Genomic DNA, 72,089 nt, shown 5'->3' with positions numbered 1-72,089 from the left:
CACCAGCATGCAAAAAAGTATAAATCAAACCTCCTCCAATCCTAACCCCAACCTGAACCCATTCCTAACCGTAAAGCCTGACTGCCGCTTTAAACCATAAAATAAACATTTGTCCTCGCAACGTCAATTACTTGAATTCTATCACACTTGACCTCGCAAGTATGGTAATACAAGTGCACGCACGCACGCACGCACACACACACACGGTGTCTCCATTATGACTAGCTCTCCTGCGATCCCACAGTGGTGGACAGACACTGTGGTCAAACATCACTCATCTACAAGTGAAAGTTGCTCTGTCAAATTTGGAAAGCTGAAGTACTGGAGTCTGCATTTAAAAATACATGCGTCTTCAAAAGCACAAATTACAAACTACATTTGCTATTTATTATCAATGCTATTAAAACTGTTGACATTTCCCCCCCAAAAAAGACTCAATGATGTTCGAGGAATAAATACAAATAAAAAACTATAAATTATAGTGAAGATACTCATTGGCATAACTCCTAGTGCACACCAAAAATAGCCAATCGACAAGCGGCTAAATTAATTCATAATGGTCTTTTTCCCTTTCTTAGAAATGTAGTGGAGTGCAAAGAGCAATATTTGTAGTGGAATGTGAAAGTAGAGTGGAAAGTGAGTATCAAAACATATAAAAAGTACAGATACTAATAAGTACATGTAGTTGGACAGTGCTGGTGCCCAGCTGTGGTTGTGATGTGGGATTAGTGGATAGAGTATTACGTACCATAGTGGGAGAAATATGTGAAAAAAAGATTTTCACTTCCGGCAGAAAGCGTGAAAATTTGCACCTGGATGTATTTTTGGGCGCTGAATTCAAAAACTGCCAGATCCAAGCACTTTTCCCATGGGATCTGGTCGTGAAATGAGAATTAAAGATGTCTCTAATTCACTTACTATACAGGGAAAAAGGACACCCCATGTGAGGGGTCTATCTAGGGTTTTTTCGCGATTTTGAATCCATTGCAAGCATTGTTTTGCACGAAAAACATTCCTTGGGCTAAAAATGGACCCCATAAAACTATGGTTTAGTATTGTTTAGTGATGAGTCATCACTTTTCACAGTTTTGTAGGGTCCATTTTTAGCCCAGTGAATGTTTTTCATTGCAAAACAAAACAAATGCTTGCAATGGATTCAGAATCATGAAAAACCCCTAGATAGACCCCTCACATGCTACTTAAAGAAGATTTTTTTGGACTGGTCTTTTTTCCCTGTATAGTAAGTGAATTAGAGACATCTTTAATTCTCATTTTACGGCCAGATCCCATGGGAAAAGTGATTGGATCCGGCAATTTTTTTATTCAGCGCACAAAAATACCCCTGGGTGGAAATGTTCACGCTTTCTGCCGGAATGTGAACATCTTAGCCTATTTGTGTTGCATATTTCTCCCACTACCATATGAATCTTACAAATCTGACATAGAAAGCTACACTCAAGTACAGTACTTGAGTACATTTCAGCAGTGGTGTTCCTTGTGCAGGGGCGTCACAAGGGGTAGGAAAGTGGGACTGAGTTACTGGGGCCCAAGGTGGAGGGGTCCTAGTAACTTTTTATCTATTGAAAAATAGCAGATATACAAGCTCACAGCGCGGCACCGAGTGCCGCGCTGTGAGCTTGTAGATCTGCTATTTTTGAAAAGTTGTGAAAATGTGTGAAAATCTTTGAATATATGTGTTTTTTATGCGAACATTTCTAACTCAAATTTTGCTTCTGGGGGGGTCCCTGGAACTAAATATTTTGAGATCGGGGTCCGTGGCCAAATACATATCATCTTGGGGGTCACATTTTCACGATTTTTCAAAAAATAGCAGATATGCAAGCTCGCAGCGTGGCACTCGGTGCCGCGCTGTGAGCTTGTATATCTGCTATTTTTCAATAGCTAAAGTTACTAGGGCCCCTCCACCTTGGGCCCCGGTAACTCAGTCCCACTTTCCTACCCCTTGTGACGCCCCTGTGTGTGTGTGTGTGTGTGTGTGTGTGTGTGTGTGTGTGTGTGTGTGTGTGTGTGTGTGTGTGTGTGTGTGTGTGTGTGTGTGTGTGTGTGTGTGTGTGTGGAGGGAGAAAAGGCTCCGCCCTTCTGGAACTCTTTGCTCTTCCCTCTGAACAGGAAGTTGATAATCAGTGAGAACAGGAAGCGCAGGGAAGGACTTCCTGAAGGCCAGCAAAATAATACATTCTATTGTATCAAAAAGGCAACAATGTTTCCCCCTCCACACCACAACACAGCCTACTGTACTTACCAAAAGAATACATTCTATTGAAACAAAAAGGCAACAATGTTTCCCCCTCCGCACCACAACACAACACAGCCTACTGTACTTACCAAAAGAATACATTCTATTGTATCAAAAAGGCAACAATGTTTCCCCCTCCGCACCACAACACAACACAGCCTACTGTACTTACCAAAAGAATACATTCTATTGAAACAAAAAGGCAACAATGTTTCCCCCTCCGCACCACACCACAACACAGCCTACTGTACTTACCAAAAGAATACATTCTATTGTATCAAAAAGGCAACAATGTTTCCCCCTCCACACCACAACACAGCCTACTGTACTTACCAAAAGAATACATTCTATTGAAACAAAAAGGCAACAATGTTTCCCCCTCCGCACCACAACACCACAACACAGCCTACTGTACTTACCATTTTGAGGTACTTTACTTTTCAATTCTTACAGTCTACTACATCTCTGAGGCAAATAGTGTGCTTTTTACTACACTAAAATCATTAATTAGGCCTAGATTTAGATTATTATTGCAAAACATACACCATCCACAGCCCTGCTTCATACTGCGGCTATTCCAACATGGCTGATCTACAAGCGTTGTGAGTTTGTAGGTCAGACGGTCGGCTATTTTTTTTAAACGTTGGACAAAAGGTTTTGAAAAAAAGATTGAAAAAAAAGAAAGAAAAAGAAAACAGCAAGCACTTTTACTTTGGTTCTGCATAAATGTTCTGATGCCAATACAATACGTGTATGTTTTACTACAGGACTTTTACATATTTATTTATACATATAATGCTACTTTCACTCAAGTCAACATAATAGGAGTATTTCTTCCACCACAGACTCCCGACTACCACAACAAAGACCTTCATTTCCCTACAGAGGGTCTAGTAGGTCTAGTAGGTCTACTGCTTCCCCTACAGAGGGTCTAGTAGGTCTACTGCTTCCCCTACAGAGGGTCTAGTAGGTCTAGTAGGTCTACTGCTTCCCCTACAGAGGGTCTAGTAGGTCTAGTAGGTCTAGTACGGGGATCAGCAACCCGCGGCTCTAGAGCCGCATGCAGCTCTTTAGCACCACCCCAGTGGCTCCCTGGAGCTTTTTCAAAAATGTATTAAGGGAAAAAGATAGGGGGAAAAATATATATTTTTTTGTTTTAATATGGTTAGGTGGACAAACATGACACAAACATTCTTAACGCTTTCCAATGCTGTCAAAATGTGTAGTAAATACATATTAAATGTAATGCTCATTATGCATTTGTAGCCTACTTAGTCATTTTGATAATAGGCTAATATAGCTAATATAGACGTTTAATATATTGTTACTGTCGGGCAGAAACCTTGTATCTCCAAGTTTCAAATTTGTATGTTTTTTTCCCCCGCAAAGTAAAGCCCTGCTTCATCATACAACACTGACGCACAAAAGTAGTGAAAACAGCAGATCTACAAGCACACTGTGTGCTTGTAGATCGGCTGTTTTCACTAGTTTAGTTCATTTTGTAAATGATAAATACAAGGTTTCCACCCGACAACGACGATAAGGCTTTTATAGTTTTTTTGCGGCTCCAGACAGATTTGTTTTTAGTTTCTTTGGTCCAATATGGCTCTTTCAACATTTTGGGTTGCCGACCCCTGGTCTAGTAGGTCTACCACTTCCCCTTTCCACGGTTAGGGATATTTTATCCACACTGAGTGAATGAGTGAACAGCAGGTACAGTAAGGTTAAAGGATGTGAATGAGTGAACAGCAGACCAGTAAGGTTAAAGCAATAACAGTAAACCACCAGACACAGAGAGTATGGTGCCACAGTGCCATCTACTGGCACAAACAGCTCAATGACAAATCTTATTCAAACTAAGCTTGCCCATAATAAGTAATGCAGCCAAGAAAGCCAGAGATGGATGTAAGTACATTTACTACATAATGAAGATGAATAGTAAGTACATTTACTACATAATGTAATAATAATAATAATGTAGATGGATAGTAAGTACATTTACTACATAATGTAATAATAATAATAATGTAGATGGATAGTAAGTACATTTACTACATAATGTAAGATGGATAGTAAGTACATTTACTACATAATGTAAGTATTAACTACAATTTTGAGGTAGTTTTATTTCACTTATTCGTATAAGTGAAATCGTATTGCTTTTTCTCAACACCCAATAATAATCGCGACCGCAGGTCACAGATTAATATGTTAACGGTCACAGCTTGTCCGTATGTGTGGGTTTGCCGCTCTGACATCATGCTCTGACGTCACTGTGATGTCACACTAACAGATTCCCTTTTATGCCCATATATGGAGTTTAATGATGTCATCAATATTAAGCCCATATCTATCAGGACTTCATATGGGAATGCCCATATATGGAGGACACATCGGCCACATACCACACTAACGGCTGGTTCTACAGACAGGGATCTCCATGTATGGGCATAAAAGGGTACGATGTCATATGTCAGACATCATAGGACTTTCACATAACGAATAACTGAGTAAGCATGTTTGGGCTCTCACAGTATCTCTCCCTATACAGTACATGGATCTCCATATATGGTACCAGGGTCTCCATATATGGGTAACTGGTCCGATATACATCACTGGCCAGACGGCCAAGAATCGTCTTACTAGTATTAGCCTACCTGGGGGTCCAGGTATGTAGGGCAGGGGTTCCCAAACCTTTTTGTCTCAGGGCACCCCATAAATATTATGTTTTAATCCGAGGCACCCCTACATTATAATTTTCACTCCCAGCACATTATATTTATAGCATATCATCGTTGTCGGGTGGAAACCTTGTATGTCCAAAACAGTTCGTTTTGTATTTATCATCTATAAAATATACTAGTGAAAACAGCAGCTCTACAAGCACACAACGCCTCGTGTGTGCTTGTAGATCGGCTGTTTTCACTAGTTTTGTGCGACAGTCTTGTATGATGAAGCAGGGCTTTGCTTTACCAAAAGACGTACACATTTGAAACTTGGAGATACATGGTTTCTGCCCGACCGTGACGATATTTTAGTGATTATGTTGCGAGGAAACCATTTTTGTTAGAACCGACTGAAAATAAATGTACTTCAAGTCTAAAATGATACTAAATATTGTGTCCAAATAAATTCCAAATATTATCAAATGATCTCGTGGCACCCCTGGACTGCTGTCACGGCACCCCAGGGTGCCCTGTCACCCACTTTGAAAACCCCTGGTGTAAGGTGCAGCCTACCTGGGTCCAGTAAGGTAGATAGATAGATAGATACCTTTATTATCCCAAGGGGGAAATTCAGTTGTCCAGTTGTAGCACAGCAGTAATACAGTATTTACAAAGTTACAGAGAAGTAGGAAAAGATAGATAAGAGTAAAAGAAAAAAAAAGAGCAGTACAGTACCAATAAAGAAAAGGTGCATCAATAGAGGGGGCGAATAATATATAAGTATATATACATAAAGTGACTTACAAAAAGAGACCGTAACAGTCAATGCTAGTTAGTGCAACAAGTATCTCACTGTCATTGTTAAACAAAACAGAATACTCAGAAACTACCAACACAACCTAATAGTGCAAAGTCAAAAATCTGTGCGAAAAAACTAACAAAAAAAGCAGCTCAGAGAAGAAGAAAAACTAGGGAGCGTGTCACCGCAAGACGCACATGAGCACTCTCCCTGGAAGGTCCTTAGGGGTCAAAGTCAATACAGCAATAGTTCCGTCAGTCTACCAGGGCCTACCTGGGTCCAGGTGAGTGAAGGTTCCCAGCAGCCTACCAGCAGCCTACCTGGGTCCAGGTGAGTGAAGGTTCCCAGTACAAAGTCCAGTGTGGACACGGCCAGCAGCGCCAGCAGCAGGAGCTGTAGGCGGACGATCCAGCGCACGCCGGCCAGGTTGATGGCCAGCAGGGCCAGCAGCACGGTGGCAGACATGCCACGCACCGCCCACTCGCTCCGCATGCCCACAACCTCTGCCACCGACTCACTGAAACCTGTGATGTACATGGCCCCGGCCACGCACTGGGAGAGGAAAACAAAGACATTATATATACATAGAGCTGTCACGATATGACATTTTACATGACCATTAATTGTCACTCAAATAATTGGCGATTAACGATTTAATTGTGTTTTTGTCGTTGATAATTACATTTCTGTTTGGCTTTTAGGCTTTGAAGTTGTACATGGTAGATATGACACATAACCTAAATATACAAAGAAATGACTGACATATTTGACAACTTACTACTTAAAAAATAACTTTGATAGTGGAAATAGCCGATCTACAAGCTCACAACGCGTGCTATTTCCAAAATTTGTGACCTTTTTTTTAAAATATGAACATTTTTCAACATGGAAACGATTATGACGATTATGAAAAATAATCGTCACTTTCGGGCAGAAACCTTGTATCTCCAAGTTTCAAATTTGAAAGTTTTTTCGTTAAGCAAAGCCCTGCTTCATCACACAAGACTGTCGCACAGGACTAGTGAAAACAGCAGATCTACAAGCACACAACGCCTCACGGTGCGAGGCGTTGTGTGCTTGTAGATCGGCTGTTTTCACTTGTTTCAATCAATTTTAAAATGATAAATGCAAAACGAACGGTTTTGGACATACAGGGTTTTCACCCGACAACGACCATATGCTACATTTAATAAATACCTTTTGTTTAGCGATTATTTTATTTTTTTACCAGGATCCTGGATGGCTTGATTCCAGGCTTAAAATACTTCATGGGAGCGTATGGGGAACATTTATGGCAGATTTATTTTGTGACATCAGTAAATAGAACAGTGGTTTCCAACCTTTTTCATACCAAGGTCCATTATTTATTCAGCATTTGAGCCACGGACGACCATTTGATGAGATTTAGCCTCTCAAAACGTAGAATATGTTGTTGTGGTTCCGTGCTGTATTGATGTTGGTAGTACCATAGCAGAGATGAGATGACAGGCAAACATTGACACAACTTCTTCTACATCGTATTGTGTAGACTTCTTGTAAGTAATGCAGATGTTTAACAACAATTTAACTCTTGACATGTAACATGAAGCCATCAGGTCCATTTGGTTTCATTTTACACTCTCAAGAGTTCAAGTCCATTTGGTTACCAACCCTCCATCATTTAGCTGGGGACCACCTGGAACCCCCTCAAGGACCACTGGTGGTCCCCGGATAACTGGTTGAAAACCACTGATACGGGGCAATGGTTCTTCTCAAACTTTTTTTCCATTTCAAGCCAAGGCTAAAACGTATGGAATGGTGGTCAAACGCAGAATAAATAATCTACCTTGATATGAGAAGGATTGAACGATCACTATCGTTTTAACCATAAATGATCTCTTTGAATGTTACGACATGCAGAACAGCTTCCGTATTGGACAGTACATTCATTCACCATTAGTCGAGGTGAATCCGATACTTCCTTGACCGCGAGAGCAAAGGTCCGTTTCTCAGTGGTTTTGTCAACTATGAAGGTTAAATAACAAATTGAGCTCTCATGTCCCTCGCAAAAATACAGGCAAACTGTTTGACAGCTAGGGTAATTTTCAGTCTCATTCACTTACATTATACTATAAAGGAAAAAATTACTCCCAAAAAATCTGCTTTAAAGGACAACTTTAGTTTTTTACAACAAGGGTTCATATTTTAGATTGTAATTAACACTAATAGTGCCCCCTTAATCTGAAGGTTGCTTGGTGCCTCGGTGCCACGCAGTTTCCTCCATAGGCCGCCGCTATTATTTTGAAGGGCTGGAAGGGGGTTGTTTTTGTTTTTTTGGATTATCACTTGACGGCAACGATTACGTCATCTAGTCACATGACAGTGTGGGACAAGAAGAGGAAGATGGCTGCGCCCTGCCTTGTGCCTTGTTTACATTTAGATCTGCTGCAAAATGTCTCAAAATGGCTATTTTGTTTAAATGAAGTTTCTTTATGGGCCTCTCCATTGACTTAACATTGAGGAGCTTCACTTCGCGTGCACGCCCAACGTGCGTTGTAAACAAATCGCCGACATTACCGATGCGGGCGGGACCGGAGCGACATTAAGTAAGTAATAATATCTTTACTGTATATACAGTAAGATTCACAGTCCTCACCGTCAACGGCGCCATGGTATTAACCCTTTCAATGACGGTGAGCGCCGTCTACAGCAGCAGAACAGTTAAAGAACATAAAAGATGAGTGTTAAAATGATTTCATTTACTTCTTTCTATTGTTTTAGAGATTCTTATTTCAGTGGTTGGGGGCATGCGTACAAGTGGCTAAATTTGTAATTTTACACAGAATAAGCCCATTCCCAAGATACAACGCAACCTTTCATGGTTGGATGTGACTTATGGGGGCTAGAAGTGTTACTGTAAATAGGAATAAAGAAACTGCTGGCTTATTGTGTCAAAAAATACATATTTATGCCCCCATGCGTACGCATGCCCCACATTTTTGCACGGTAAACGTGATAAAACAATAGAACGAAGCAAATGAAAACATTTGAACCCTCACTTTTTCTTTTCTCTAATTACAATCTAAAATATGAACCCTTGTTGTAAAAAAACAAAGTTGTCCTTTAAGTGGGATGTGAGGGGTCCAACTAGGGGGTTTTAATTATTCTGAATCCATTGCAAGCATTTGTTTTGCACTAGAAATATTCCTTGGGCTAAAAACGGCCAACAAAACTATAATAATTAAAAACCCCTAGTTTGACTCACTTAAAGCAGATTTTTTGGGAGTCATTTTTTCCTTTATAGTATAGTGTATAGTAAGTGAATGAGACTGAAAATTACCCTCGCTGTCAAACATTTTGCCCACATTTTAGCGAGGGCCATGGGAGCTCAGTTTGTTATTTAACCTTCATAGTTGACAAAACCACTGAGAAACGGACCTTTGCTCTCGCGGGTCACGGAGGTCTCGGATTGGCCCCAACTACATGTCCCCTGTAACCTCTGACCTGTCCAAAGACGTAGAGGAGGCCCACGGTGCCCCCCACGCGGCCCCCCAGGGCTGTGGAGATCATGGAGTAGACCCCTGCCCCGCGGGCCGTGCCACAGCGCTCACACAGCCCGATGCCCGACGACACCGTCACCAGGGCCACCAGCACCACCGCAGACACCAGCAGCATGCCCAGCACAACGCCCGTGTTACCCTGGGACCAGAACATTCACTTCAGTACAGACATCAGCAGCATGCCCAGCACAACGCCTGTGTTACCCTGCACCAGAACATTCACTTCAGTACTGTATTTAAAGGTGATACACCATGAAATTTCACTTTTACTATTTTAAAACCTTTTTTGGGGTCCCACTAGCACCTTCTATCCTCACAAAGTCCCATTTCTGACCGTTGTGTTTTGGGAAGGTGGAGGTTAAAAGCATCCCACGGGTTCTCAAAACAGGCTGTCCAGATTTGCTGCCGTCGATGACGTCATCGACGGACGTTTTTGAAGATTTTTTTTATTTTATTTTTCAAAAAAAAAAAAAAAAAAATCTTCTTTTCAAAAATTGTTTTTTTTTTTTTTTCAAAAAGATTTTTTTTTTGGGGGGGGGGGGGGGGGGGGCTGAAAATGCTCAGAGCCATTCAAAAATGAGAGGCTCTCTATTCTATTTAGCCTCAAACCTTTTGAAAAACGTTTTTGGGACATAAACAATATGACATAAATACTTTTTAAATGCATGGTGTATCACCTTTAAGTAAAACATTTTGTTATTTGTACTTTACTGGAGAAAAATTCCAATTTCCAATACATTTCAAATATTGTACTTTTACTCCACTACATGTATTTGAAAACTTTAGTTGCTGACGTCAGTTTAGAAGGGGAAACTATAACAGAAATTGCTGGACTTAAAGCCAACAAATCATTATTTCGAACGGTAAAGTAAATTATAATACTTTGTGCCTTTTACCATCATGTGTTCTTGATCATGCTAGCCGTATTTTATACTTTACTATTCGGAAATTGCATTAAATTAGCGATTTCTGTGTTAACTCTATGAAAACGTGAATTCAGCACCAGGTGGATGCTGAGTGGGTGGGCCGTGAATAGGGCTAATTACAAAACATACATTAACAACTTCAGCCCTAAATACATTTTGGCCATTTGGAAATTGTGAGCTTATAAATCTGGCATTTTCTAAATATTTGTATTCATTTGAAAACTTGAAATGGGACATTCTACATAATGAGTACTTTCTACTTGTGGTACTTTAAGTACATTTTGATACCAATACTTTTGTACTTTAGTAAATTTAGAATTTAGAATTTAGAATTCCAGACTCTTACTTACACTGCAGTATTGATACCTTTACTGAAGTAACACATGTGAGTACGTTGTCCCCCACTGGAGTTGTGTATAATGATATAGTGGCCCGTTAGGTCAGTGGTTCTCAACCTGTGGGTCGGGACCCCCAGGGGGGACCCCAAAATATTTTGGGGGTCCCCAGATGATTAACTTAATGTCCAACATTCTTTTCCTCACTCAACGGTAAACAAACCAACATAAAGTTTAAGTGTATCTGCACATTTCTGAAGTGACAATTTAAGGACTTTTTAATACCTCTAAAAATTACAAATTAAACATTGGCCAAATTGTCAAATATTAGAGGCAAAAATTTTGAAAATAGCAGATCTACATGCTCTGTAGAACCGTGTTATACAGAGTGTAATGCCTCAACTCTTAGTGCTCGTAGAGAGAGAGTGTGTGTGTGTGTGTGTGTGTGTGTGTGTGTGTGTGTGTGTGTGTGTGGGGGGGGGGGGGTCCCCAGTTAAAATATGCTTATTTTGGGGGTCGCAGCCTGCAGAGGTTGAGAAGCAGTGTGTGAGGTGAGAGTATGTCCGGTCACCATACCTGGGATACCTGGGAATCGATACGATACCCTTTTCGATACCCTTTTCGATACTTTTTATTTAACTGCTCTACCGCAGAGGTGATGATGATGATCACACAGTGTGGCGGAGCGGAGAGTATAGACGTTGGATAATCATCATAATAATAAACATTATAGGCTATGGTCGGCTATTTTCCACAGTAACGAGTGTAGCCTACTAAAGCAGTCATTAAACTCTCAGTAGCCCAACTGCTACAGATGCGACCGGCCAGGGGTGCGTTCCAGAGTATCGAAACGAGGTATTGTTCGTTTTTACCTGAACCGATACCCAATAGTATTCTCGTCATGCAATCGATACCATTAAAAGTATGGCAGACGATACCCATCCCTACTCACCACCAAGAAGCCGGTGCGGAGGAAGAGGACCACGCCAAAGATGTTGATCATGCAGGTGGTGAACACTCCGTCCCAGGTGCCAAAGAGGACGGGCTCCCACACGAACAGCTGCACCCTCCACCAGGGCCGGCTGGGCCGCTCAGAGCCCTGAACACCACAATGTACAAGTTAGCTGCACCCTCCACCAGGGCCGGTTGGGCCGCTCAGAGCCCTGAACACCACAATGTACACGTTAGGCATTTAGCAGACGCTCTTAATCCAGAGCAAGGTACGTACATCAGACAGAAACAGAAATAGGAAATCTAAGAAGCATTTAGGGAAAAAACCAAGCACCTATTCAGTGAAAACTTTCTAAAATTAAAAACATAAAAAATGCTATCCAAACACTAAGTTACATGTATGGTCTGTGATGCCCCACATACTAGAGATGGTATAGTCTGGGTGGTTAGGGAGGTGCCACCTAACTCTCTCCCTGCAGGTGAGCAGGGTGGGGCCTCATTGGTTGATTGCCTGATGGCCTATGGAGTGCACCTGGGCCCGGTGCCTCCAGTAGGCTATAAAAGGCCTCCCCTCTCCATTCTGCATGTGAGGTCCAGAGGAAGCAGACGTGTTCCCTCCAGCTCCTGTGTGCTCTCCACCATGCCCGCTTATGTTATCCTTAGTTCTGTTTGACCTTACTTTCCATGCAACACCTCGCACTACACCATGTCTCACACATCCACACCTACACTACTGATCACTGACTCCACACTCCATTGGATCCTTACTGTTAAGTTTGCTGACATGCTCTTTAGTTCCTGTTCTAGGCCTTTACTTTAATAAATATACTATTGTTATACCTTTGACAACGTCTCCTCTCCCCTTCGTTTGTTACTGCTTGAGCCAGCTGTGACAAATGGGGGCTCGTTCAAACGTGAGTATTGTTTAAACTTTAAAGTTTTGTTAAAGTTAAACATCTTGTTGTGCGCGCACCTACAGAGGTGTTTTTGATAGCCGGTCTGTAACTAGAAGTAATTGGGGTTTCCCTGTGACATAGGGTAAACTGTTACCAATCAGATACGGTTTTGGGAGTCTGGCTCTTGATTCCCTTTTGTCTATTTTGACACGGTTATCAGATTATTTTTCGGTGCGTACAGTGTTTTGTTCAGTTACCGTTAAATTGGGTTTTTGATTTTTCCGTGTTTTTTTCGTTGGGCATTGGAGTTATTTGAATGTTGGGCTGAGTTTTGTGACACACTTATACTGCATATTTTGAGTAGACATTTGTACGGAGCTTCTGCTGTTGTCCCATGTAAGGCAAAGCCACGCTGTGTTTCTTTAAACCTTCGTGGGGTTTGTTATTTTTCTGGTAGTGTTGGGGTCACCTACGCGCCTTCCGGGGGCACAGTACTTGGTGTGGCAGCGCGGCTATCAACCGGTTGCGTTGTCCCCAGGTATAGCAAGTGCGTAAATACCCACGCAGACCTCATGAAGAGCTAGGGGTGAGTTAGATAAGCTTTGGCTAGGCAGTTAGGGGACGCTCCTGTGTGCTCAAAATTGTATTGGTGTCTCACTTAATTTTGTCTCTAACATTCAAACGTAACTATGGCTCAAATTGATAAGTTTGTGGCGTCACCGTCCGATGAATTTTTGGATGGTTGTAGTAAGGAGCAGCTTTTGGAAATTGCTGATCATTATAAGGTTGACGTTGGGGACAGGAGACGCAAAACCCAAACCATTAAATTGGTGTTAATGGCCAATTTAGGAGAGATTGGCATCTTGCCAGAGTCAGAAATTGAAACAGAGGGAAGCAAAAGCACTGTGTTGCCAGTACCAGGTCAAGTTCATTTTTCATTTGAACAACAAAAAGAACTGTTGCTTATTCAGCTCGAGATGGAGCGAACTAAACAACAGGGTGTCATTGAAAAAGAAAGGGTTGAAATGGAGAAACTCAGGATTAATTTGCAGAGGGAAAAAGTAGAATTGGTAAAAGAAGGCAAAATGGATCAGAAGCTGTTAGATCCTGGTGGAGGCCCAGCTTTAGAAAAGCGGCCTTTTGATCTTGTGAACAATTTGAGGTTAATTCCTAAATTCAACGAGAAGGAGCCTGAAACCTTTTTTTCGTTATTTGAAAGGCTAGCAGACTCCCGAGGTTGGCCTGATGCGGATAGGACTGTGATGCTGCAATGTGTTTTTACTGGGAAGGCACAGGAAGCTTATTCTGCGTTGTCAGTCACAGATTGTGTAAGCTATGCCACGGTTAAATCTGCTGTTCTGAAGGTGTACGAAATGGTGCCTGAAAGCTATCGCCAACGCTTCAGAAATAGCCGAAAAGATGAAAAACAGTCATACTTGGAGTTTTCACGTGAATTAGTGAATAACTTTAATCGTTGGCGTATGGCTGCAGGTGGGGACACCTGTGAGAGCTTGTGCAATTTGGTATTGTTGGAACAGTTCAAAAATGCAATTCCAAACCGTATAGCAACATATATCACTGAACAGCAGGTTAAGACTGTGGGGGATGCTGCCGCTTTGGCTGACCAGTATGTTCTGACACACCGTGAGTGGGTCCCACGGAACACCCAATTTGTGCATCGGGAGAGCACCGCTCCCAGCCATGGTTCTGTTGCGCCTAGCCATAGTTACTCACCGGTCACCAGAGTTGTTCGATCGGAGGATGGGAAAAGTAGGGCTGCCCCTGACGGTGAAAGAACATGCAATTTTTGTGGCAAGAAAGGTCACATAAAAGCAGACTGCTATGCACTCAAGAGAAGGGACAGAGCTCATGTGAAGTCGGCAGCGTTTGTGGCGCCTGTGTCAAGTGTGAGGTCGGTAGGTCTGCCACACGAGAGCGAGAGGAGTCTCGACGGTGTGGACGAGGCTTATCGGCCGTTTGTTGAGAAAGGATATGTCTCTCTGGTTGGTTCCAGTGAAAAAGTGCCCGTGACAATCCTACGAGACACAGCGGCGCTGGGCACATATATTCGTGAGTCTGTTCTACCCTTCTCCTCAGAGTCTGCAACTGGCGATAGCATGTTGAGCCGTGGTATGGGTATGTCCATCATCTCTTCTCCTACACATAGAATTGAACTTAACTGTGGCCTTGTCCAAGGTGAGGTGGAGGTGGCGTTGTGTGCGGCGTTTCCGATGGCTGGGGTCGATGTCCTCCTGGGGAATATGCATGCGGGTGGCCGTGTGTGGGCTCAAGTACCACCGTCACCACTGGTGAGTTCAGTTCCGATTGTGGGCAGTGAGCCAGACGAGAGCGAGCGGGATTTTCCGCAGGTTTTTGCAGCAGCGGCCGTGACACGGGCCAGGGCTCGTGAAATTGAGAGTGATAATGTGGAAAGTTCTGAAGCATTCTTTTCTTTGTCTGATGTGCCTATTTCTGTTTCCCAGACAGAGCTTGTAGCAGAGCAGCAGTCCGATCCGTCCATCAGAGGCCTGTTTGAGGGAGTTCTGACAGGGAGTGAGGTGAAGGATAGCGCATATGGGTATTTCTTGGATAATGGGTTGCTAGTGAGGAAGTGGATGCCTTGTTGGGAACGTGGGGCAGGGGAACCAGTTTTCCAGGTGGTTATTCCAGCTAAATACAGGGATTTAGTGTTGAAACTGTCTCATGACCAATCAGGGCATGTAGGGGTTAAGAAAACTTACCACCACATTATGCAGTACTTTTTTTGGCCTAAGTTAAGAAGGGATGTTGCTGCATACATTAGAACATGTCACACATGTCAGATGACTGGTAAACCAAATCAGGTGATTAAGCCTGCTCCACTGCACCCTATACCTGCTATAGGCCAACCATTTGAGCACATAATAATTGATTGTGTTGGTCCTCTCCCTCCTTCTAGGTCTGGCGCCAAGTACCTGCTCACTGTGATGTGTCAGGCGACCAGATATCCAGCTGCGTACCCACTCCGTTCCATAACCACTAGGGCTGTGGTTAAGGCTCTCTCCCAGTTCATGTCCATATTTGGTATTTGCAGGGTTCTCCAAAGTGACCAGGGTTCCAATTTCTCTTCCCATATGTTTGCTCAGGTTCTGAAGCAGCTTAAGGTGAAACACTCTCAGTCCTCAGCTTACCATGCTGAAAGCCAGGGAGCTTTGGAGAGATTTCATCAATTTTTAAAATCGATGCTGCGGGCTTATTGCACAGAGCTGGGCAAAGATTGGGGTGAGGGCTTGCCCTGGTTGATGTTGGCTGCTCGTGAGGTAGTGCAAGAAAGTACTGGGTTTAGTCCTAACCAGTTAGTTTTTGGCCATTTAGTGCGTGGTCCTCTTGCACTGCTTCATGACAACTTTAAGGCCCCTGACCCACCCAAAAATCTGATTGACTTTGTCAATGGGTTCAGGCAGCAGCTGTATGTAGCTGGCACTTTGGCTAAGGAAAATCTTGCAAAAGCTCAAGTGAAAATGAAGCGCTCCTATGATCGGCGGGCTGAACGTCGTGAGTTCATTCCGGGTGATCAGGTGCTGGCTCTGTTGCCAATTGTAACTTCGCCCTTCCAAGCAAAGTTCACAGGTCCACACACCGTGGTTGAGAAGATTTCAGACGAAAATTATGTCATTTCGACTCCTAACCGGCGTAAGGCTAATCAATTGTGTCACGTAAACTTGTTGAAACCGTACTATAGTCGTGAGTCTAGTGTGGTTTTGCCTGTCTGTTTTGCAGCCGCCGTGGATCCTACCTCTCAGTCGGTGGCAGTGGCTGAGACGGAGGATGCCACCGCTTTTGATGAGACACTGGCATATGGGCGGCTGAAAAACACAGAGTCTCTGGGTAAGTTAGACAGACTGTTGGGTCATCTGCCCAGGGCTCGTAGTGCGGCATTAGCTGGTTTGATTGGTGATTTCCCGTCATTATTTGGTGATACACCATCTCAAACGCATCTGATAGAGCACGACATTGAGTTGACAGATCCAAAACCCATTCGGCAGCGGTTTTACCGGGTCTCTGTAGACAAACGCAGGGGGTTGGATGCAGAGGTCCGGTATATGTTGGCAAATGGGATTGCGGAGCCTTCTGCATCGTGCTGGGCGTCACCATGCATTTTGGTTCCGAAATCTGATGGGTCATCTAGGTTTTGTACAGACTTCCGCAAAGTGAATAACATAACAAAACCAGATGCTTTTCCATTACCGAGAATGGATGACTGTATCGACGAGGTGGGCTCTGCTAAATTTGTCAGCAAATTTGACCTTTTAAAGGGCTATTGGCAGGTTCCATTATCAAAAAGAGCTAAAGAGATTGCGTCTTTCATTACTCCAGCCGGGCTCTATTCCTATAATGTAATGCCATTTGGTTTGCGTAACGCTCCGGCAACATTCCAACGCCTGATGAATCAGGTTGTGGGTGACCTAGAGGGCTGTGCAGTCTATTTAGACGACGTGGTAGTGTACAGTGACACTTGGGGGAGTCACGTGGCACGCATTCACTCTCTTTTTCAGCGTTTGGCTGATGCGCAGCTCACAGTCAATTTGGCCAAATGTGAATTTGCTCGGGCTACAGTAACTTACCTTGGGCGCGTGGTCGGCCAGGGGGAGGTTCGTCCGGTACATGCTAAAGTACTCGCCGTCGAGCAGTACCCTCCTCCGGCTACCAAGAAGGACCTCATGCGTTTTTTGGGGTTAATTGGTTATTACAGATCCTTTTGCAGAAATTTCTCATCTGTGGTCGCTCCACTGACTGACCTTTTAAAGGATAAGGTAAAGTTTGTCTGGTCCTCCCGCTGTCAGCAGGCATTTCAAAATGCCAAGACTTTGTTGTGCTCTGCCCCAGTATTGGCAGCTCCTCGGATGGAGCAGCAATTCAAATTGCAGGTAGATGCAAGCCATGTTGGGGCAGGTGCAGTATTGATGCAGACTGACAGTGAGGGGATGGACAGACCAGTCAGCTTCTTTTCAAGAAAGTTCAATAAGCACCAGCTTAATTATTCTGTTATTGAAAAAGAAGCATTGGCACTGGTGTTGGCATTGGTGCACTTCAGTGTTTATGTGGGTTCTGGGGTGCCTGTTATAGTGGATACAGATCACAACCCACTGACTTTCTTGAGTTCGCTTAAGTGTCCTAACCAGAGACTTATAAGATGGTCCCTGTTTTTGCAGTCATTTGCCCTAGATATTAGACACATTAAAGGCAAAGATAATGTGGTGGCGGACGCACTGTCCCGTGCCCCTGTCTAGATGTTAGTGTCTAAATACTATTGTCTGTTCTTTCTTTTTAGAGTCTGGTGGAGTAACCCCTGGCCTGTTCTTCTCCTGGACAGCATATAGCTAACGGAACATCTGGATCCTGCTGTGAGGGGGGAGGAGAGTCCAGGGTGTTGCAAAGCCAGGGCTCTAAGGGTGTTAGTACACTCAGATGGGTAGACGAATCATCAAAGTGTTTAAAGTGAAAATTTCGTAAAACCATGATATACAGTAATGTTAAAATTGTTATGTAGATCTACTATGCACTTATTTGCTGGGTTTGAATTTTGGGTTATTTGGGTTGAGTATTTGATAATACATTTAGCCATTTAGTGTTCCTTGGGGGCCGTGGATCCTTGGGAGGGTCCACGACTTTAAGGGGGGGGGGGTGTGATGCCCCACATACTAGAGATGGTATAGTCTGGGTGGTTAGGGAGGTGCCACCTAACTCTCTCCCTGCAGGTGAGCAGGGTGGGGCCTCATTGGTTGATTGCCTGATGGCCTATGGAGTGCACCTGGGCCCGGTGCCTCCAGTAGGCTATAAAAGGCCTCCCCTCTCCATTCTGCATGTGAGGTCCAGAGGAAGCAGACGTGTTCCCTCCAGCTCCTGTGTGCTCTCCACCATGCCCGCTTATGTTATCCTTAGTTCTGTTTGACCTTACTTTCCATGCAACACCTCGCACTACACCATGTCTCACACATCCACATCTACACTACTGATCACTGACTCCACACTCCATTGGATCCTTACTGTTAAGTTTGCTGACATGCTCTTTAGTTCCTGTTCTAGGCCTTTACTTTAATAAATATACTATTGTTATACCTTTGACAACGTCTCCTCTCCCCTTCGTTTGTTACTGCTTGAGCCAGCTGTGACAGGTCATTGACGGTAGGCAAACGCTAAGTGCTACGGGGCTAAGGTGGAGCCTGAAATTGTGAGTCTTCAGACCATGGTGGAAGCTAGGCAGTGAGTTTCAAGTTCTAATTGCAATGTGGAGTTTATTGCACAGTTTGGGGGCCAGGAGGGCGAAGGGTCTAGGACGAGCGGATCGTTGTCCCGGGGTTTTTTAGCAAGGTTTCTGTACCTGTGGTGGCTGATCTGAGTGAACGGGTGGGGTTGTAGGGGTTGATCAGGTTGTGGAGGTATGGAGGTGATCTGAGTGAACGGGTGGGGTTGTAGTGATCGATCAGGTTGTGGAGGTATGGAGGTGATCTGAGTGAACGGGTGGGGTTGTAGGGATCGATCAGGCTTTGAGGCTATGGAGGTGCCATACCTTTGGCTGCTTTGAAGGCCAGCATCAGTGTTTTGTATTCTGTGACCACATGAGGCAGATGCTTTATAGTACATCCATTACATTAGATTTTAATTGTGGACAATCTTTACAGTTTGGAGTGGGTAAAGCCATCCAACTAACCCAACCCTTGGAACTGGAACACCATAACACTGAACTGATGGATGAGCATTCTCCCCTCGTTGAAAAATATCTGAACACTCTATAGATATATAAATAGAGCTGGGGGATGGAGAGACACTGTTACTGAACACTCTATAGATATATAAATAGAGCTGGGGGATGGAGAGACACTGTTACTGAACACTCTATAGATATATAAATAGAGCTGGGGGATGGAGAGACACTGTTACTGAACACTCTATAGATATATAAATAGAGCTGGGGGATGGAGAGACACTGTTACTGAACACTCTATAGATATATAAATAGAGCTGGGGATGGAGAGACACTGTTACTGAACACTCTATAGATATATAAATAGAGCTGGGGGGATGGAGAGACACTGTTACTGAACACTCTATAGATATATAAATAGAGCTGGGGGGATGGAGAGACACTGTTACTGAAAACTCTATAGATATATAAATAGAGCTGGGGGGATGGAGAGACACTGTTACTGAACACTCTATAGATATATAAATAGAGCTGGGGGATGGAGAGACACTGTTACTGAACACTCTATAGATATATAAATAGAGCTGGGGGGATGGAGACCCACGGTTACTGAACACTCTATAGATATATAAATAGAGCTGGGGGATGGAGAGACACTGTTACTGAACACTCTATAGATATATAAATAGAGCTGGGGGGATGGAGAGACACTGTTACTGAACACTCTATAGATATATAAATAGAGCTGGGGGATGGAGAGACACTGTTACTGAACACTCTATAGATATATAAATAGAGCTGGGGATGGAGAGACACTGTTACTGGACACTCTATAGATATATACATAGAGCTGGGGGGATGGAGAGACACTGTTACTGAACACTCTATAGATATATAAATAGAGCTGGGGATGGAGAGACACTGTTACTGAACACTCTATAGATATATAAATAGAGCTGGGGGGATGGAGAGACACTGTTACTGAAAAATCTATAGATATATAAATAGAGCTGGGGATGGAGAGACACTGTTACTGAACACTCTATAGATATATAAATAGAGCTGGGGGATGGAGAGACACTGTTACTGAACACTCTATAGATATATAAATAGAGCTGGGGGATGGAGAGACACTGTTACTGAACACTCTATAGATATATAAATAGAGCTGGGGGATGGAGAGACACTGTTACTGAACACTCTATAGATATATAAATAGAGCTGGGGATGGAGAGACACTGTTACTGAACACTCTATAGATATATAAATAGAGCTGGGGGATGGAGAGACACTGTTACTGAACACTCTATAGATATATAAATAGAGCTGGGGGATGGAGAGACACTGTTACTGAACACTCTATAGATATATAAATAGAGCTGGGGGATGGAGAGACACTGTTACTGAACACTCTATAGATATATAAATAGAGCTGGGGGGATGGAGAGACACTGTTACTGAACACTCTATAGATATATAAATAGAGCTGGGGATGGAGAGACACTTTTACTGAACACTCTATAGATATATAAATAGAGCTGGGGATGGAGAGACACTGTTACTGAACACTCTATAGATATATAAATAGAGCTGGGGATGGAGAGACACTGTTACTGAACACTCTATAGATATATAAATAGAGCTGGGGGATGGAGAGACACTGTTACTGAACACTCTATAGATATATAAATAGAGCTGGGGGATGGAGGGACACTGTTACTGAACACTCTATAGATATATAAATAGAGCTGGGGGATGGAGAGACACTGTTACTGAACACTCTATAGATATATAAATAGAGCTGGGGGGATGGAGAGACACTGTTACTGAACACTCTATAGATATATAAATAGAGCTGGGGATGGAGAGACACTGTTACTGAACACTCTATAGATATATAAATAGAGCTGGGGGGATGGAGAGACACTGTTACTGAACACTCTATAGATATATAAATAGAGCTGGGGGGATGGAGAGACACTGTTACTGAACACTCTATAGATATATAAATAGAGCTGGGGGGATGGAGAGACACTGTTACTGAACACTCTATAGATATATAAATAGAGCTGGGGGATGGAGAGACACTGTTACTGAACACTCTATAGATATATAAATAGAGCTGGGGATGGAGAGACACTGTTACTGAACACTCTATAGATATATAAATAGAGCTGGGGGATGGAGAGACACTGTTACTGAACACTCTATAGATATATAAATAGAGCTGGGGGATGGAGAGACACTGTTACTGAACACTCTATAGATATATAAATAGAGCTGGGGGATGGAGAGACACTGTTACTGAACACTCTATAGATATATAAATAGAGCTGGGGGGATGGAGAGACACTGTTACTGAACACTCTATAGATATATAAATAGAGCTGGGGGATGGAGAGACACTGTTACTGAACACTCTATAGATATATAAATAGAGCTGGGGGATGGAGAGACACTGTTACTGAACACTCTATAGATATATAAATAGAGCTGGGGGATGGAGAGACACTGTTACTGAACACTCTATAGATATATAAATAGAGCTGGGGATGGAGAGACACTGTTACTGAACACTCTATAGATATATAAATAGAGCTGGGGGATGGAGAGACACTGTTACTGAACACTCTATAGATATATAAATAGAGCTGGGGGATGGAGAGACACTGTTACTGAACACTCTATAGATATATAAATAGAGCTGGGGGATGGAGAGACACTGTTACTGAACACTCTATAGATATATAAATAGAGCTGGGGGGATGGAGAGACACTGTTACTGAACACTCTATAGATATATAAATAGAGCTGGGGATGGAGAGACACTTTTACTGAACACTCTATAGATATATAAATAGAGCTGGGGATGGAGAGACACTTTTACTGAACACTCTATAGATATATAAATAGAGCTGGGGGATGGAGAGACACTGTTACTGAACACTCTATAGATATATAAATAGAGCTGGGGATGGAGAGACACTGTTACTGAACACTCTATAGATATATAAATAGAGCTGGGGGATGGAGAGACACTGTTACTGAACACTCTATAGATATATAAATAGAGCTGGGGGATGGAGGGACACTGTTACTGAACACTCTATAGATATATAAATAGAGCTGGGGGATGGAGAGACACTGTTACTGAACACTCTATAGATGTATAAATAGAGCTGGGGGGATGGAGAGACACTGTTACTGAACACTCTATAGATATATAAATAGAGCTGGGGATGGAGAGACACTGTTACTGAACACTCTATAGATATATAAATAGAGCTGGGGGGATGGAGAGACACTGTTACTGAACACTCTATAGATATATAAATAGAGCTGGGGGGATGGAGAGACACTGTTACTGAACACTCTATAGATATACCAGTAAGACTCCCTAATCGGGAGATAAGCGACCGTTGGTCGCTTATCTCCACAAATATCACAGCCTCCACCTCTCACGTCATACGGGCAGCCATAGTTACACCTGGAATGTTGAATCTCCATATATGGAGATAACCTACCCATCACACAAAGTCTGACCTCACCAGCCCATACCTGGGCATGGACGACTTATATCTCCATATACGGAGATGGCCATATATGGAGATACGATGACATCACAGAGTCCACAGCTGATGATGTGGCGTGATGTCATACAATACACAAACAAGCCCTATATAAAGGGGCAATTCTCACCAGGGAAGAGAGCATTCCCCACTAGCTGAGTATCTTAAGATGGTTGGATGTGATGATAAGCCACAAATAGGCCAAAAGTTTGTTTTACCAATTATCAAGACATACGGGCAGTTGACAGTTTGCCATTGTTACTCATTGAAGTTGAATCTCCATCTGAATCCTTTTTATGCCCATATATGGAGATCCCTGCTCTGAGTATCTGACATCACTAATCCCTTTTATGCCCATATATGGAGATCCCTGCTCTGAGTATCTGACATCACTAATCCCTTTTATGCCCATATACAGTATGGAGATCCCTAACAGAATCCATTTTATGCCCATATATGGAGATACCTGCTCTGAGTATCTGACATCACTGTGATGTCACCTGTTTATGCCTAAATATGGAGATCCCTGCTCTGAGTATCTGACATCACTGCGATCTCACCTGTGATGTCACAGTGACACATCACCTCAGTATCTGTGATGTCACAGTGACACATCACCTCAGTATCAGGCGTTACACGTATACATTGAGCAGGGCAAAGGTGTGACGTGTGTGACGGACGGACGGACGGACGGACGGACGGACGGCCGGTGTAGGTTTTCATACTAAACTGCGACCTTACGGTCGCAATAAATAGAGCTGGGGATGGAGAGACACTGTTACTGAACACTCTATAGATATATAAATAGAGCTGGGGGGATGGAGAGACACTGTTACTGAACACTCTATAGATATATAAATAGAGCTGGGGGATGGAGAGACACTGTTACTGAACACTCTATAGATATATAAATAGAGCTGGGGGGATGGAGAGACACTGTTACTGAACACTCTATAGATATATACATAGAGCTGGGGGATGGAGAGACACTGTTACTGAACACTCTATAGATATATAAATAGAGCTGGGGGTAAATGGAGAGACATTGTTACTGAACACTCTATAGATATATAAATAGAGCTGGGGGTAAATGACCACGGTTACTGAACACTCTATAGATATATAAATAGAGCAGTGGTAGATGGAGAGACACTGTTACTGAACACTCTATAGATATATAAATAGAGCAGTGGTAGATGGAGAGACACTGTTACTGAACACACACTCAATAGCAGTGGTATGAAACCAGGCCGAGGTCTGACCTGTGCATCCTCGTGGAACAGATCGTGGACGTGTGTGTCGTTGGTGAAGGTGCCAGGTAGGCCTACTCGCCCAGGCCTTGGGGGTCCTACAGGTAGGCCTACTCGCCCAGGCCTTGGGGGTCCTACGCCGGACCACCCTGTGGGCTGCAGGCTCTCCATGGCAGGGGATGGAATGGATCACCGTGACTCTGTGCCCTGCACGCATCAGTAGAGTCATACAGAACAAAACAAAACCAAAATTACAAAAATGTACTATGAATTAATCACTTAAGGCCTATTTCAGAAATAGTGAAAAATAGCAATATCTACAAGCTCACAACGCGTCACATCTTGACCAGTCGAGAGCTTGTAGATCGGCTATTACGTTTTTTTTTTATGTATGGAATTTTTGGAATGGAATTGTGGACTTTTTCAAGGATTTCTTTCTGAACAGATCTTAGACCTTTCATGGCGCCACCATGAGGCTGATTTGAACATTTTGTAGTGTAATTTCTACCTTGGCCTTTTGTGAATGTGCGCGATTTAATGTTAATTGCACTCTGCATTTGTGATTTGAGGCATTTTGGCCAAAATGGACCAATCTTACAAACTTTGAAAGCCAATATCAGCCAATCAGGATGGAATATGGACAATCAGACAGATCCGTGTCGATCACATGACTGTAGAGATACTGTCTACGATTTGCGTGATTTTTGGAGAAAATTTGTAGGAGTAGTGTACAGAAATGTGTTTTGCAAACATCGGCCTCATGGTGGCACTAGAACAGGGCCATTTGAAAAATGTGGGGCAGAGCACAGATATAAAGAGCTAGATGCCTCGTTCGCCTCTGCAGTTCATTGGAGCGACGTGCAACAGTTTTAGTCCGGACATCCTGGAAAAACTGAGGGAACGCTGTCAGTCAAAGTGACTACTGGCCAATCACAGCGCGACTTTTCCGGGACTTATCCAAGGACTACAATTCAATTCAACAGAGCCAGTTCCGATGTTGCGCGGCTCAGCTGTTCTTACAGGCTGCGTACGTAAAGACCCGCCCCCACCTACCTCTGATTGGCCTAGCAACTTCCCTATGTGTGACACACGTGGAAGCAATGCACACGTGATTCCCTTAGTCCCTCGATGCACATGCATCAGAGTCGAAGGAGGCGTCTACCTTTCTATGTCTATGGGGCAGAGGTTCTGAATTGGCATCCAGGGAGTGTGTGTGCTCATTTTGGCAGTGACCGGAGATTAGCTGTTAACAAACTCGGAGGACAGACGGACGGATGCACGGACGCACGGACAGGGGCGAAAGCATACTCTCCCCCTGCCTTCGGCTGGTGGAGACAATAATCATTTTGGCCTTTGTCAGACCGATACTTTGTTTACATCCTAGTCTATTCTTTTATATGGATTGATAGGATGAAAACAAAGTGTCAGCTTGACAATTGCCAAAATGATTATTTTATGCTTTTTGTGGACATTTTATAACAGAAACGCATATATGAAGCAATTATTTTCTTTTAATAAAATATTTTCGAACATTATTTTTAATTTAGCATCCGTTTTTCAAGAAAAAGTTGACTATAGCTCCTTTAAATCCTGTCATTACCCTTCAGTATCTAATCACTCATCATGGGCCTACCGTACATTATACCGTCCTACGCACGGTCCAAGACCTTCTCATCAAGATAGATTACCTGTTCACCTTAATGTCTGGTAGAACATGATCTATAATAATAATGTTGTCCTCTGAAAATATTAACCATATGAAATGATGAACCGTTATGCCCCCAAACACAGGATAGACTAGGGACTAGTTGAGTAAATGTATTTTATTACTTTTCCACCTCAGGCCAGAATAACAACCTGACTCTGAAATGCACATTGAGGTTATTATCCCTCACTTTGCTCTAAGCTTTGTGTTCATTAACTTCACAATGTCACAGCTTGTTCATTCTGTTTACACAGCCTATGCATTATGGTTATTCACTATTTAGTGAAAACCTAAATTATGTGGAGTAGATTTCTGGTGATTTGTTAAAGCTCCTGCCACCCATATAGCCTACTGTATTGTACTGTGGTTCTTAAACGTTCTCATTTCAAGGACCCCCAAATTAATAGCTATATGGCGCAGCCCAGCTTAATGTATTTTGAGCCCAGGGACCACAATGCAAGATTTGTTGTGAAAATGCTTTTTTTAAATATTATTATTTATTTATTTTCCAATCCTTGGGTTTTTGAAAACAACAGATCTCCAGCTATTAGATCTGCTATTAGGTTTAAAGTGGTTAAACTGAAGTTGAAGCTATAGTTGCGACCGTCAGGTCGCACTTACTACCAAAACCTCCACCGGCTGTCTGTCTGTCTGTCCGTCCGTCTGTCTGTCCGTCCCTCCGTCACACTTTTGCCCTGCTCATATCTCTGCAACCGTTGCCCCGATCCATGCCACATTTTGCACACATACTCCTTGCCTGCCAAACCACAACCTCCACCCATCAATTCTCACATGGCCCTCTTCTAGCGCCACCATGAGGCCGATTCTTGAAAAACACATTTTTGGACACTGCTCCTAAAATTTTTGCCCTAAAATCACGCAAATCGGTACACAGTATGTCTACACTCATCTCATCAACATGGATATGTCCCATTTAGCGCCACCTTCAGGCCGATTTTTTTAAACACATTTTTGGACACTGCTCCTACAAATTTTGCCCTAAAATCACGCAAATCGCTACACACTTGCTCTACACTGATGTCATCAACATGGATCTGTCCCATTTAGCGCCACCTTCAGGCCGACTTTTTCAAACATATTTTTGGACACTGCTCCTACAGATTTTGCCCTAAAATCACGCAAATCGGTACACAGTATGGCTACACTCATCTCATCAACATGCATCTGTCCCATATGGGGACGGGCCTCCATTCCGAAACCCCACCATTCCGAAACACCACCATTCCGAAACACCACCATTCCGAAACACCACCATTCCGAAATTTAAATTATTTTAACTTTCACCCACTTTCACCCACTTTACCTCACCCACGTTCACCCCCCCACCCACCTCCAACCACTTTCCCCCTCCTCCACTCACTTCCTCCCACCTCCACCCACTTTCACTCACCTCCACCCACCCACCTCCACCAACTTTAACCCAGCCACCTCTACCCAATTTCACACACCTCCCACCCACTTTTTTTTTTTATATATATATTTTTATTGATTTTTTTTTCCCACTTTAAAATACAGGACATACAGGGATACTATACATAAGACAGCACATCGAGGAACAAAACAACACATACAACAAGATACAAGACAAAACAAAACCTAACATGTACCCATCCACCCGCCCACCCGCCAGCCCTGGGGGGAGTAATTGAAAATTAAAAAAGGAGAATATACATACACATACACATGTACATATACATATACATATACATATACATATACATATACACATACATACACACATACATGCATAGTATGGGGAAAAAGAAAGGAAATATGTATAGTGTTTTTTGGTTAAATTAAGCTTCTAGGCAAGGAAAGAAAAAATAAAATAAGTAAATAGTAATAAATAACCAAAGGGAAAAGATTAGTCAATTTCAGTTAACGAGTAGATAAATAAAAGAAAGGGGTCCCAAGTTCTAGAGAAGTTATTAAGACAGCATCTAGTTGTGTATTTGATTTTTTCTAAGTGGATGAAGGATGACAGGTCTTTTAGCCAAGATGTCGAATCGGGGGGAGTAGGATTTTTCCAATGAAGCAAAATGCGACGTCTCGCTATGAGAGAGGAAAACGCAACTACATCTGCCTGGGATCTACTGAATCTGCCCTTCACAGGAAAATAGCAACTAGGGGGACACCGAGAAGCCAAAAACTACAGAAAGAGTATCGAAGAAGTGTTTCCAGAAGGAGGCAAGTTTTGGGCAGGAGTAGAACGTATGTGTATTGTGTGCAGGTGAGTAAGAACACCTGTTGCAAGAGTCGTTAGTGTCTATAAACATTCTACTCAGCCTGGCCTTAGTGTAGTGTGTCCTATGGACCACTTTAAATTGAATGAGAGACATACGGGCACATGCACAGGAAGTGTTTATCCTAGTTAGCACTTCGCTCCACCAGTCCTCCTCTAACTCTGTCCTGAGTTCTCCCTCCCATGTATGTCTCAGCTCGGACAGTGTAGATAATTTAGATGTGATAAGAGAACTGTAGATAGAAGAGATGTTGTTCAAGGAATCTGAAGGTGCCATTATAGATTCTAATATGGTTTTTACAGGTAAGCTAGGGAAGGTAGTGAAGTGAGTGTTTGCAAAGTTACGTAGTTGGAAGAATCTGAAAAAGCTGAAATTATGTAGAACAAATGCAGAGGTAGTATCTCCCAATGACCTAAACAATCCATTAGTGTATAGGTTGCTAAACGAGACTAGGCCATTTTCTTTCCAGTTAGTGTAGGTTGAGTCAAAGGTGGGGGGTAGAAACAAGTGGTTATTACAGATAGGGGTGAGAACTGAGGGGAATTTCAAGTCAAAATGTAGTCTAAATTGATTCCAGATTTTTAAAGAGGAAAGAACTACAGGATTATTGGTATACTGAGAATATCACGTTGGTAAAGGGGCGAAAAGTAGCGCGGGAAGAGAGGATGTGGTGCAGGAATGAGCTTCCATAATACACCAATTTGTATCGGGGGAGTGGTACCATTTTTTTATCATTTGCAAATTTGCAGCCCAATAATAGAGTAACATGTTTGGTAGTGCAAAGCCACCGTCTTGTTTGGGTCTCTGAAGAGTTGTTTTTGAGATCCTCTGTGGTTTACCGGCCCAGATAAAGGATAGTAAAGTTGAATCGAGAGATTTAAAAAATGATTTGGGCAGAAAAAGGGGGATAGTCTGAAAAAGAAAAAGAAGTCGTGGTAGAATGTTCATTTTGACTGTTTCGATCCGACCCACCAGTGAGAGGGGCAGCTTATTCCACCTCTGAACATCGATTTTAATTTGATCAATACGTTTACCATAGTTCTCCTTATGAATCGAGCTAAAAGAGTGTGTGATGACAACGCCTAAATATTTGAAGCTCTGAGAGAGATGGAACGGTAGTACACCAAGGGGAATGGATTTGGCTGGAGTATTGACAGGGAAACATACACTTTTTGGAATATTAAGTTTATAGCCTGAGAATTCACCGTAGGTTGTTAATAGGCTTATAATGTTGTGTGCGCAGTTGACTGGATCCTGAATAAATAAGAGTAAATCGTCTGCGTACAGTGCTACTTTGTGTTCGATCCCTCCTCTAGTGATACCTGAAAAAAGTGTTGACCCTGCCAAGGCTATTGACAAAGGCTCTATGGCTAGTGCAAACAGTAAAGGTGATAAAGGACAGCCTTGGCGTGTACCGTGTGTGAGAGCGAAGGGAGGAGAGATGTCATTGTTGGTTTTAACACTAGCTGATGGGGCCGAGTATAGAAGGCGGATCAAGGAGATAAATGTGTGCCCAAAGCCAAACCTCTGAAGGACTGAGAATAAGTATTGCCACTCGACACGGTCGAATGCCTTTTCCGCATCGAGTGATATAATTATCTCAGGTACTATGGAGGTTGAGGGAGAGAGAACAACATTCAGGAGCCTGCGAACACTGAATGACAGTTGCCGGCCTGAGACAAATCCAGTTTGGTCCTGGGAAATAACACTGGCAAGGCATGAGTCAAGTCGGCTAGCCAGCACCTTTGCGAGTAGCTTCACGTCATTGTTCAGCAAACTGATGGGTCTATAGCTACTACAGAGTTTTGGGTCCTTATCCTTCTTCAGGATAACAGAAATCAAAGCCTGGTTTAGAGTAGGTGGTAACGTACCCAATTCTAATGCGTGGTTGAAGACCTCTAAAAGGAGAGGTGCTAGTTGTGGATAAAACTTCTTATAAAAGGCAGCAGGGAAGCCGTCTGGGCCAGGGGCTTTGTTGCTCTGCATCTGTAGGATGCAGGAGGTAATTTCAGTTAGGGACAGTGGCATATCTAGCCGTTGAGCTGTAGCCGCAGTTATGGTTGGAATGTTCAGATTATTAAGAAAAGAATCCATAGCCTCTGAATCGGGAGGGGGTTGTGACTTGTAAAGGTTAGAGTAAAAGGAAGAAAATTCAGCATTTATTTTAACAGGGTCTGTGGTCAGATTATGAGATGAGTCGTAGATTTGTGAAATTAAATGTGAGGCTTGTTGGTGTTTTATTTGAGAGGATAAAAGGCGGCTCGACCTGTCCCCATGCTCATAATAAGTAGCTCTGGTCTGTTGTATCTGGTATTCTGCTTTACCCGTTGATAGTAGATCAAATTCAGTTTGTAGCTGTAAACGTTTAACTGTCAATTCTGGACTCTGTGAAACAGCCTGCTGTCTGTCCACGTCTAGGATGGCGTCTAAGAGATGCTGTTGTCTCTCCCTTCTGCTTTTTACTAGGTGTGCATTAAATGAAATGATACGTCCGCGAATAAAAGCTTTAAATGTTTCCCATAGAAGGGACGGCGATACCTGGTCGCCCCTGTTCGTTTCTAAAAAAAAGTTTATGTTTTCTGCAACATAGTCACAGAACTCTGTGTTAGTCAACAATCCTGGGTTTAATTTCCATCCCCCCTGATGTCTATTGGATCGAGACGGAAGATTAAGGTCCAGTATATGTGGGGCATGGTCAGAGATTACAATAGCAGTATATTCGGCGGACTTAACGAAAGGTAAAAGGGCTTTATCAATAAAGAAATAATCGATGCGCGAAAATGCCTTGTGTACTGTAGAGAAATAAGAAAAGTCTTTGGCAGTAGGGTGCAGAAAACGCCATGGATCGATACAGCCTAAATGAGACATAAGGTCAGAGAGAGTTCTAGCCATTGCAGATGGAATTAAAGATTTAGAGTTGGAGCGGTCAATACGTGGGCTAATCACACAGTTATGGTCGCCACCAAGTATTAGGTGGGGTGTATCTAAGTTTGGCAGACAAGAAATCAGGGTTGACACAAAACTAGGATTATCGCAGTTTGGTGCATAAACGTTGACCAAAACAACAGGTGTTTGGTGGAGGATGCCTGAGACTATAATATAACGGCCTCCAGGATCGGAAAATAATTGATCTGGGATGAATTTAAGACGTTTGTGTATTACTATGGCGGTGCCCCTAGACCTGCTATTGAAGTTAGAGTGGAATATTTGTCCGACCCAAGGTTTGCGAAGCCTACCGTGGTCCTCAGTGCGAAGATGTGTCTCCTGAAGAAAGGCAATATCGGCAGAGAGATTTTTAAGATGTGAAAATACTTTTGCGCGCTTAACCTGTCCCCCCAGGCCTCGAACATTCCAGGTAACAACCCTAACAGGAAGACCAGAGACCTCCATGGTAACCATTTATAAAGTGTGTAGCAGTTAAATTAATGTTTGTTTTAAATATTATGCGACCTGCCATAGCAATAAAAGAAAAATACCACCTTAACCTATGAAAGCAAAAATAGTACCCAAAAAACAGAACAGAGAAAATAATAATGATCAATCTCCCGCCCCCAGGGCCTGCCCACCCCCCAAATAAACCCCACAAAAAACAGACAAACTTGACATGGTACATAGAATAACAAGACAAAACAATAGTACAAATACATTCCATCCAACCCGCCCCCACCCCCACCCCCGGTGCACCCCGAGTACCTATGCTCATCCTCCCCCTGATGAACTGCAGGTAAACACCTCTCTTACTAACTTCCGGGGTGACTGAGTGAAAGATTTGACTATCCTAATGCGGAGAGGCTCCCAAGTTATCTATGTACATATAGAGTTATAGACTTAGACCTTAAGGCAAAAAGAAACAGAAAATCATAATAGTATATGTATATATATGTATACCGCATACACGTGTACACACACGCACATGCGTACACATATATACATGTGCACACACGTACACATACACGCACGTACACATACACACACATACACCACTAATGGTAATATTAATACTATTCCCTGTGAACTGTAAAGGGGGAAATAAAGAAAAAGAAAATGTGAACGAGAGAAAAAGAAAAAAAAGGGACAAAAATGTCATTGAAATAATATAGGAATATACTGCTCTTCAGAAATAACTGAAATAATCATGTGCGATCACATGAGATACAGGAGCAGAACAATTCAGAAAATGATAATAATAATCCCTCTTAGGGTTTTTTTTTCCTTTTTTAAACGCCCTTTAATTAAATCTCTAGCATAATCTTAGATTACAATAGGAAAAAATAAAAAATAAAAAAAATATAAGGGGGGAAGACAAAGAAAGGATTCAGAGCAGAGCAAAGGATGTGTTGTGACCACCAGATATTTAAAGGTTTACTTAATTTTATTCAATTAAGGCATAATAATGTTGTATGTGCAGGTTCACTCTATAATCGTACTGGTTAAACTCAATACTGGTTAAGGGCATTTTTTCACCCCTCTCCCCCCCCCCCCTGTTCCTCCCCCTATAAGTACCTTTTTCTTCTCTTTTTTATTTATTTTTATTTTTAACCTTCATTTTGAAGCTAAATTAGTTCCTCCCCCTATAAGTACCTTTTTCTTCTCTTTTTTATTTATTTTTATTTTTAACCTTCATTTTGAAGCTAAATTAGTTCTCTTACATCCACTTAGGTTACATTAACATAAATAGCCAAAATAAAGGAAAAATGTGAAAGGGAACAGGAAACATATATAGCCTTTTGTAGCTTAAGGTATCCAAAGTTACTTCAGTTTATTTAATTACGGCATAGTAATTTGACCGTGGTTCCCCACTTGAACAGACAGAGCAAGAAAAATAAAACTAAAGATTTTGGCAGCTGCTGTGCCTAAGCAAGCAGCGCCTGAGTGGGTCACTCTGTCAAACAAGTGGAGAATAAAATACAACAAGGCAAAATAAAGCAAAAATTGAAAAAAGAAAAGGGAAAACAACAGAACAAAAAAAAAAGAGACAAGCGTTATTGCTCACAATTCATATGCTGGATCATTACAGGGTAAAAACTCATATTCAGACATGCCTTGCTAAGAATAGGAGTACACAAAGTGTGTGTGTAATAAACCAGTGCATTGAAAAGAAAAAAAGAAAATAATAATAGTAATAATATCTTAGCTCTGGTTGAGACTAGGCATGAATTAAATCCAGCTATAAGGTGGATGCAGGCTACACTGTGACCATTTTAACTGCGTGTCGTGGGTGTGCATTCATGCACGACGCGCATGTCAGTCACTCAGCGTCGTACGGTGTGTGTGTGTGTGTGTGTGTGTGTGTGTGTGTGTGTGTGTGTGTGTGTGTGTGTGTGTGTGTGTGTGTGTGTGTGTGTGTGTGTGTGTGTGTGCGTGCGTGCGTGCGTGCGTGCGTGCGTGCGTGCGTGCGTGCGTGCGTGCGTGCGTGCGTGCGCGCGCGCTAACATGATCGCATAGTCAATGAGCAAGGATGACATACCTTGGATGTGACTTGTATGAGGTAGGAAGTCCAGATAGTGAGAATATAGAAGATGGATATGGTGGAGCCGGGTCCGTTTGTGAAGTTCACTCAGTGGCAAAAACCGATGGGATTTTACCGGCTCCAATTATGTAAGTTTAAGATTAAGGTCCATTTGCGTCCATGTCGCGCGCGCGTGTGTGCGTGCGAGAGAGAAAGGGAGAGAGAAACAGAGGGGAAGAAAGACGAGGGGGGGAGAAAAAAAGGAAAAAAGAAAGAAAGAAAGAAAGAAAGAAAGAAAGAAAGAAAGAAAGAAAGAAGAGGAGAGAGAGGGAGGGAGGGAGAAAGAGAGAAAGAGAGAGAGAGAGAGAGTGAGAGGGAAAAGAAAAAAAAGAGAAAAAAAAAAAAAAAACACCGTCCAAGTCTCTTGTAACTGTAGTGCGCTCCGTGCGTAAAGTTGCACTCCACTTAAAGCATGCAGGTCAGGGCCAGTTTATTCCTCACCAGGGAAGTGTTGATCGTAGAATTTCTGGGCTGCTTTCGGGCAATCAAAAACAAACCTCTGACCCTCGTGGACCACCCGCAGGCTGCCGTTGTCTTGTGTGATTACCTTTGCGTTTTTTTTCCAAAAAGACTGTTTCACAGTAGCAAACTCGGCGCGCTTTTTGGCGACACTGGCTGGCACATCGGCGAACAGTAGAATGTCATGCCCACGGAACTTGTGTTGCTCTCTTCTGCGCTTCAGGGCACGCTCTTTGTCCTGACCTGGAGGTAATGAAACCTGACGATGAAGACCCGTGGTTTAGACCCTTCCTTGCGCGGAGGGCCTATGCGGTGCGCGGCGTCCAGGATGGGGGGGCTGGTGAAGCAGTCCCCGAGGGCTTCTACAAAGAAGTCGGCCATGAACTTGACCGGGTCAGAGCCTTTTTCTAGTCCCATGGGGATCCCGACCACTCGGAGGTTAAAACGACGATTTCTTTGCTCAATGTCGAGTAGTTTAAGCTTGAGATCAACGTTGTCACACTGTAGACGAGAGGTGACTAGTTCCAGCTCTGTGATGCGATCGCTATGATCGGACAGTGCGGTCTCCATTTCAGATAGCTTAACGGCGTGGGTGGCCGCCGTCGCTTTGATCTCCTCCAAAGTGGCTGATATCGGCTTCAATAGCTCAACCATTGTCTTTTTAATGGTAATAGTTAAAGTGTCACTCAGTTCTTCCAGTAGAAGAGTGCGGCGTTTCTCCAAATCAGGCGGTAGCTGATTTTGTCTGGTAGTGCGGCCAGGGGCGCCGGCAGGGGTAAAATAGTGAGGGGGCGATGTTGTGGGCGTGGCCAGCCGGTGACGTCATGACCGTAATCAAACGTACACATCAGCTCGGACTTTAGTTAAGTAACTAGCCTATAAGCACTTTAATGTGTTGTTGGATGACAATGTAGGCCTAAAAGATCTGAAAGAATTTAATTCAACTTTCAAATGTACATTTCACAATATTCTACTTGTTATCCTGCTGTTCTTATTTCAATATTAATTATAAGCCTTCTGCAATCCTGCATCATTGAAAATGAGGGCTCTGCGCTCAATGTATTTTCAAGAAAATAAATTATAAAAGTTTAAGTTAATAAAGTAAGGAAAATTCCAGCTTACTGTAGCCTATAGTGAAAGTTAGATGAAGTTAGAACTCAACTGCTCTGCTGCTGCATCGCACTGAGAGTGAGCAAGCCGATCGAGGCACGATCAGCAAGGCCGTCAGTGATGAAAAAAGTACTCGCATGTTTTCCTTAAGTAAAAGTAGAAATACTCTTTTAGAAATCCCATGTTCAAAATGTAAGCCTTGGCTTGAGTAATGACGTTTTGGTATCAAAATGTAGGCTGTAGGCTACTAGGCTATAAAGAAAGCGTAGCCTATTAGTCAAGTCATTTCACAAATGTAGCCTACCATTTGTAGATATATATTTGAGCAGATTAAGCAATATTGTGAGCTTGCATTTTCAAATGGCCTAAATGTAGGGCTGAAGTGGTTAATGTATGCCTTTATAGCCTAATAATCGAAATTTGCAAAGTAGGCTATCTAACTGTTTTCAAAAGATTGTAGTGGAATAAAAATAGCCTACACTATGGGGTACATATAGCGCCGCCATCAGGCCGATTTTTACATACCCAGTTTTCCACACTTCTACACATTTTGGCCTAAAATCACGCTGCGTCCTGACGGTCGCTTATCTCCCTATTAGGGAGTCTTACTGGTAATAACTACTTCTGTGAATAGGGAACCCCCTCAAAGTCCCCTGGCGGTCCCCACCGAGTATGAATAGTAGCCTGTATGTTAGTTTAATAGTAGGTAGGCCTACAAGGTTCTGCATTTCAATAGAGCAATGCATTGATATTATAAAAACTAAAGTGTTGCCTACGGTCTAGCCTAGGCGGCCTGCATAGGCCTAATGTTTTACTTTTGAAGACTTGAGTAGGCTTAAAACTTATTTGTGTGGCTACTTTAAACTAAAGAGAGCAATCGGGGATTCCCTCTTGGGATTCCGTTATAATTCTAAAGGGCAGTGGATTGGGAGTCTGGGAGATTCTAATGAGTAGGCTATGATGATGCATTACAGTCACATATCTGATTATATCCTACTTCCTCGGTTCGTCCTATTGATTGATTGATTGATTGATTGATTGAAGAATTTATTAGAAGTTTGCAATAGAAAAAAGTACAGTTTCATGACAGTACAAATCACTGGTACAAGGTCAACTAAAAGGAGATCCTAGAAAGCCGAGGCTTATTTCCACAGGAACCACACTTTAAGTATCTCATATAACATTGAAAGACAGACGGATAGAACATAGTACTTTATCTAGGATAGGCCTAATATCAGTTTCAAAAGCATAATATCAAATACAAAGGCAGAAAAATGACGGTGTGTCGCTGCCTCTAATTAATACGCTACTTTTAAATGACAGTCGATGGTCACGGTGTGACAGACAGTGACTCATAGACTGTCACACCGTGACCGTCCGGTAGAGGGCAGTCACACCGTGTCACACCGTGACCGTCACACAGGTGTGGTCTCATAAAGGGACACCCGGATCCAGTAGGCGACAGGTGTGTTGACTGAGCAATCATTACCAACAAAACAAAAAGAAAACCATGGAGTTATATTACCCGCAAATTGCAACTCTAGATTTTTTTATAATCGGATTCATCCGATTATAAAAAATCTAGTGTTGCAATTTGCGGCTAGAGTTATATTAGGCTACATGGTAGCTTACAGCCTTAACTGCCTTTGAGACCATGCATGCATGCAGTGAAATAATATATTTTAAACGTAATAAACATTTCAAGTCTATGGTGGTGAATAGTAGTAGGACAGATGCATGTAGGGTTTAAAGTAACCTACCTGCCTGCTTGAGGATGGCAGCGACAGAAACGCGTCCTTACTTTCAATAATAAAACACTGATTATTCCATGTCTTGTCAGGAGGACAATTAGGAAACAGCAGTTTATAGTGTTGTTGTATTTACAGTCCTGTTACTGTAGTAGCAGGCTGTTGTTCTCCCATAAACTCTCCAGAAGCCTCTGCTATGTTCTGATATAAAGCTATGTTCTGATATAAAGCTACGTGGTCAGAAGCCTCTGCTATGTTCTGATATAAAGCTATGTTCTGATATAAAGCTACGTGGTCAGCATTAAGCAGACTGGCAGGTTGGAAGGCCGGTCTCTTCAAGGTGTGTTTTCAATGTTGATCTCAAACAAGTACAGATGGGACGCTCGTGAACGAATCGAGTCTTTTGAACGGCTCTTTGAAATGAACGGCGATGGGATCCGTTCCTTTCTAATTGAACAGTGATGATCTACTTAAAGACCGGCTGACACGCCCACAGTACTGCAGTGTAGAAGTGCTCTGCCACAAGTGAAGTAGATGTGTTGTAGAAGTTTGGAATTAAAATGTACTCCAGTAAGAGTACTTATATCAAAATGTACTTAGTACTTAAAGTAAGACTACTCATTATGCAAAGTGTCCCATTTCACAGGTTTTCCAATTCATAAAATGTAGAAAAAACATTTGAAAATAGCCGATCTACAAGCTCACAATGCGTCGCGTTTGTGAGCTTGTAGATCGGCTATTTTCAAATGGCGGAAATGTATATATGGCCAAAACGTATAGGCCTAATAGGGTTGAAGTGATTTGCAATCATAATCAAAATCTACAAAGTAACTAAAATGAGCCAGTCTTTTGAACGGCTCTTTGAAAGGAACGGATCCCAGAGATCCGGCTCACTTCATAGAAGCATAAATCCCATCTCTGCTGTGTTGGTTTTGGCCAGCCTTCACCCTGCTCTGACGTTGGCAGGACGGCAGCCAATCAGCGTCAAAGTCTGAGTCTAGCAGATCTACAAGCTCACAACCAACCAGCTTAAAACAAAGCCATAAATCAAGCACCATGACTGTCACACGTGGTGTCTGTGTGTGTGTGTGTGTGTGTGTGTGCGCGCGTGCGTGCGTGCGTGTGTGTGTGTGCGCGTGCGGGGGGGGGGGGGGGGGGGGGGGGGGAGACATTTGGGCACCTCGATGTAAAATTACCCATTTTGTCCAAAAAGCAATAAATATATATCTGAAACATGATCTGATGTGAGCATGCACAGTGACATTATCAGAATGTTATTATTATCCTTCAACTCATACAGGTTTGGTACCAATTGTAGACACATTAGACCTTAATTGTCAAATGTTTAATGTTCTGATAATGTATGCTTTATTTTAAAACATTTTTTTTTTTTTTTGTAATTTTGGGAAAAAGAGCAGGTGCCAGTCTGCCCACTCTATCCTGTTACCACACCGTACCACACCAAGGGCTCTATTATGATCCAGGTCTTATGCCTTATGCCTTAACTTCTTTGCCTATTTTTTACTATTTTGAAAAACATTTTTAAATACTTCAAATGCTGATCGACATCAGCACGTTGTGAGCTTGCAGATCAGCTATTTGAAATATTAAAAGAAATATGTCTATATAGTAAAAAAAAAAGGCAAAGAAGTTAAGGAATAAGGCATAAGACCTGGATCATAATAGAGCCCCAAGACTCCTGGATTATCAAGACTTCTTGAAAAGACCCAAAATACTGAGAATTATTTTATTTATAAGGGACATGACACACATCAAAACAACAACTTTAATCAGATCTTTTACAAATGATAGTATATTGCAAAAATCGAATCATAATTGGCTACTTTTATACCAAAAATTAATCAGCTACAATGTAAAGCCGCACATTAACATATTCAGAAAAACAAAAAAATAAACAAAACAAAAAAGGTTTCCACGACCGACAAACTTGGAGACCATGCAACCCCCCCCCCCCCCCCCCCCCACTCTACCTCTACTCACTGAGTAGAGGTTCTCTCTCTACTCTACCTCTACTCACTGAGTAGAGGTTCAATTCTGCAAAAAACTATATGAAAATAGCAGAGTCATCAAGTCAGACTTGACCATAACGGGTTGACGGATGGAGGATCAGTGTGATGATAGCAATAGTGACCACATTATCACATCATAATCTATGGAGGATCAGTGTGATGATAGCAATAGTGACCACATTATCACATCATAATCTATGGAGGATCAGTGTGATGATAGCAATAGTGACCACATTATCACATCATAATCTATGGAGGATCAGTGTGATGATAGCAATAGTGACCGCATTATCACATCATAAACTATGGAGGATCAGTGTGATGATAGCAATAGTGACCGCATTATCAGATCAGGGCTGCAACATTACATTGTTTCAAAAATAGAACAAAGTTTTTATCAAAAAAGTTCATCATTCAGACATTTTTCTTTCTTTTTTTTTTACACAAAAAACAAGGTTATTTTTCTATCCAGCTTATACAAGGACACTTATGGCCAGGTGATGGTAGTACCCCCCCCCCCCCCCCCCCCGCGCGCGACAGAGACTATAAGTGGATGATTTTCTGTCAACACATTTTTGTTTTCCTTATTATGAATTGGCCAATTAAATAAAGATTGCGATTAACCAAGCATAAATGTGCATCTTGCACTTTGCTTTTGAAAAGTGCTTTAGTATGAACAGGTAGCGAGTGCCCACAGAAACATTTCACACCATTAGGGGAGCAACAAACAACTCTCAAATGATAAACTAGGGCTGGGCAATTAACCCACAAAACCTACATAACTGACCCAATCTTGCTCATTTAATAGAATAATATAGTTTTTATTCAAATAATTCATTTCAATTCCATATACTGTATGTATATCTATATATATGTGTGTGTGTGTGTGTGTGTGTGTGTGTGTGTGTGTGTGTGTGTGTGTGTGTGTGTGTGTGTGTGTGTGTGTATATATATATATATATATATGTATATATATATATATATATATATATGTGTGTATAGTGTATCAACAAATCAACATGAAACATTGATTATTCAGATTAGCCACTTAACCCTGTATTAGTATATCATACTTTGTTATACAATAATAATAACAGCCTAACTACAAGCTTGCAAGCTTGTAGACCTGATATTTTCCCTATAGTTCTTTTTAAACAATCATTCATTAATTGTAAACGAGGCAAAGAATTTGAAATAATGGTGATAATACTGATTTGTAGTCCTATTGCCCAGCCCTACAATAAACAATGTTTGCTGAACTGCAGTGGTGGGATTCATAATTTGCAGATTTAAGGAAATGAAACTAAATATTAACCAATTTACTCTTGATAATCGCAGTCATATACTGTATACACAAATGTCAGATATTCACACTTCACACATTAAGAAGTGGATTCGTTGTCAACCCCCCACAGTTCTTTTGTAATTAATGTGCATTCATTCCACTGCTGGAAAGTGTCTTGCACAAGCCTACAGTCGCCCTACCCAGTACATCAGTACATAGTGTATATCAATCTACCCAGTACATCAGTACATAGTGTATATCAATCTACCCAGTACATCAGTACATAGTGTATATCAATCTACCCAGTACATCAGTACATAGTGTATATCAATCTACCCAGTACATCAGTACATAGTGTATATCAATCTCAGAACATTACAAAAACAAAATGCACAATGTGAAAATATACAATATATTTACAGCAGGACATTTTATACACATTCTAAGAGGAATGTTCAGAGGGGAAATAATTAGCCGTTTGGATTTTAGAACAAAGGGACGTTGTCTGTCCCTGATTGTCAGGGTTAGGGTTAGGATTAACCCTAACCCTAACAAAGGGACGTTGTCTGTCCCTGATTGTCAGGGTTAGGGTTAGGGTTAACCCTAACCCTAACAAAGGGACGTTGTCTGTCCCTGATTGTCAGTAGAAATGTAACGAGGAAAAACAAGCGGGAGGAACCTTTTGATGTCCAAACCTAAAGGGATGGTTTAACCCTAACCCTAAACGGATGGTTTAACCCTAACCCTAAACGGATGGTTTAACCCTAACCCTAAACGGATGGTACACATAATCAGTGTTTGTGAACAATAGCACCAAAAGCAAGGTCACACGCACACACACACACTTACACTTGCACACACACACACACACACACACACACACACACACACACACACACACACACACACACACACACACACACACACACACACACACACACACACACACACACACACACACACACACACACACACACACACACACACACACACAATCTGAGGCAGTATATGGGAAAAAGCCAGATTAACATGTTACATTAAGACCATGTAGAAGTCTGAACAAACAAGGCTTACCATTGAGCTGTAAATATGAAATGATTATCAAAACAATAGACATCTTTAAACATGATACTGCTCTCAAATACACACAGATATAATAATAATAATTAATAATAATTATAATAATAATAATGATAAAAACAATAGACATCTTTAAACATGACACTGCTCTCAAATACACACAGATGACAGCTCATTAAATGCCTTCTCTTTTTCCTAACCAAAGACTTGCCCTGGTGCCATTTCCTGCCTCCTCCCACAAGAGGTCAGTGTCTTGGAGTATTCTAAAATAAGAGTAATGATAATTAACCACTTGAACCCTAGCGTTCCTATTATGGGGCAAACATTCTGCAAAGATAGCAGATTCTGAAAGGTTCTTGAAGTCAATGGATCTGAATGTCCTCCATGGACTTTCAAACGCTTGTGCTGCTTTTTTTGGTTAAAATATTTGAGTACTACGTGCTGCTCATAGGTGGGAACTGGTGGAACAATGTGAGCATCAGTTTCTCTCCACATTAGTCAGGATTTAAAAAGGCAAATTCCTTATTATATTCATTAATATAATAGATCTGCTATTTTCCCCAAAGAGATTTGGTGCATAGACACAAAAAAGGAGGAGGCCTAGTAAAGAGCCCTGAGGGACTTGGGTCAATTAAGTATAATATAGGTTTAAAGTGGTTAAGTTGTCATTGGATCAATCCTACCCTAATAACTGATTACAGTCTGGATCATTTCATAGCTTATACAATGTGCTAATAATGTGCAAGTGGAATTATTAGGTCTGTATCCATTGACTTATCAGAAAGAAAGATATAATATAGGAATGACTGGAAATATTAAAAAGGCACACACGTACGATTAAGTAAACTAGAAAAGCATTTCTCCCCCACTATAATTCACAATGTAACCATAAAAAAACAACACAATGCGTCGCCTTCAACGTTGTTTGTGTGTTCCAATTAAACCAGTTACAAAGCAGGGACATTAAATGACTGGTGCAGAGACACCTAACCATAGAGTTATAATAAGTAAGTACATCACCCCAGGGCATAAGGACATAACCCATAAGGACATAACCTCAGGACATAAGGACATAACCCCAGGACATAAGGACATAACCCATAAGGACATAACCTCAGGACATAACCCATAAGGACATAACCTCAGGACATAACCCATAAGGACATAACCTCAGGACATAACCCATAAGGACATAACCTCAGGACATAACCCATAAGGACATAACCTCAGGACATAACCCATAAGGACATAACCTCAGGACATAAGGACATAACCCCAGGACATAAGAACATAAGGACATAACCCCAGGACATAAGGACATAAGGACATAACCCCAGGACATAAGGACATAACTCCAGGACATAAGGACATCACCCCAGGTTAAGTTATACATACAGTAGAAGGGGGGGCATTTGTGGCTTTACGCTTTCAATAAGACAGGGTTTTACATGATACTGAAAGTCGCCATCAATGACACTTCATTCAAAATTGTCAAGTTGTATTAGCTTAATTGACAATTTCTGTACAGAGACGATGTTTACACGGACATTACAAAAGATTGTTTCCTTTTAGGACAGTTGCATACACACATTTTTGTTAAGTTCAGTGTCTTGTAATAAGATGTCCATTAGAGCTGGTTATTCTGGTTGGGAATTAAGCGCCATCGTGCCATTAAGTGCATGCATGCAACAAACTTTAAGTACAATTTCACAACTACAAATTTGATATTTCTTTTTAGATAAAGCTCAAACTCCAAAAATCTGAGGCTATAGGGTATTTTCAATAGACCTAGATCAGTTCTTTAAAGAAGAATAGGATAGTCTAAGACTTGTTTTACTTTTACAAGTCTGGCTGTAATTCCAGCCACAAAGGCCACAAATGATAAGGCCAAAAGGAAAAAAAGACAAATAAATTACAATAAAAGTATTTTGTCTAAATTTTCTTTTCCTCAATGGCAAACATTGGTATGAACTATGAAGCAAATTCATATCAATGGAAAGTATTCTGGTTTCTATGTCTCTCTTTATCCAGAGCACTGCCCTGTAGCTGTGGTGTCAGCTCACAGCCGCACACACGCACGCACGCACGCACGCACGCACGCATATAGGAGCTGCTTCACACCACAGTTCTGCTGGGTCGATACCAGAGGTAAACAATCATTCACCCAGTTTATCTTGTGATGACACCTGTTTCAGGTGACAGCAAATAAAGTGACTTTAAATTAAGACAAATAATCAATAGTCATTTACTCATTATGATTTAGTTTCAACAGGCCATCATTTGATATAAGTGCGTGTGTGTGTGAGAGAGTGAGTGAGTGGGTGGGTGGGGGGGGGGGGTATATATTGGGTTATTTGTTTACTTGATCAGAGAACTAACAGGGGGAGGTAGCTGACAACAAAGGGGCATACGTTATTATTTTACACATCAAGCAGCTAGAATCAGAAATAGTTTTTGTGCAAGCGACCGTGAGGCAAAATGATTGACAATAGTAGAGACAACACTGAGATACAAATTATTTGTGGCAATAATACAAGTGAATATTCCACAACATCCACTGCCTTAGGCCTTTTGGTCACAAATCTTTCAATATACATTCTACTTTGAATGGTGCTATACCGTGGTAACATACCCATGCATCATTCAAATCTCCTTTACTTTCCTTTCTTGTTTTGAGGGGGTGTACTGTACTTATGCCTTTTCCATTTCCAGTATCGCCCATTTTGTAAAGACGAAATGATCAGCGAAGGAAGAAATGGTAACACATTTCCTAAATGTCGGGTGGAAACCTTGTATGACCAAAACTGTTGCTTTTTAAGAAATGGAAATACATTAACTGTGTTTCAATGGGTCCACTGTAGTTATTTAACTGTGTTTCAATGGGTCCACTGTAGTTGTTTAACTGTGTTTCAATGGGTCCACTGTAGTTTTTTAACTGTGTTTCAATGGGTCCACTGTAGTTGTTTAACTGTGTTTCAATGGGTCCACTGTAGTTGTTTAACTGTGTTTCAATGGATCCACTGTAGTTTTTTAACTGTGTTTCAATGGGTCCACTGTAGTTTTTTAACTGTGTTTCAATGGCTCCACTGTAGTTTTTTAACTGTGTTTCAATGGGTCCACTGTAGTTGTTTAGTCACAGGCGCTTGTTAATCATTTTCATTGGTTAAACATTGACACATTTAACCACTTTAACATTTAAAAGTCTTCAAAACCTACAAAGTCACCACCACGCGTTGTGAGCTTGTAGATTGACTATATAACTTTTGCGTGACCCTCTTGTACACAAATAGGGCGTTAATTTATTAAATTAAACAAAGAAAGTGAAATACGGAGATACAAGGTTTCTGCCCGACAGCGATGATGTCCAATTCTTTAGCAGATTTGGCAGAACCGAGGATGTTAGGATATAAAGTGCCATTGAAATGATTTTACAGATGGAATGAAAGGTTTCTCTCAGCCAAACGTTTGGCTAGACGAGACATCTGGAGAAGAGCTGAGCTGAGACCTGGTCTCTGAGACGGTGACCAGGGGGAACTCTGAGAAGTCTGTGGCGTGTCCTCCTCGCAGACTAACCTGTCCGTTGGCAACAGTGAACTGAGAAGACGCTCCAGACCGCGTCGCCTGGAAGTGTGATCTGAAGTTCTGATCAAAGGTGCTGATTTGAAAAGTCTGAACCAAACCCTGCGAGGAAGAGTCAGACTTTTTGGAGGGGGAGACCTCCTCCAGAAAGTCCTCGTCGCTCGGGGACACGGCAGAGGGCGTGTTGGCCTCGTCGCCCGAGAAAGAAAAGGAGTGTTGAGAGTCCCCCACCAGAAGTCCAAAGTGAGGTTTTTCTAGGGTGGACCTCAGCGGAGAGCTCATCCCTGATTTGAACCTGCTGGGAGAGGGGAACTGTTTCTCCGTGGAGAAGAGGGGCTGCCCGGCCAGGGTGGGACTCTCAGCAGACGCCAGGTTGAGGCTCTGGGTGCTCAGGAAGCTGTCGTTCTGGCTGGTCCTCTCCAGGGCCTGCTGGAGGAACTTGGAGTACTCGTGCAGCAGACTGGCTTTCTCAGCGGGTGGCTGAGGCTGGGCGCTGGAACCTCCCAGGCTCTCCACGGGGCTGCCGTCCGACACATCGGAGGAGTTTATGGAGATGCTGGAAGTCACCTCCGTGTCGGCCACGCTGAAGGAGATGTCCTGCTGTCCGTTAGCCTTGTTGGAGTAGTGGTCCAGCAGAGTCTGAAGAACCTCGTCTGGCAGCACGTTCTTGTCGTGCGTCGCCTTGATTTCCGCGGCGAGTGGCTGGGGCTCCAGGATGGTGGCGGGGACCGTCTCGTCGATGACGGTCGACACCACTGTTTGCGCAACAGAAGGCTGAGAGGAGATGGAATAATCCCGGCTGTTGTTGTTGGCCATGGCAGCTTGAAGATAGCGTTTCTTCTTGAGGAACTGCATGGCGTCATCGTAGTTTGTGCTGCAGGGTGCTGGTTTGGTTTGAAGGGTTTCCACGGGCTCCAGTTCAGTGTTGCACTCTATTGCATCAAGAAGGCCTCCTGGTTTGTCCACAATCTCAAAGGTGTACCTGGTGACCTTGTTGCTCTCCTCAAAGGAAGACAGCGGGGACAGGCTGGGAGGCGGCTGCTCCAAAGCCTTTTTCACACTCCTCTTGGGGACCTTCTTCAGGAGCAGCTTGGGAGGAGGAACCTCTTCGGGGGACGCCTCCCCTTCGGGGGACGCCTCCCCCAGAGGGGAGCTTCTGGACGAGTCCTCGGGAAGCTCCACAGAGTAGCCTGCGATCACATATTCATGTTTGACTTTGGAGGAGACGGCGTAGAGAGGTAGACATCGTCTCTGTTCCTCTTTCTCCTGCGTGCCGACGACGGCACCTGCGTGTTCTTGGGTTCGGGCAGCAGCGGACGCAGCGGAGCTGTGCGACTTATCCAAGCACTTCTGACGTTTCTTCTTGGGCAGCGAGCACTCTTTGGCAGGAAAGGAAAGGCCAAGAGGTTCTGCGTCACGCAGAGGCGCAGCTTTGGCGGCTGCCTTGTGGGCCTTCCTCTCCCTGTTCTCATGGCACATCCGCCTGTGCTTTAAAACCCGGTCTGTTCTGGAGAAGTACTGTGGAAATAAGGCACAAAAAACAGAACATGGCTTCTACTGTAGCAGCTGAACCACTTTCAACCTGGCGTCACCATGTATTAACCCATTTAGGCCTAGAATTATTGAATGCTTTAACCAGTGAAAAATAGCAGATATACAAGCTCACAGCGCGGCACTCGCTTGTAGATCTGTTATTTTTGAAAAGATGTGAAAATGTGTGCAAATCTTTCAAAGCAGACTTTTGTAACTCAAATCTCTGCTTCTGGGGGGTCCCTGGAACAACATATTTTGAGATGGGGGTCTGCGGCCGAATAAATGTAATTTTGGGGTCCTTGACATGAAAAAGTTTGAGAACAGCTGATTTAGAGGAAGGATTTAGAAGTCGGGTCAAAGATCGGGTCAAAGATATTCAAAGACTTGCACACATTTTCATGATTTTTCAAAAATAGCAGATCTACAAGCTCGCAGCGCAGTGAGCTTGTATATCTGCTATTTTTCAATAGTTAAAGCATAAAATAATGGTTAAAGTGGTTCAACTCTAACGCGATTCGGGCGCGTTCCAGGTATTTGAGAGTTAAGTGACATTTTCCTAAAAGCTACAAAGGTTTTCCAAAATGTCCTCCCAAAAAAATCTAAAATCTGTTTGATAAGCAACAGAGCACAGATGTAACCCTGTACTGCATTGTGTTATTAGCCTGATTTCAGACTCTGTGCTGGAGCTTGAGTCTGACATTGTCCCCATTGTAAGAGATTTCAAAGGGGAGGGGATTTAAAATTTGAAATTCCAAATCATAAGACATCTGGTGGGAGGGGTTGAGTTTGACTTGTGTACACAACCCCCCCCCCCCCCCCCCTCCCCTCTATGACAGGCACCAAACAGGTTGTTGTCTTTGATGTTTCATTGATTAGAGAGAATCACTGACACTTGTAAGGCTCAATCCCTGACTGCAGTTCAGAACCCTTTTGAAGTTCAAAGGGAGCAATTAAGAACTCTGGTGAGCCACCCCTCCCTCCACTGTTTCTGTTGATTTTCAACAGTTAGACCCACCCCTCCTCGGTCTTGCATTGATTTCATTGGTTGGTGCGCCAGATCGGCCAGGACACCGACAGAAAGACACACGTCATATGCTAATTCCAGACCAAGAGAAGCAGTCCACTCAGAGAGTGGGCGGGTCTATTGGCTGGAGCCAGGCAATAGAGAAACGAAGCCATGTCGTCATTTGTGCGTAATGTCGCCCTCTAGGGGGTTCATGCTGGTATCGTTTTGTATTCAAATCGCCATTGGGGAATCTGCGATCGCCGCATATAAGGACTGTGTTAAAAAAAATAAACACACCATGTGCGCGTTTCTGTCAGCGGGGGGGTTCTGCATAGTTTATGATATTCATTCATATCTGATATAGCCTGTTGTAACTCGTTTCTAGCGTTTATTGTGTTACTCTTTGGGTAAATCTGTACATTTCCACCTTAGTCGATGCTTCATATCCATTTGGGTCAATCCGAGAGCATGGTGTGTTTATATTTTTAACAGTTCTTATATGCGGTGATCATAAATTCCCCAATGGCGATTTGAATACAAAACAATACCAGCATGAACCCCGTAGAGGGCGACATTTCACGCCATTTCACGGAAGTGACATCACACTTCGCTACTGAATAGTGTTATGGCTTCATTTAATGCTCAATGGAAACGTACACTTATGTTTACAGCAAGCTCACCTGGTGACAGTAGTCACATTGGTAGGGTTTTACTCTCACCTGGTGACAGTAGTCACATTGGTAGGGTTTTACTCTCACCTGGTGACAGTAGTCACATTGGTAGGGTTTCTCCCCGCTGTGAGTCCTCCTGTGCCGCTCCATGTGGTATTTCTGAATGAACCTCATCCCGCACTCCTCACAACCAAAGGGCTTCTCACCTATGCACATAAAGGGTTATTAAGTTTCGCAAAAAACCTTGCTGTTCATTGATTTCCTAAATAATTCACAAGTTCACTCTCTTTCTTTTTTTAAGACCAGGCTCTGTGGGTAGTATGCCTTTAGACACATGCAGGTGGGTGGGCGCACGCACGCACGCACGCACGCACGCACGCACACACACACACACAACACAGGACTATAAACTATAAATTATGCTCACCACTATAATATAAAATATAATATTTATATAATGTATATGCTCACCAGTATGGATCTTCTCGTGCCTCTGGAGCAGATATTTCTGTATGAAGCGCATATCACACTGACTGCACTGAAAAGGCTTCTCACCTGGGGAGACAGACAGCAAGTTTTGCCTCATTATCAACTGTAGCGCACGTGTGCTTCAAGTTCAAAACTATATGTGTACCAGGGGCATAGTTCTGCCGATTTAAAATGACTCCAATACGGAAGTAAAACTTCCTATGATTGGCCGCTAGTTGCGCTGTTCCCCCTCCCCCCCATTAATTTTCCCCTTTCGTTTTCTAACCTTAATTAACATTTTCATGAATACTGTATGGTTCCTATCGCTAGTTAAAAATTGCCTTTCAATCACCATCATATTCGTTTTGTCGAAATGTGGTCCAATTTATTTTAAAATAAATGATAAAGTTGCGGGGGGGCGTGGCCAACTAAACTGATACCAGCCGGCTGTGTTCTTCTTCGTGTGCTGTATTTCGGGAGGCTCCGACCACATTCTCCCATGTATCCCTGCGTTGCACGTGACTGTTGGCAGCCAATAGCATCTCTGATGCTTTTACAATTCTATGATGGCGACACCCATATTCCAAGGGGTAGAAAGGGCCATTTGCACTGCATAGAAACCAATAGCTTCGCTTCGTCCATATTTTTCTACAGTCTATGATGTGTACTCTGTGAAAGGTCTGCAGTCTGCACACCCATGACCACAGTAGTACATACTGTACATACTGTATGGAGCCATGACCAGTCATGATATACAGTAGTACATACTGTACATACTGTACTTACTGTACATACTGTATGGAGCCATGCTTTGGGCCAAGCCCTTCAGTGTGCTGCTACATGTCACTCATGTTGAACTCTGAACAGGGCTTGGTCCAAAACATTCATGCATATTAAAACATGTCCACATTATAAGTCAACAGCCATGTCTCATCATTGATGTTTGAAGTTGAAGCTCATCAGCCAGCCAACTGCATTAGTCACATATTTTAACATAACATACTGTATGTGATCCCCTAAAGGGTTACGGAAATCACTGTTGTTTTTAAGGATACTGTAGTTTGTAACCAATTTTAGCTTAAACAGTTGCAGTGTACAGGGTTCCCACACAGTTTTACCAATACATTTCCAAAACTTATAACAATAATTCCGCTCAATAACAAGTCGCTTACTCCTTTACGCAATGCCTAAAGACAGGTAGTGTATGCCAGTGGTTCTCAACCTTTTCAGGCCATGACCTCAGAAAAAAACATATTTTAACTGGGGACCCCACCCTGACGAGCACTAAGTTGAGGAATTCTGTTTTGTATAACACGGTTCTATTGTGAAAATAGCAGATCTACATGCTCACAACACCTCACACCGCCTCCTGCTATTTTCACAATTTCTGCCTCTAATATTTGACAATTTGGCCAATGTTTAATTTGTCATTTCAGAGGTATTAACAAAATCAATAACCAAAGACAATGCATAGATATTCTTTCCAGGACCTTCCAGGACCCTTGATCAATTCCAAAACTTTTCCAGTACTGGAAAAATATTTTTTCTAATTTCAAAATATTTCCAGGAATTTCATGACCGTGGGAACCCTGAGTGTATATACAGTATATGACGCATATTCATTTATCTGAAAAATAATGTGCACCCTTTTAGCCAATAAGATTATTCTCCATGGCCACGGTTAGAGATGTGCCTAATGATCGTTGAGTGATCGCGATCGGACGATAATGCCTCTATCAGCTTTGATCGGTATCGGCTTTGCCGATCTACAAGCTAGATCAGCTATTTTCACAATATTTATCTGTGGGACTGAATGTAACCTCAGCTTCAACTCCTACAAGTTGAAATTTGATACTAAAAGAACCTCAGCCTGCAATCTCCTAATGTTTATACTAATGTCAATGTTTTGTAAGAAGAATCATTAAATATATAAATGCTGCTACAGTAACACAGTAAATAGAACAATTTATGGATTTGACGCTGTGATCGGGAATATCGGTATCGGCAGATGATACTGATTCCAGTTGATCGGTGATCGGTATCGGCCTCAAGAATCGCAATCGGAGCGTCTCTAGCCACGGTACTACAGTACATACTGTTAAGTCAAGTTGATCTCATTAACCATGTCTCCATTCCTTGAAGTTAAAGGACAACTTTGTTTTTTTACAACAAGGGTTCATATTTTAGATTGTAATTAGAGAAAAGAAAAAGTGAGTGTTAAAATGTTATCATTTGCTTCTTTCTATTGTTTTATCGCGTTTACCGTGCTAAAATGTGGGGCATGCGTACACATGGGGGCATGCGTACAAGTGGCTAAATATGTCTTTTTAGACACAATAAGCCAGCAGTATTGCTATTTACAGTAACACTTCTAGCCCCCATAAGTCACATCCAACCATGAAAGGTTGTGTTGTATCTTGGGAATGGGCTTATTCTGTGTAAAATTACATGTTTAGCCACTTGTACGCATGCCCCCAGCCACTGAAATAAGAATCTCTAAAACAATAGAAAGAAGTAAATTAAATAATTTTAACACTCATCTTTTATATTCTTTAATTAAAATCTAATATATGAACCCTTTTTGTAAAAAACTAAAGTTGTCCTTTAAAGAGTTCAACATCACGTCTAACTCCTGTCTAGAAGAGACTATTATGAAGCTCAACTCCTACCAGTGTGGATGAAGACGTGTCTCTGCAGGTGGTAGTTGGTTCTGAAGGCAGCGTTGCAGTGAACACAGATGTGACACTTGGGGTTTTGGAGCCCCAGCGATCCATCGTCATTAATGGTGAGAATCTATGAAAGACCAGAGAACAATGAGAGAAATGAAGAGAATCACATGGAAGCATTGATATCTAGGGATGTAGCTCGTTAATTTTTATTGATAATGAGCACCTTATCGATCATGCTTATCGAGCCGGGCTTTTATCGAGCCCACTATTGAGCATTTTTCTCTTTTTTTTTAAATATATTCTATGTATATAGTATAGTTTTACAGTACTATTCATGAAGTATTAATAATAGCCTACTGTAAAATGATACTATAAATTGTATATGTAGGTATATAATATAAACTATAGGCTAACATTTCCATGTCTCTTTCTCTCTCTCTTTTTTTTTTTTTTTTTACAGTAATGCAATTTTTCCATTATCTTTTCTTTGTTTTAAGCAACAACAGAAATCTATATTTGCACTACATTTGACTAGGGCCTTCAAATACAGTACTTTAACTTAACAGACAGAAGGCAAGTAACCTTTTTATTTTTGGAAAATATTTGAAGAAACAAAATGTGTAATGTCTCTTTAAAAGTGTAATTTATAACGCATAGTATGACGGTGTCACGCAACAAACAATACCCAATCAACAAGCTCACACAGCGTCTGCTCGCACCACGTTGTGAGCTTGTAGATCTGCTATTTTCGGTAGACTGAGAAGAAGTCACGCTGGCGACGCTACGAATTCATTCACACAGAGCGATATATTATAACTCTATGGCAGGGATTTTGAGTGTCCCAAACGGATTATTATCAATGGAATCATTCATATTTTCAAGCACCACATACTTTGGGTGGAAGAGAGCGGTTGTCGCGCTGCTGCAAAAGCCGACGCGCTGGCGTTGTTTCAACTCGTCGCAGACATTCAAAGTTATTGCACTTGGGTGGGTTTTATGTGATGCACTATGGACAATTAGTGTCTCCGCATTGTCGAAGTGTTCCCTCCCGAGCATGTAACCGTGGCCGTGCTGCATATATCCCATTGCATTTAGCTCTCCCCTTGTCTTTTCTAAAATGTAACCAAACTTTTTAGTGTTTCATGCGTTCAACCATTGTCCCACGGCACGCTCTTGCAAAGCACACAACTATCAATGACGCAATGTAGCCTACCTCCCGCCCCCGACGTGACGTTATGACGCTTACCTGATAACAGGCTCGACAAGCAGAAGCTTGTTGATACTCGGGTCTCGATAAATTCAGAACCGGTAATGGACCCGGTTTTCGGGCTCCATCCCTATTGATATCAGTCGTTCCCAACCTTTTCTGAGGCAGGGCTCACTTGAAAATGGTTCAAATCGCGGCCCACCCATCTGACCACATGTTGGCCCACCCATCTGACCACATGTTGGCCCACCCATCTGACCACATGTTGGCCCACCCATCTGACCACATGTTTATTTTTATTATCGATCAGTCGATTGTGTTCCAAGCTTGGATCAGTGTAACTAACGGATACTTTAAGTTCCTATTCATCGCTATAACAATGAAAACACATCTTTTAAACTCCTCCACAGACCTCACACAACAACAAACCACCACCACCACCAACAGACATGTACCAAACATCCTCTCACTTGCACCTTGGCTGGCGATCGTTGCTTCCTCTTCTTCTTGGGACCCTCCATGAGGTCCCCATGAGGTCTCCATGAGGTCTTCTTGGGACCCTCCATGAGGTCCTTAGCTTGTTTCTTCTCCTTCTTCATCTGGGCCAGCGGATCCGACAGCTTCAGCTCCTGCTTGATGCTCAGCTGTGAGAAGACACTTTGTTTTAGTTTTAGATAATCACAATTATTTTGACCTCATATCCTCATAATCTGAACAATTGTTTCAACATGTTGAAAATGTGTTCATACATTTTCATAAATCTTTACAAAGGCAGTGTAGCAGCAGGTTGCATTGTATTTATTTTTTGAAGTCCCATTGGCATCAGAAATCTCTTTTACAAGAGAGGCAAGGTCAAGGTAGCAGCCATATAAAAACAACACATTAAAATGCAACAACAAAGTAAATAAAGCGCTGCACAGTTGCAGCAGAGGCGCTCTTATGCAGGGATCCCTTCACTCACTGTGCTTCCTTGAGGTGGTAGCTTAAAACCACCTACAAACTATAGTGTTGTATTACGGTGTGTAAATGAAGATATAGAACGGCAAGTGAAATAATGTGCACTGTATCACAACCGTAACAATCTCTGGGATTGTGGAGACATTTCAATTGTTCGCAATCAAATGTCGTCACATCACAGGCGCCTACGGGAACCAGTAGAAGGCGGAACCATCCTTCACCATACGAGATGTCGGTATCGGAAAGGTGGCAAAGGTTACCATGCATTTTTGAAAAGCTCTATATCTGTAGATTATATTTTGGTATGATAACCCTTTCTGAGACACAGCTAAATTGGTGTTATCAGCCGCTAGAGTTGGTGTCCCATTAACTTTACATTACAGGGAAAAAAAGCAAAAACATAATCTGCTTTAAGTAGCATATGAGGGGTCAAACTAGGGGTTTTTCATGATTCTGAATCCATTGCAAACATCTGTTTTGCATAAAAAAAACATTAATTGGGGCGGGCTAAAACGGTGATGACTCATCACTTTTCATCACTAAACCATAGTCTTGTGGGGCCGTTTTTAGCCCAAGGAATGTTGTTTGTGCAAAACAGATGCTTGCAATGGATTCAGAATCATGAAAAACCCCTAGTTTGACCCCTCTTATGCTACTTAAAGCAGATTCTTTTTTTTTCCTGTAATGTAAAGTTAATGGGACACCAACTCCAGCGGCTGATTTAGCTGAAAGGGTTATCATACCAAATTAAAATCTACAGATATAGAGCTTTTCAAAAATGCATGATAACCTTTGCCACCTTTCCGATACCGACATCTCGTATGGCTCATGGACTATACACTGAGGATCCCACAGACGCTCCTGGCCAGCACCTCCCCCGTAAGGAGTGGATTTCCCCCCATCGCCCCAAAGGACAGGGGTGGGTGTTCCCCCCATCGCCCCAAAGGACAGGGGTGGGTGTTCCCCCCATCGCCCCAAAGGACAGGGGTGGGTGTTCCCCCCATCGCCCCAAAGGACAGGGTGGGTGTTCCCCCCATCGCCCCAAAGGACAGGGTCGGTGTTCCCCCCATCGCCCCAAAGGACAGGGTCGGTGTTCCCCCCATCGCCCCAAAGGACAGGGTGGGTGGGACGCAGCAGTGCAGAAATGGGGTCTCAAAGGCAGTGCCCTCTGTGAATGTGAAGTGATGACCAGCTGACCCAAATACACACCACAGAATGGGGATCATGGCTTAATTGACCAAGACCAGGGGTTTTCAAAGTGGGTGACGGGGCACCCTGGGGTGCCGTGACGGCAGTCCAGGGGTGCCGCGAGATAATTTGATAATATTTGGAATTTATTTTGACAGTATTTTGAAGTACAAAGTTATTTTCAGTCAGTTCTAACCAAAATGGCTGTTATCCCAATGTTTTCCTCTCAACATAATCACTAAAATATCGTCACTGTCGGGCAGAAACCTCGTATCTCCAAGTTTCAAATGTGTACGTCTTTTGGTAAAGCAAAGCCGCGCTTCATCATACAAGACTGTCGCACAAAACTAGTGAAAACAGCCGATCTACAAGCACACAACGCATCGCATCGCGAGGCATTGTGTGCTTGTAGATTTTATAGATGATACATTTTATAGATGATAAATACAAAACGAATGGTTCTGTACACCCGACAACGACAATATGCTGTAAATATAAGGTGCTGGGAGTGAAAATTATAATGTAGGGGTGCCTCGGATTAAAAGAATATTTATGGGGTGCCCTGAGACAAAAAGGTTTGGGAACCCCTGACAACCCCTGACCAAGACAATGACACACTGGACTGGCTTGCTGCAACGGAGCTGAAGGTCTAAGGATTGACAGAAGAAGAAGCACAGCACTAGTTTGATCCCGAGCAACTCAGCATGAGTTGCTCGGGATCAAAGTTAGCGTAGTGTATAATCTACAGTACGCTAATTGTCATGTGAAGCTCTACCAATTGATTCTCCCATTGATTCCCTATTGATCCCCTATTGATTCCCTGTTGATCCTCTATTGATTCCCTATCCCTGCCATTTCCAATGGCAGTGGAAAAGTTACCCTAGAAGTCTATAAAGTTTCCCTCAGAACTAATGTGTTGCCCTGTCAGGCAACCACGCTAGCCTGACTGCAAGCGCCAGACTCAATCACACACTTCGTTTTGGGATTGAGTCTGAAACTGGGGACGGAGATTCTACTTCAGCGGGGGCGGGGTAAAGCCTATTGACGTCACCCACACACACACACATACACACACACACACACACACGCTTAGAGCCCCCGACGGCGACGTGGCGTGTCATTGCAAAAATACGTTATTTCTCATAACATATTATATGACTGCATGTTTACGTTAGTGCAAAATGGTATTAAAACGTAATGAAACGGCACTATTGTGTAGTTTATTAAAAGAATTCGAGTCGAGTCTGACTCTGCCATGACAGTTTTCACGGACCAATCAGAGTCCACTAGCGGCTCACGTGGGCACAAGAGCACCAATCAGAGTCCACTAGGGAGACTCACGTGGGCAGAACAGCTCCGAAGGGAGGGGGCTGGGCCCTGATTGGCCCATTCAATGCGCCCGCTCCTCAGGCGTGCTTGAAATACAATAAAATATCTCTGGTTCAGTCCACACTACACACCACCCACCAGCAGGGGGTGGTGATGTGCGGACTGAAGTATCAGGCTACAACCACGCCAACTAGAAATACTGTTCCTAAGAAACAGTGTGGGCTCGCATGTAACACCATGTATGGGCACAAAGATCTACCCTTTGGCTGCTCCTCATTGGCTAAGGACCCTGCTTTTGTACTTTGTACTTGACTGATAGATAAATAATGAAGATAACATAATAATAATTAAATCTCCACGATACGATTACTGTGAGTGTTTATAAGGATTATGATCCCATCCCCACTCAGGTACTGGGGTTTGCGTTCTTCCATCCACCACTGTGCTGCTCATATCGACCCCCCCCACCCACACACACACACACACACACACACACACACACACACACACACACACACACACACACACACACACACACACACACACACACACACACACACACACACACACAGTAAAGCCCCTTTTCGACTGCAGCTTTAGCACCACACCACACCACACCACACCACACCACACCACACCGCACCACAGAAAAATATCTACATTTTCCATTACACAAAAGTACCCCTATCAGTAAAAAACAAATTGACCCTTTTAACTGTGATTATAATACAATATAAACTTGTATTACAACTATCCTAAATTATAATACACTATAATGGATTAACTGTGATTATAAGTGTAGGGCCAATTTCCCTTCTTGGGCCAGTAGACTAATAGTTTCAACACGCTCATATAAGGTTGACTTGGGCTGTCCTTGTACTCACTGTTTGGCGTTTGTTGAGTGATGAATCTTGACGGTGAATTCATGCAGGTAAGTTTATGGCAAGAGTTGTATTGTTGTTGCTAATGAGTGAAAGTTTCAAGCCAAAACGGGGGGGGGCAAACGAGTGAAACAAAACAGGCTCCAGACAGACTAAACTAAACTAAAGTAAAAGGGTTTCAAACAAACAAGCGCTTAAACAAAGTTTCTAATAATCTCAAAATGATTCGATACAAAGTTCAAAGTCTTTCGTTCAAATACGCGCTTTGTGTTGTGTGCATGCGTGGAGAGCACAGCGTGGCACCGAGCGGTTGAAAATCTGTTTCTCTACTACTGGCGTCTTCCTGCACGCAGCTGTAGACTAATTAAAGGGACGTATGGTACCATTTTCTAAGGCGACCAAGAGGGGGCGACATTTAGTCACAAAATATAAATTCAACTGAGAATGGCTCCAACATAACCGGCCCCTATTGTTATGGGCATGCTCTAATAACAATACAAAAATCAAAACAAAAACTGGAGCCATACAAAGTGTTCAAAAAATCAAAATAAAAACTTGTGAGGTGGGGACAGGCATGGTGTAGAAGCCCGTCTGTATCTTCAGTACTTTTTTAGGTTGACTTCGGCACCAGCAGGCAAATCTTGCTGATCGGCCTTTCAAGTACGCTGGTTCTTGTCTGAAGACGCACACTTCTCACAAGTCCTCTCGAGTCTGGCATTACTTCCAGGACTCTAGCCAGCATCCAGGATCCTCTTGGTGCATTTGTGTCAGCTATGATCACAATGTCTCCATTTTCAAAGTTCCTGCGGATGCGGTTCCATTTTTGACGTACATTCATTAGAGGTAGGTATTCTTTTATCCATCTTGTCCAAAATAGATCTGACAGGTATTGCACTTGTCTCCAGCGGCGCTTTGCATAGATATCGTCGGCCTTGAACACTCCTGGTGGAAGGATCGACTGTTTCTTGAGCAATAACAGATGATTTGGTGTTAATGCTTCCAAGTCATTGGGGTCACTTGAAACTGTTGTGAGTGGGCGGCTGTTAAGTATGGCTTCCACTTCACACATAACTGTATGGAGACTTTCATCATCCAGAGTTTGCTGTTTGGTGACTGATAGCAAGATCTTTTTGAGTGAACGGATTAATCGTTCCCATACTCCACCATGATGGGCACCGGCGGGCGGATTAAAAGTCCATTTGACTCCTTTTTGCTGGAGAGCTCTTTCTATTTTGTCCAAATTCCACGCCTTCAAAGATTCTTTTAGCTCCTTTTCAGTGGATATGAAGTTAGTTCCATTGTCTGACCGAATTTCACACACTTGTCCTCTTCGTGCAATAAAACGCCTGAGAGCATTAATGCACGAGTCTGTATCTAAAGAATGGGCCACTTCAAGATGTATTGCTCTACTTATTAAGCACGTGAAAATGACTCCATACCTTTTGACTATGGTACGGGCTCTTTTCACTTCAATGGGTCCGAAATAGTCCACTCCTACTTGTGTGAAAGGTGGTAGGTCAGGTGTTACTCTGTCTCTTGGCAGGTCTGCCATCTTCTGTTCTCCAACAGATGCATTGAGACGTCGACATATCACACATTCAGAAATAATCTTTCTTGACAATGAATTGGCGCATGGAATCCAATATTTTTCCCTCAGTAGGGAAAGCATGTGGTTTCTCCCACAGTGTCCTACTTGTTGATGGATCTTTCTGAAAATGAGCTTAGACACATGATGGTCTTTTGGGAGGATGGCAGGGTGCTTTGCATCTTCAGGCATAGCTGCTTTGCTTAATCTCCCACCCACTCTTAATACCTCCTGGTCAAGTTTAGGGTCAAGTTTGTAGATTGTACTGTCTTTTCGAACGTTCAAACTTCCCTTCTTTAATGTTTCGATTTCCTCTTGAAATCCTTGTCTTTGACAATACTGTACAACAGCTGTCTCTGCTGTGTTCAGTTCATCCAGAGAGAGTTTGTGTACTCTTGCTGTGTCTTTGAATTTCTTCATCTCCAGTTCAATTAACTGTCTTTGTTTGTCTGGGTCTGGTTCTTGAATTTGCATAAGAGCAACCAGATCTTTTCTTTTTCTACTTAACTGCAAAAGGTGAGTTCTTAACTGCAGCATCCATGCTACAGCTCTTTTCAATCTGTCGAAACTTGAGTAGTGGTGTATTAGAGTGCTAGCAGGATCTTGATCTGTCATCTGGATGGCGTTGACTGTAACTTTCTCTTTTTTGATTTCAGGATCGTCGGCGGGTATGGAGGCAAGATCAGCAGGTAAGTTTGGCCAAGTATCTTCCTTTTCCTGTAGGAAGTCTGGTCCCTTCTTCCAGCTTTTACACTTTAAGAATGCATCAGCTGTAAGACCTCTGGACACATGGTCTGCAGGGTTGATCTTGGTGTTCAAGTATCTCCACTGTTCAACAGAAGAGTGGTCTCTGATCATGCTGACTCTGTTAGCCACGAAAGTCTGAAATCTCTTGGTGTTGTTTCTGATATATTTCAAGACTGATGTGCTGTCTGTCCAAAATACAGCTTTTCTGAGAGGAAGGTGTAACTCAGTCTCCAGCATCCTGTTCACTTTTACAGCAAGTATTGCAGCGGTAAGTTCCATTCTAGGAATGGTGACCTGTTTCAAGGGGGCAACTCTTGCTTTTGCCATGACAAGAGAGATGTGAATTTGGTTTGCAGCATTGGTCATTTTCAGGTAGGTTACAGTGCCATATCCTGTCTCGCTTGCATCACAGAAGTGATGAAGTTGGGCTGACTTGATTTTCCCAAATTCTTTAGTTCTAATACATCTTGGAATGCTGAAGTTCTCCATCTGCTGTAGTCCAGTGAGCCATTTATGCCACGAATGACAAAAGGCCTCCGGAATCCTGTCGTCCCATCCATAATTCAGTTGACATAACTGTTGCAAGATGTGCTTTGCAGTGAATACGAATGGAGCTAAGAACCCCAGTGGGTCGTACACTGAACTTACAGTCGAAAGAATTCCTCTTCTTGTGTAGGGTTGATTTTTCATGTTCACTTGAATCCTGAATGTATCCTCTTCCACATTCCACTGCACTCCAAGGGCTCTCTCGACAGGTAGGTGCTTTTGATCCAAATCAATGTCCTTTACCTCTGTGGCTCGCTCTTCCTCTGGAATAGAGGCCAGCACAGTGCGGCTGTTGCTTACCCATTTGGTTAAGCGGAAACCTCCTTGAGCACACAGGGTTCTTAGTTCTTTAGATAGTTCTATGCCGTCCTTCTCATTTGACACAGACTTAAGACAATCGTCGACATAGAAGTTTTCTTTAACAGCATTAACTGCCACTGCTGAGAACAAGTCTTTGTTATCTTCAGCAGTCCTTCTTACGGCATAACTAGCAACACTGGATGAAGATGTTGCACCAAACAAATGTACTGTCATTCTGTACTCTTCAAGGTTTTGACTGATGTCACCGTTTGGCCACCAAAGGAATCTGAGAAAGTTCTTGTCAGCTGGTGTGACATTCACTTGATGGAACATGCCTTCTATATCTGCCATCATTGCTACTGGCTCCTGTCTAAATCGAATTAAGACACCCAGCAGTGTGTTGGTTAGATTTGGACCTTGAATAAGCTCATCGTTTAACGAAGTTCCTTGGAATGAGGCAGAACAATCAAAGACTACGCGAAGTTTGCGTTTCTTTGGGTGGCGTACACCATGGTGAGGCAAGTACCATGTCCTTCCTTCCTCTGGTTTTAACTGCTCCTTTGGTACAGCTTCAGCGTGTCCCTTTTGAATGACACTTTCAAGAAAGTCAGTGTACTCTTTCTGAAACTCCGGATCCTTCTTGAATTTCCTTTTTAGTGACATTACACGCTGTTCTGCCAGATGGCGATTGTTAGGCATTGCTATATCATTCTGTTTGAATGGAAGGTTTATTTGGTAGTGACCATCTTTTATCTCAGTGGAGTCAGACATGATTTGCATGAATCTCTTATCTTCAATAGACATTTCTGCCTTCTCTTCATAGCCCTTTTCTGGGAAATCATAGTTGAATTGTTGGATCATGAGGTCATTCAAATTGATTACAGATATGCGGTGACTGAAAATATGGGTTGGCTGCTTATGGCTTGTAGTGGGTTCATGTAGAAGCCCATTAACCACCCATCCAAGTATTGTCTTAACTGCATAGGGCCCATTACCCTTACTATTAATTACTGCCCAAGGTTCCATAAACTTAGCTGCATCATTGCCAATCAGGAGTCCAATGTCTGCATCGATATATGGCAACTTAACCTCTTTTAGGTAGTTCCATTCTTGCACGTCAACCTGAGTGGGAATTTGCTCTTTGGTTACAGGAATTTCTGTTTGGGTGTAAAGTGATGGCAGTTTTAGGAAATCGTTTCCTTCAAGACTTGACACTTCCAGTCCATTGATTCTGCTGATACTTATGACCTTCTCTTGTCCGAGAGTACGAAGTAAGATTCGAGTTGGTGTCGCTTTTGCACTGAGCTGCTTCCTTAAAGCTTCGGTACAGAAAGTTCCAGTGCTTCCTGGGTCAAGGAAAGCGTATGTTTGAATTATTTCATCCGAATTTGACAGCTTGACTTGTACAGGAACAATTGACAGTTTCTGTTGGTCACCGGCCCCAGTATGGGTAGGCCTTTTCATGGTGACTAAAGCGCTGCTTACTGACGTGTTGTCGGCGTTTGGACTTGCATCTTTATTAAATTCAATGTGCAGCATTGTAGGATGCTTTTTTGCACATACTTTGCAAGTGAGACGCCTTTTACAGCTCTTACTCATGTGACCCTGAGTGACACAACCGAAACATAGACCATTTGCTTTAAAGTATTCAACTTTATCTTTGTGAATCTTTTTATCCAATTCTTTGCACAGATCCGTGCTGTGGTTTCCTTTGCAAAAGAAACATGTTTTCTGTGGCATGGATGTAGAGCTGCCTGACTGAGACTTTAGTTCTGCTTCTGGTGATTCTGTTACTGTGGCAAAACTGCTTTTGTTGTATGATGAGACAGGAGTGGATTTCAAGTAGGTAGTTCGGGGAGCAGAGAGAGTCTTCTTGTCTTTTGGTTTTGTGTCTGATATTTCGCCAAAGAGTGGATCAATAGCAATGTTTGCTTGTCTTTCAATGAAATTAACAAGCTGTGGAAACTTGGCTCTTCGGTGTGTACGTTCATGATAATCATATGAGACAGTCCTCCATCTCTCTCTGTGCTTGAATGGTAGTTTTGATAAGACAGATTTCAAGTGTGTAGGATTGTTCATGTCTTGAAGAAGTTCATTGTTGCTCATTGCATTGCAGCAGGTTCTCAAGAAAAGTGAAAATTTGTGTAAGGCTTTGCTATCCTCAGATCGGATGACATCCCAGTTCAGAATTTTCTCTTGATAAGCAGCAGCAATAAGAACCTCGTTGCCAAAGTGTTTGCGTAGCAGCCGTTTTGCTTTAATATAGCCTCTTTGGGGGTCCATGTGGAGACAACTTCTGACAATTGCCTTGGGTTGTCCATCGGTGAATTGTTCAAGAAATAGAAGTCGATCTCTGTTGTTATTTGTCTTGCTTTCTATACAATGTTCAAAAGTTTGAATGAAAGAAATGAAACTTAAAGGATCACCTTTAAAGACAGGCACCTCACGAGAAGGCAAGAGTGAGAACCTCTGTTCTTGAATTAACATTTCTGTAATTTCATTTTGTTTTCTCATGATGTCTATCATGCCTACACCTGCTGGAACATTAGCAGGAGCACCATTTTGCAGGCCTAAGCTTACATTTGGGTTTGGCTGTTGGGGCTGGGCCCCTAACCCAGGAACAGACATGCCTGACCTGGGCTGCTGAGACTTGAGTTTCTGTGGCTGCCGTGATCGGCCACTAGGGGCATGCTGAGACCCTTTTTTGAAAGGGGACCATGATGCTCCAAGTCCCTCTTCATCATCATCATCATCATCATCATCATCATTATCATCATCATCGTCATCATTTTCCTCATCACAATCATCATCATCTTCGTCCTCATCATCATCATCCATCCCATAATTGTCAACCCTTTGGCTGTCCATTGGCATGGATTGCATTGAGGCAAAATATTCATTGATGTGGAGTAAGGGGTTAACATACTTTGTGTCAACTTTTTTACCAGTGACATCCAACACTTTCAATTTGGCATCAGCAGCTTTAATTTCCACTTCCAATTCAAATGCTTCTTTTTTAGCTTTGAGCTGTGCCTCCTCCAATTCATAAGCTTGCCTTTGCTTTAGAGCAGCAGCACGTGTAAGTAAAGCGGCCCTTTCGGCCTCTGCCTGCTTTAATGGTGAGGAGCTTGTAGTGGTTTCAATATTTTCTCTGCTGATAATGCCCACTGATACATTGTCCAATGATGTTACACTTGGTGCTTTTGGTAATTGTGATGGCTTGGCTGGTGGCTCTGGTGCCAGGCCCATATCTGCTGGGGCATTACTAATCCAATCCAAAACTGTATCATGAAATTCACATATGTTTTTGTATTTAGGCTTGTACCAATCATCATGATCATGTGAGGCTTCTTCCTCCGTTAATGATAGCTGTACTGAATTGTGAAGTGATTTGAAGTCTTTTGTTTTTGTATGGAAATCATTGTATTCTTGTTTAACCAGTTCAACATTTCTGTAATCAACCATGAGTGCTTGTAATACATTTCTTTTGCCTGTGAGCTGTCCAAGTTTAGCTTTTCTTTTATTCAATAGTTTTGTATAATTAGCTTCAAGGGCCTTTTGCGTGGGCTTCCCTTGTCTTTTCTCTTCAGCCATGGACAATTGTACACCAGCACTTTTATCAGAGGTGTGAACGGTCACATCAGTTACACTCACAATTCCTCCATCTCCACAATGAACAACTTCCTCTGTCACAGACTTCACAGACATCTTAAAGCCGCAGTGCAGTTAACAGTTTAGCATACACCAGCAGCATTTATTTGTCCCAATCCAAAGTTATATCAAAGCACAGTGTCATTTAATGGCGATATATTCATTCCAAGTCCACATTAAATGCCGCGATTTTCGCGTCCATTTATCCATATGACATCGCACATTCCATTAGCAGATTAACGCTAATCCATAAACTTCAATAGACACATCCATGAGATCCTTTTGATCCGTTCATTTCAATATTTGCGTCCATATAAGAGAAGATTTTCAACTTGAGTGTAGGGCCAATTTCCCTTCTTGGGCCAGTAGACTAATAGTTTCAACACGCTCATATAAGGTTGACTTGGGCTGTCCTTGTACTCACTGTTTGGCGTTTGTTGAGTGATGAATCTTGACGGTGAATTCATGCAGGTAAGTTTATGGCAAGAGTTGTATTGTTGTTGCTAATGAGTGAAAGTTTCAAGCCAAAACGGGGGGGGGCAAACGAGTGAAACAAAACAGGCTCCAGACAGACTAAACTAAACTAAAGTAAAAGGGTTTCAAACAAACAAGCGCTTAAACAAAGTTTCTAATAATCTCAAAATGATTCGATACAAAGTTCAAAGTCTTTCGTTCAAATACGCGCTTTGTGTTGTGTGCATGCGTGGAGAGCACAGCGTGGCACCGAGCGGTTGAAAATCTGTTTCTCTACTACTGGCGTCTTCCTGCACGCAGCTGTAGACTAATTAAAGGGACGTATGGTACCATTTTCTAAGGCGACCAAGAGGGGGCGACATTTAGTCACAAAATATAAATTCAACTGAGAATGGCTCCAACAATAAGTAACACACTATAAAGTATTAATGTATTAGTATAATAACTAAAATAGATTATAACTAGTCCTTACCCGTTCAAAGATATGAGCTCCGAAATGATGTGCAGTGTGTGGGTTATGGGGTGTGCACTGTGCACACAGTATATGAGGGATGGAAAGTAACTTTCTGGTGCTTGCATGATAATATGTAGGAGCATCAATGTAAGAAAGACCCGTTTCGTTTAAAGGCTACAGAGATACTGTGTACCGATCTACATGACAACATCTGAAAGAGGGCCAACCAACACCCCCCCCCCCCCCCCCCCCCCCCACACACACACACACACACGCGTACACACACACACACACACACACACACACACACACACAGAGCTGGTTAAACATGTTGCCCCATGCTAGATGCAGAATAGATATGCCTCATGCTAGATGCAGAATAGATAGTAGTTACACCTAGGGCTGCACGATTTTGGGAAAAAACCTAATTGCGATTTTTCTGACTAATATTGCGATTGCGATTTTATTCGCGATATTTACAGGGGCTAAAGCAAAAAAGAAAATCCTAAAACGGAAATTTATTTTGACTTGACTAGCAAGTATTATGCTGCATTTTGACGATTTCGGTCATGTTATTAACATTACGGCCATGGCTACACCCCCCCACCCCCATTTTTTGTTTTCTCTTTTTTGGCAAATCTGCCTCGATCTCATAAATGGCCCCTAGGGACTCCTCAGGATGGAAATCCATCCCCAGGATGAAATATATAAATACAGGGGTTAAGGTTCTCCGTCCTTAACCCCTGTATTTATATATTTATTTCAAGGTAGGATAAGTGATCTTTGTTAAAAGGATGATATAATTTATTTTAACCATAGGAAAATCATTTCACTACCTTAGGTCAAGCTTCCGTTGAATATTTATTGTGTAATACATTTAAGAAATAAATTGATTATTATTAACTAGGCTAATTGGCAATCATGTAAATGGTTTGATTCAGTTCAGTTATATTTCCAAAAGATTCCCTTTTACTTTGCTTATTAGCAATATAAAACGTTTTTATATTCAGCAAAATGTCAGTAATGGTTTTGTCTGCCTCTCATTATTGTCAAGGAAGAAAGTACCGTATGTCGCTGCCTTGCGTTTTATCAAGGCAAAAGAATGCACCCTAAGACACACACGATAAGTTTCACATGTGTGCGGAGGACGGAGGAGGGGCCACCGCAGCAGTTGCACAGAAATTACTTTCACTTTCAGCTTACGACAAACGGGATCTAATCTATGCACAAGGATTTAAGGATGTTATATTTATAATGATTACCAGAACATTCACTACCTGTAGCCATGGAGTAGGTCTACTCCTCCGTTGGAAGATAAATACACTGTTACGTGCTGTTAGACAGACAGTGTCATGCCTTGGCTTGGCTCCTCTCCTCTGAGGAGATTGGAGCAACCCGTAATGCTGATCCGCGGTGCGGCGATGCGCGGGTATTTAGGAAGCATGATTTGATCATTGAGTCAATTAGCCCTTCGCTATGCCCCTCCTAAAGCCGTCCTTGTCCAATGCCAAGTTAGCAACAGGTTACTAACGCAGCTGACTTGGCAAGCTGCCATGGCGGCGCGCATCGCTGTACCGCGAGTCTGGCTGCTAGATAGAGATGGGATTTATGGTTCTCTGAAGTGAACCGGATCTCTGAGATCCGTTCCTTTCAAAGAGCCGTTCAAAAGACTGCCTCATTTTAGTTACTGGTTACTTTGTAGATTTTGATTATGATTGTAAATCACTTCCACCCAAATAGGCCTATACATTTTTGCCATTGGATACATTTCTGGCATTTGAAAATAGGTGATCTACAAGCTCACAATGTGTCACGTTGCAATGCATTGTGAGCTTGTAGATCAGCTATTTGCAAATGATTTTTCTACATTTTACTCATTGGAAAACCTGTGAAACAGGACATTCTGCATAATGAGTAGGCCTACGTTCTAATATTGGTAGGCTACTTTAAGTACATTTTGATACCAATACTATTTTACTTTTACTCAAGTACATTAATAACATTCCAAACTTGATTGCAGATATGTTTACCTAAGTAAAGAAATGTATTACTTTTCCCAACACTGTTCATTAGAAAGGAACGGCTCCCTACTGTGAACCGAATCATATCGTTCATTTCAAAGAGCCGTTCAAAAGACTCGATTCGTTCGCGAACGTCCCACCCACTCGCTTCCGTGTCACAAACACTGAAACAAAAACAGAACGGATTGCACTGACCTACACAAACCCACAGGAATAATTTAGGAGCACTTCATGAGAAAATATAACTGGTAACACTTGTGTACTGTATGTTAATCTGACTTTAGTATAGGCTATTGTTTTCTTCCTAGACGTGCGTTTGAGGCAGGTTAGTCTGCAGCTGGGTGCTATTGCTGCACGCCGCCATGGCAGCTTGCCAAGGCACCCGCCTTAGTAACCTGTCGCTAAACGTGGCATTGGGCAAGCACGGGTTTAGGAGGGGCATAGCGAAGGGCTAATTATGAACGGATTTCTAAAATTAAAACGTCTGCATAATGCTTGGGAAGTCATCTTCGCAGAAAATCGCCATAACCGCAGCCTTTGCGATTCGCTAATCGCGAGATTTCACATCGCGATTTCGGTTTGAAAACGATTAACCGTGCAGCCCTAGTTACACCATAAAAATGCTAATATACAGCATACGATTTGTGAAAGTGACAAACGGGCTTCACAGTTATGTCAGGTGTGTTCATATGCTAATGGTGATGCGATTTCAGATCAATTGCTCCAGCCACTGAGGAGAAACGCTGTGACAGACACTCAGACAGACAGACACTCAGACAGACAGACAGACAGACAGACAGACACCCACTCAGACAGACATTCCGAAAATTATGTGTTTGATAGTGGTTATAACACAATAGAATATATTATCATGTATTACAACTATATCCTGGTGGTCTATAAAATGAAAAGTCAGTGAGTGATCAGTCATTATGAAGTGTTTGGCCCTGTTTGGCCTCGCTCAGACCTACTCTAGATTGGATACTTTTTAGTACCACGTTTAGTACCACTTTCACACCACTCTACCCAGGTCCTTGTAGTGGAAAACCTGGCACAAGTGGGCGGTGTGGTGTGGAGTGGTGCGGTGTTGGGCCAGTGGAAAAGGGGCTTAACAGAAGGAAGCTGCAACTCACCGGCATGTGTAGCGAGCAGGGCATCTTGTTGGAGAGTTTTATGGGGAAGTGCACGGCCACCTCTCCTCGCCGGCCGTCGCTGCCGTTCTTCATGCCCTCCTCTCGCACCATGAGCTGCTCCGGGGGCACCAGGTCGTGCGTGACCAACGGACCCCTGGTCAAGTCTTCGTCGTCGTCATCGTCGTCGTCATCGGTGGCCAGCAGGGGATGGTTGGCCAGCGAGCGTTCTCCCAGGGTCATCACCACCAGGCCGCCTCCTCCTAGGGCTGTCACCATATGACATTTTACATGACCATTAATTGTCACTCAAATAATTGCCGATTAACGATTTAATTGTGTTTTTGTCGTTGATAATTACATTTCTGTCTGGCTTTTAGGCTTTGAAGTTGTACATGGTAGATATGACACATAACCTAAATTTGACAACTTACTACTTAAAAAAAATTACTTCGATAGTGGAAATAGCCGATCTACAAGCTCACAACGAGCTTGTAGATGTGCTATTTCCACTATTTCGGACATTTTTCAACATTCACGATTATGACGATTATGACAAATAATTGCGATAATGTCAAATAATCACGATTAGACGGTTATGTAATAATTGTGACAGCCCTACCTCCTCCTCCTCTGATGCCCACTCCCTTGATGCCCACACCGCCCGCTCCTCTGCCAGCCTCCACGCCGCCGCTGCTGCCGCTGGCGCCGCCGCCGCTGGCGCACTTCAGCAGCACGCCTTCCAGTTTATGGTCCATGTTGGTTATTCTGCTGAGAGGAGGAGAGTCCAGTCAATCTAACTCATCTATTACTTGTCATTCGTTTGTTCATGTAGGACTGTAGGACTGTAGGACTGTAGGACTGCACAGGCAACCAGGACATCAGCCAAGAAGAGCCATCTTCATCCAGTTCAATGATTATTTGTAGTCAAAAAGATAATCGATAATTTTATACAATAATCAATTGGTAATAAGTCTATCCCTATTTTGGTACAGAAGGTTAAAAAAAATAAAGAAAAACAAATAGTCGCTATGTACTTGAAGATGTGGCATTTTGTATTTTCTCTATTTTAGTGGGACACCATTGCATGATGAAGAAATATATAGTTTAAGAAAGAAAAGGGTCATTTGGGGGGTGAACTAGTTAATGTATTTGTTGATATTGTAACAGCTGGGATTTGAACTTGGATCTCCGGCGTTAAAAGTCCAATATCTTAACCACTAGACCAAAGACACATCCCTCTGATCCCCTTGATTGAGTGAAGACTTTATTAGAAGTTTGCAAAGGAAAAAGGTACAGTTTCATTCATATCGGTACAGTTTACTGGTACAAGGTCTACTAAAAGGAGATCCTAGAAAAGCACTTGGCTTATTTACACAGGAAACCATTGAAGTATCTCATATGACACTGAATGACAGATGGATAGAACACAGTACTACCATATGCAGTTAGGACTGTCACAATTATTACAGAATCGTCTAATCGCAATTATTTGAATAATCTCAATTATTTTTCAGAATCGTCATAATCGTTTCCATGTTGAAAAATGTTCACATTTTTTTAAAGACACAAATAGTGTAAATAGCAGATCTACAAGCTCACAACATGTCGCATCAGATCTGCTACTTACACTATCAATTTATTTTTTAAGTATAGTTGTCAAATATGTCAGTAATTTCTATGTATATTTAGGTTATGTGCCATATCTGCCATGTGCAACTTCAAAGCCTACAAGCCAAACAGAAATGTAATTGTCAACGACAAAAACACAATTAAATCGTTAATCGCAATTATTTGAGTAAAACAGTGCTCAGTCAGTGCTCAAAACATCATCATGTCCATGATAAATAACACCACAAGCAGCCTGCAGCTCAGAGCCACCGCTGCATTCATATTTGAGCCAAAGAAAGCACAACTTTTCATTTGGTGAAACTTCTTCCATCACAGCTGTGTTTCTGAAGGCCCAGCGCTGCTGTGCTGCTGCAGCTGGGACGTTGGGGAACGAATCCAGTCTTTTGAACGGCTCTTTGAAATGAACGATAGGATCCGGTTCACAGTAGGGAGCCGTTCCTTTCTAATGAACATGTTTGTTTGTTTGTTTGTTTGTTTGTTTGATTGATTGATTGATTGATTGATTGATTGATTGAAGAGTTTATTTGAAGTTATCAATAGGAAAAAAAGTACAGTTTCATGACAGTACAAATCACTGGTACAAGGTCAACTGAAGGGATATCCTATTTCCACAGGAACCACACTTTAAGTATCTCATATAACAAATGTGGAGGGAAAAGTACTCAAATAATTATTTACTAAGTAAAAGTAGGCCTATCGATGCTGGCAACGTAGAAATGCTCTGCCACAAGTAGAAGGTCGGAATTACAGTACAAAAATATTGGTATCAAAATGTACTTAAAGTAACAATATTAGAAATTACTCATCATTATGCAGCAGAATGTCCCATATCACAACTTTTCCAATGAATGAAAATGTAGAAAAATCATTTGAAAATAGCAGATCTACAAGCTCACAATGTGTTGCGACACATTGTGAGCTTGTAGATCTATTTTCAAATGGCAGAAATGCATCCTATGGCCAAAATGTATAGGCCAATAGGGTTGAAGTGATTTGCAATCATAATCAAAATCTGCAAAGTAACTAAAATGAGCCAGTCTTTTGAACGGCTCTTTGAAAGGAACGGCTCCCAGAGATCCGGCTCACTTCATAGAGCCATAAATCCCATGTCTAGCTGCTGCGGCTAAAGCTAGCTGCTAGCTGTTAGCCCGGGTTTAACGACACAAAACGACACCGTTGCGTCGTCATATTGTCTGTTATCTTTTATCCACGCACCGCAGCCAGCTTACCTACTAGTGTGCGTCTTAATGATTAGATCCGTCTAGTTGTCATGGTTGTTGTTGTGTAACGCTGATGCACGGAACAGGAGAGCCCAGCACAACAACATTATTATGCACTGATGTGACGAGGAAGGAACTGTTGTTTTTGTTGCCTGTTTTTGTCGCCACCCAGTGGCTGACATTGGTGGTGATTCTGGCAGGAGGCTCAGGTGAAAGTATCAACACTGCAGTGTGGAAATGATATTCCACACTTGTTGCAAATGTGTGGGAAATTAAAAATGTATTTTCATATGTATGTGTGAACATACTGCAGCAGATCTACAAGCTCTACACAGCTTGTAGATCTGCTATTTTCAAATGGCCAAAATGTATATAGGGTAGGGTGACCAGACGTCCCGTTTTACCCGGGACAGTCCCGTTTTCAAGCTGCGTGTCCCAGTGTCCTGACAAATATCTCTAAAACACTAATATGTCCCGGTTTTCAACATTCACTGCAAGATTGTCCCGGTTTTCGCCAGAATTAAAATAATAGTAGCTGTTTTCAGTGGTTGCATAGACATTCATCATGTTCTTTTCATGAAAACATGCTCACCAACCAATCAGAAAACATAAACAAATTCATTGCGTGTCTGAATTCAACACTGAGGCTGTTTGTCAATCACTCACTGCCTGTTTGCAACCCTGCGGTGTGTGTGCGCGTGCACGAACGTTAGAGAATGGGCACGCACGTGCACGGTAACGTGCGCATTGCTTTTAAGGTCCCGGTTTTAAGCAACAGTGGTTTGCGTCCCGGTTTGAGTGGCTGAAAATATGGTCACCCTAATATAGGGCTGAAGTGGTTTAATGATGTTTTGTCATCATAATCAAAATCTACAAAATCTAAAGTTATCAAGGAAATGTAGTCGATTTTGAGATGTAGTGGAGTAGAAGTAAACGTACAATTGGAAACTCCAGTAAAGTAAAGTACCTCAAAACTATACAAGTACAGTACTTGAGTAAATGTACTGGTGATGGCTGGGGCTGATTGATAACAACACTGATATCGAGAAGGCTCATTGATGGCTCATTGATAGGCACACTGTGTCTGTGTGTTAATGATCATCATCACTGTGTAATCATCATCACTGTGTAATCATCATCACTGTGTAATCATCGCTATGCTGATTGTTGTCCATTTTTTGAGGGCACAAAGGCCAAATGCCAGGGCAGGAAGGCCATCAAATTAAACAGATTTTAGTCCATTGAAAGAATGAATTACATTTAAGGGTTAAAGATGATTTAAAATGTATGACTATCTGCATTGAAATAAGGTATATTTACATTACAATGTGATCCATGCTCAGCCACACACCATTCGTTTAAAGATGTCGACTCAGGGGAAGGGGAGTTAGGAATTCAGAATCTCAACAAAATACACTGGTGTCTAGAAAGAGACAGAGAACAAAGTGGTACAGTTAGCTGCTGGGGCATTAGGGCTACTGTGGCCTCAGGGGATGCCATTATTTAGAGGGGCACCAGGCCAAACTGAGGGGCAATGCTGATATGATCACTGATTGATAACGGAACTGCATATCAATAATGATCAGGCTCCTTTGGGCACCTGCTGGCCTGGTGGTCAAGGTGCATACCACATACTAGGCTATGATGCCTGCTGGCGTCACCGGTTCGATTCCCGATCCGGACGACCTTTGCCGCATGTCATTCCCCATCTCTGGGACTCAAAATTATAGAAAAAGAAGGGAAAAAAAGATAACAGCACTTCATATTAATGATCACTG

The 72,089-nt window shown here is 42.4% G+C and overlaps 2 protein-coding genes across 2 annotated transcripts in view; both read right to left on the bottom strand.

Annotated features, from left to right (window-relative positions):
• The window catches only part of slc12a8 (solute carrier family 12 member 8), a gene marked incomplete at its 5' end in the record, with an annotated part of 63,458 nt that extends 39,531 nt beyond the window's left edge, over window positions 1–23,927 (bottom strand). The window contains 4 exons of the mRNA XM_080752952.1: window positions 6,043–6,274; window positions 9,206–9,400; window positions 11,475–11,621; window positions 23,886–23,927. Of these exons, the coding sequence (XP_080609078.1) occupies window positions 6,043–6,274; window positions 9,206–9,400; window positions 11,475–11,621; window positions 23,886–23,927 (616 nt within the window). The remainder of the gene's footprint in view (window positions 1–6,042; window positions 6,275–9,205; window positions 9,401–11,474; window positions 11,622–23,885) is intronic.
• A 15,680-nt stretch (window positions 23,928–39,607) lies between these two features.
• znf148 (zinc finger protein 148) lies at window positions 39,608–70,419 on the bottom strand. The gene is made up of 8 exons (XM_080752461.1): window positions 70,321–70,419; window positions 68,082–68,230; window positions 67,463–67,728; window positions 52,673–52,840; window positions 50,990–51,113; window positions 48,324–48,407; window positions 47,940–48,058; window positions 39,608–46,160 (listed from the first exon to the last, which is right to left on the bottom strand). Exons 2-8 carry the CDS (start codon window positions 68,215–68,217, stop codon window positions 44,517–44,519), a joined length of 2,541 nt encoding a protein of 846 aa, XP_080608587.1. The 5' UTR covers window positions 68,218–68,230; window positions 70,321–70,419; the 3' UTR covers window positions 39,608–44,516.
• Window positions 70,420–72,089: the final 1,670 nt, after the last annotated feature.

Source organism: Nannobrachium achirus (assembly GCF_963921795.1).
Source record: "Nannobrachium achirus genome assembly, chromosome: 22".
NCBI classification, from domain to species: domain Eukaryota; kingdom Metazoa; phylum Chordata; class Actinopteri; order Myctophiformes; family Myctophidae; genus Nannobrachium; species Nannobrachium achirus.
The sequence above is the reverse complement of the archived record's forward strand: the minus strand, read 5'-3'. Positions and strand labels throughout refer to the sequence as shown.

What these genes read in the sequence shown, in the direction of transcription:
- znf148 (XM_080752461.1), bottom strand. Translation starts at nt 68,217, where the DNA reads ATGGACCATAAACTGGAAGGCGTGCTGCTGAAGTGCGCCAGCGGCGGC. An exon ending in GGGCATCAGAGGAGGAGGAG is followed by an intron (nt 67,729 to 68,081) that starts GTAGGGCTGTCA and finishes ATATGGTGACAG; the next exon opens with CCCTAGGAGGAGGCGGCCTG. An exon ending in AATGTGACTACTGTCACCAG is followed by an intron (nt 46,161 to 47,939) that starts GTGAGAGTAAAA and finishes TTATTTCCACAG; the next exon opens with TACTTCTCCAGAACAGACCG.